This window comes from Trachemys scripta, chromosome 1 (assembly GCF_013100865.1).
Source record: "Trachemys scripta elegans isolate TJP31775 chromosome 1, CAS_Tse_1.0, whole genome shotgun sequence".
NCBI classification, from domain to species: domain Eukaryota; kingdom Metazoa; phylum Chordata; order Testudines; family Emydidae; genus Trachemys; species Trachemys scripta.
In genome coordinates this window covers 79202505-79274593 of record NC_048298.1, presented here as the reverse complement: position 1 = coordinate 79274593, position 72089 = coordinate 79202505, and the positions used below count along the sequence as shown (strand labels likewise).

The 72089-nt window shown below is 42.3% G+C and overlaps 1 protein-coding gene across 1 annotated transcript; it reads right to left on the bottom strand.

The window, feature by feature from the left end:
- Positions 1 to 16097: 16097 nt before the first annotated feature.
- On the bottom strand, positions 16098 to 68876 carry PLEKHG7 (pleckstrin homology and RhoGEF domain containing G7). The gene is made up of 16 exons (XM_034769803.1): positions 68142 to 68876; positions 67354 to 67376; positions 61303 to 61439; positions 59484 to 59524; positions 54107 to 54202; positions 52936 to 53085; positions 50529 to 50624; positions 46910 to 47005; positions 46002 to 46115; positions 42592 to 42766; positions 39785 to 39900; positions 38647 to 38740; positions 34337 to 34416; positions 31888 to 32047; positions 21756 to 21853; positions 16098 to 16205 (listed from the first exon to the last, which is right to left on the bottom strand). The coding sequence occupies exons 1-16, from the start codon at positions 68874 to 68876 to the stop codon at positions 16098 to 16100; spliced, it is 2319 nt and encodes a 772-aa protein (XP_034625694.1).
- Positions 68877 to 72089: the final 3213 nt, after the last annotated feature.

Below are 72089 nucleotides of genomic sequence, written 5' to 3'. Positions count from 1 at the left end.
GTATCTTCCTGGATGCATTGGCCACACTAGCCAATTCCAGGGCTTCCATTTCAACCTCATTCAGCTGCGATGACCTTGATTCCACATTGAGGCAAGGAAACTTCTGCACATACTAATGTGTTGGATCCAAGGCATTCAGATCCTACACCAGTGGATCCGAGACCAAGAGATAGGTCCCCTACAAAAATTCAGGATATTCTCTGTGATGAGGAAGAAGTTGATGTGTTTTCACAAGCTGGTATTGTGCATCAGGACTTAGAACCCACAGGCAAATCCTCCCCTGAGGAAAACGTTGGAGTAGCCTCATCTCCCTCACCATCTGAACTACAGGAGTCAGTTAGCAGAATGGTGTCTAAGTTAAAATTACCTTCAGTTTACTCCAGGAAATTCCTTATTCTGTTTTTCGATACTGGGGAATACATCTACTGAGAAAGTATCTCTGCCTCTTTGGGAAGGTCTCTGCCAGGCAGCAAAATCAGCATGGAATGCTCTTATCTTCATATCAACTGATTGCTAAGAAAGCTGATTGGTTGTATGAGATCCCATATGAAGAGTTTTCTTTTTTTCCATGTTCATTTTCCCTTTAACTCTCTTGTGGTAGCTGCAACAATGCAACGTTCAAGAATGGGACATTTACATTCTACTTCTTTGGCAGAAAAGGGAAATAATTAGATTGCTTGGAAGAACGGTATTTTTTTCAGCTTCTCTGAACATGAGAATAGCTAACTACCTAACTGTCCTGCACAGATAACAGTTTCACTTCTAGGACAAGATCTCTCTTTTTTACAAAGAATCTTCCTGAGGAACACTGCAGCCTGTCTAATGCTCTTATTAAAGAGGGTCTAAATGTTGCTATGCATGCTTTGAGAGTGTCTTTTGATGCTTTGGATACATCATCAAGATCAGGACGATATTAGTTGCAGCAGTAACTATTCACAGACATGCATGGTTACCCACCTCTTCTCTGCCCTATGAAATGAGGTTGAAGATTGAAGATCTTCCTTTTGAGAGGGATGATCCATTTGGCTCAAAAGTGGATGAATTGTTAGAGAAAATGAAAGAGACTAGACAGCTGCCAGGTCCCTGAGTCTCTTACAGCTTTATAAGAGAAGAATTCCTACACCTGCCTTCAGATATCAAAGAGAATATTATGCTCATTATTCTTCATATTCCAACAGAGGTAGACAATACTACCAGTAGCAATAACAACAGCAGTCATCATCATCCTAACACCAGTATAGAAGGCATCCAGTTAAGTCTAAGCTGAGACAAAAGAGTTCATCCTCCACTACTTCTGACAGATAGACCTTTAGTTTGACATGGGGTTAGAGAGCAGCAAACCAACTTTGGATTCCATCCCCCTATTCTTTGGAGACTGTTTATGCCAGTGTTTGAAATCAACTTTTTACTCGGGGAAAGACTGATAGAAGAGGTTCTGGTAAATTTCAGAATTTGGAGTTTCTACTCCCACTGTTTCCTAATCCAAAGATTACAAGGTCTTTGCCCAGTCTTGGCTCTGAGGAAGCTAAGCACATATATTTGAAAGTTTCACTTTAGAATGTTAACTCTGGGTTCCATTATTGTGTCCCTTTCTTTGGTTTGCTGCTTTTGACATAAAAGATGCTTGATTTCATATTTCGATAAGACCATCGTGCAGGAAGTACCTGTGTTTCATCATAGAACAGAACCATTTCCAGTACAAGGTCTTTCCTTTAGTGTTTCCACTGCACCCAGAGTCTTTACAAAATGCCTGTGAATAGTGGCAGCTTTTCTGAGAAGAAAAGGGTGTGACACTACACCACATATTCATCATAGTGAAATTATTATGATATGATTATGGCATGATTCAGATACATTTTGTACAAGAGGGGTCATGTCAGATATCATTGAAAAAGTTATGATTTGCTGAATATGATTATCTTATTTGTATGCATGTATCATTTTTGTATCTGAAGTTATAAATATTGACTATGGACCTGTATTTCAAATGTGCTTACTCTGGAAAACTCCTAGAGCTAGCTAGCCTTTCAGGTACAACAATGATGAAGCTAGACAGTGCTAATGACTCATCAACAAAGACAGTAGGCTGTGAAAAAGCTTAGCCTTCCTATAAATGTTTCAGTCAGCCTGTAAGTAATGGCTGCTATGACTCAGCAAGGGCACATGACCAGATCACATGATACTGAACTCCATTTTGGTTACCTGTATTTTTTGACACACTGGACTTGGAACTGTTTTTGAAACAAAGGATTCCCGCCATATGTAATAGCTATATAAGTTGGGGTGTGACATCGTCTAGGGACCTCACTCCTCTAGGGTGATCAGATGTCCCGATTTTATAGGGACAGTCCCGATTTTGGGGTCTTTTTCTTATATAGGTTCCTATTATCCCCTGCCCCTATCCCGATTTTTCACACTTGCTGTCTGGTCACCCTACACTCCTCACACAAGAGAACTCCTGGAAACACCTGAGGAACAAAGACTGAACTAGGGGAAGTGTGGGTCCCAAGCTAAAAGGATTTCTAGCCTTTGTATGGAAACCTGGTGGACTGCTTGTATCATCAGCCAGGGTGAGAAATTGCTAATTCATATCCAATCTTTCTAGTAGTTTAGGCTTAGTTTGTGGTTTTGTTTATTTGCTAGGTAATCTGCTTTAATCTGTTTGCTATCACTTAAAATCTATCTATCTTTTTGTAGCTAATAAACTGATGTTTTGTATCTAAACCAGTGTACCTTTGAGTGAAGTGTCTGGGGAAAAACGTCAGCCTAACACAGGCTTGTTGCATATCTTTCCCACATTGAGGGGAGAGCGAACTATTTATGATCTTACATTGTACAGATCCCTGTGCAGTGCAAGATGGTATAATTTTGCGTTTATGCTTCAGCAGGGGGCGTGTGCCTGGGAAGCTGGGAGATTGTCTGATGTTGCACTCAGGTAGCTCAGTTTAGGTGAGTGGTGCCACCTGCTGTCGTTTTGGATGATAACAGGGCCTGGTGAGGTTGGCTGTGTCTCGAACCAAGCAGTGTGAAAATAGAGCCAACTCAGCTGTGTGTCTGAGAGGCGCGCAGCGGTTCCCACGGTTCACGGACTGCACCCCGGGGGTGACATCCCGTCACAAAGGGATTTTCATGTTTCTGTGTCTTTGATTGTCTCCTAAAAGCAGCTTCCAGTGAAAAGAAATCACTGCCAATGCCTTCACAGTTCCTGAAGATGTCCTGTACCATTCAGTTTCTCTTTCAGAATCCATTTCAGAAAGTGAAGTTCTTCCTCTTCTTACTAGGTCTCATGGCATCAATGACATGTCACACCCTGTGTGAGACTAAAGATGAGACCTCTTCAACATTGGGTGACAGGAAACTTTAAATCTGGAGTTCACAACTTGAAGCTAATAATTACTATTCTAAACAAAATCCAGAAAACTCTTATGGTGTATGGATCAGGATCATGTAATGAAGGGAGTGAGGTTCAGCTCTCCATCACCTTCCATGATAATTACAACAGATGCCTCAAAAACAGGTTGGGGTGCACAGGGCTCTGGAACCAACACAAGTCTTCCCTTTATATCAGTGTGCTGGAGCTAAGAGCATTCAGATTTTTCCACCCTCAGATGAAAGGATACGTTGTTCAGGTAGCCACAGACAATATGACAGCAATGTATTATATAAACAAACAGGGAGGAGCCCGCACTTCACAGCTTTGCAAGGAGTCAATAAAGCTTTGGGAGTGGTATATTCTTCGTGAGGTGTATATGGTAGCTCTGCATGTAGCAGAATCCTTCAACCAGTTAGTGGACCAACTGAGCAGAAAATCCTCCCACATGCACAAATGGACCTTAAAGGATACTGTAACCAGGGACATTTTTGCTCTGTGGGTTACTCCAAATATAGATCTGTTTGCCACAAAGTTCAACACTAAATGCTGTTTGTTTTGTTTGAGGGCAGGAGCAGACCCACATTCTCTAACTCAGGGATCAGCAACCTTTGGCACGGGGCCCGTCAGGGAAATCCACTGGCGGACTGGGACGGTTTGTTTACCTGCAGCGTCCGAAGGTTCGGCTGATCGCAGCTCCCACTGGCCGCGGTTCGCCATTCCAGGCCAATGGGGGCTGCGGGAAGTGGCAGCCAGCACATCNGAACAGTCTGTCTCAGGTTAAGAGGGAGGCCTGGGTAGCTGAGTTTGCAGAGCAGAACAGCTGTGTAGTTAATCTTTTGGGAATGCAGGGGATGGCAGGTATACTCTCATCTCTAGACACTTTGAATATGACTTGTAGTCTCACAGTGAATTTAACATCTGATTCCATTTGGAAGCAGAGGTTGTTAAGGGAAGGACAACAGAACTTTAAGTCTAGCTTGTTAGTGAAAATGGATGGTATCTCTTTAAGACAGAGTCCAGCCTTGGAATTGGTAGCAGTTAAGGATCTGAAAACTGTGAACTGGCTCCTGTCTCTCGATGCAAATCACCTGGCTGGCAGGGAGAAGAAAGACTTGCTAATAGTCTTGCGTCTGATGAAGTGGGCATTCCCCCACGAAAGCTTATGCTCCAATACTTCTGTTAGTCTTAAAGGTGCCACAGGACCCTCTGTTGCTTTTTACAGATTCAGATTAACATGGCTACCCCTCTGATACTTGTTCTAGGAATGTTGCATAAAGCTCTCCCATATTGATTTATAGATTTGTTGAATAGAATATAACTTTCTAGATTTTCCTATCTGTGGACATATAAAAAAATTATCCTCCATTCTATTCTTTTTCTTTCCCTATTAACCATAGAAGCCCTTAAAGGTCCTTGGTTGGTCTTTGAGGAACACCCAACTGTCCTATCCTGCTAGGTTTCCTACTAATGACATATATTTGGAGACTCAAGCATTTTATATGATCTTCTTTTTGTCCCCCACATTAACTGGAAGAGGTTGGGATTACTCTCTCCCTAACTGACTTGGTCTTTCCACTGCTTCTCCTGAACCTGTGGTGCTGGCATTTTTCTTAATCCTGGGTCTTTCTTGGTACAATAGTTTCATGATTTGGCTTGCTCAGAATGGTGGTTGAACCTGCTGCTGTTTTATTTATATACAAAACAGTCAGACTTAATTAAGAGGTGAGGATACGATTTTAGACTTCGTTACTGTCATATTTTCTTCTCCCTACTTGTGCTGGAGCAGTTTTTAAAAGCGATGCATATATGTACCTCTCTTTGTTGTGTAGGCAGAAAAAGTAAAATGTACATACCTGTAATTTTTCCTTCTCCGAAGTGGACTCCTGCTGCTCTATGATCCATTGCAACTGGATTATTCCTCATCTTCCAGACCCATTGCCTCTCTAGCTCCCCCGCTAACTGCCCAAGGTAAAAAGACTAACTATAAGTTCTAATGAATAAATATTATGAAAGATTAGCCATCTCCATTCATGCCATCTTATCGAAGGCATGAATTAACAACCTCAGAAATGATAGTGTAACCCTCAGTTTATTGAGCTCTCCAGCCTCATGGGTGTGAAGACCCTGCTGCTTCTACGGCAACAGCTTTTGCATCTGCCCCATTCTATATGACCTGCCCCTTGAAGAGATAGGGAATGTTTTTAAAACAAACAAACCCACTATCTGCATATTTATAGAGGCAGGTATTAAGGGGGGAAAGAGTAAAGTTGGGCATGAGCACTCATGCTTGAAGTCCCTTACTCATGCAGTAATACTCTGTGAGCTTTAAAGCCTTTTTTTTAAAGTGGATTTACAGATATACAACAAAATTATGTACTCTCCTTCCTTAATGCTTAGTGCAAGATCACAGACCTGGCAGGCTGGTGGTCTGAGCAACTGGACACTCTCAGCAGTGTTGCTGGCAGGCCAGGCCAATATGGTATGCATGAAGGGAAAGTGGAAGGAGAAAAATTTAGTTGCACCTCTGCCTGTAGATTCCAGCTGTCATTGGTAAGAAAAACAATTGGCTGGTGTAGTACAAAGGCAGGTGAGGTAAAACCCACTGACCTAAAGGAGGCCAGACAGGAAAGAGAAGGTCTATTGGCAGTGGTAAGTTAGCAGAGAGAGGCCATGCTGCATAAACCACATGTGAAGGAGCTGAAAGGGGGAATATAGTCAGTGCTCAGAACCCTCAGGCTGCTCTGATATAGTAGTGACTGGTAATAAATATGGTGAATCTGAGCCATTGGAGTGGGGATTTTTTGAAACTAGTTAACTGTAGGAGTCAGAACTGCCCTCAGGGAGAGGGGGCTGACAGAGGGGAGAAGGGCTGCAGGATGCCAAGCACAAGAAGAACTGGCTAAGGCTTTTTCTGGAACAACCTTGCTGCAGACTCTTGTTGTCCAAAGATCCTTCATCTACTAGGAGGCACCAAGGAGAAAGAGAAATATAAAAAATTATAATGGAAAAAAAGCTCCAGCTGGAGATAAAGACCTGGAGGAAGCTTCTGTGAGCAGATTTGAGAGACAGTCACTTTTATGAGTGACTTCACCTACTGGTAATGGTATGTGATGCTAAAGGGAGAGAGGTGTGTGGGGTTTTGTTTGTTTGTTTTTTGTTTTTAAAGAGAACCCCTACCCCATCCCACCCCGGTTCTTGGAAGATACGAACTAACCCAGTTGTAATGGATCCTGGAGTACCAGGTGCTCATTAGGAGGAATAATTTTGTCACTCTTTGAATGACTTAGACTATTGAGATCATCTCACTGGAAAATCTTTTCTTAGTGAAGTAGGAAAAGATTTTTGGAAACAAAAATGTGAAGTAGCTTTTTGCAGATTATTGCCAAAAATGATTGCCATTTGCCAAACTGTTGCTTGACATAAAAGAAGTGACCCCTAAAGCAGAATATTCTCCAGAGCGCAGTACGGGCCCCATGAAACTCAAGTACTTTCTAGTTTGTTAATGTAATTTAAATGCAATATGGGAATAAATGCTTCTTACAACATTTTGAAATTTCTGACAAATACCTGGAGATAGAAAGGAAAATGCTGGAGCTTAAGACCAGAAGGAAAATAAACATTGTCTAGAGTGATGAGTGAAAGCTCTATAATGACACTATGATTGGAAGAGGTTGAGAACTGATGAATTAATTCATTGCAACCTCCGAAAACCTCTGGAGGAGTAGGAAATAGCATTGTCACTTGCACTATGCACTTTTTTCTTTCTAGTATAACTGAATATAATATACAATAAATGGAATGGCAATTTTGAATGCATAGATGTAGTAATCAATCCACAGTGGGAGGTATTCTTAGCTGGATTGCTCATTGAACTATATAACTCCCCTTTGTTAAGGGGAGTTGCACTCATAATTTCTCTGCACCCTAGGGGAGCATAACCCAAGGACACACATAACAAAGGAATTGACATGGTCTTTAAAAAGCACGGCTGTGTTTATAAAGCTGTATCTTAAGATTTAAAATGATATATGAATTGTACATATTTAAAAAAAAAAATCATGCCAATCGGTTTTCATTCTCCAAGTAGGAACTCTTGTACTCACCTTAGATTATAGGGTAAGTTTGAAACTAACATATATACACAGTTACACCAGAAGTCACTAAATGCTTTACTTTTCAGGAATAGTAATAACAGAAAAGTAAAATCCTTGTAGAGAAACATGTACCTTTATTTGTCAGTCCCCCCCCACCCCCGGGCTCTAAATAAAGTCATTTGCATTTTTAGAGAGAGGAAACATAACACACCACTTACATTAAGATTTTACGAAAACAAAGAGATTTACTAGTAGTAAACATTAACCATTTCTTTCTTTGTCCACAGCATACCATATTATACTATGCACTCATCATACAGCAGGTTCATGAGTATCTTTTCACTGGATTACATAGAGTACATTTGAAGATATTAAATGGGAAAACTCTCTGGTGTTAACCCTCTCTGAACAGTGTTGTTTTAGAAGCAAAACATTTGGTGAAGTTTCCTCTCCCCCCTCCTCCCAAATTTAAAAATCAAACCCCAGTCTTTTTTGCATGCCTTTTGGGGTGGGGTGGTTAGAGGGGTGAAGAGAGCGGCTTGTGGAGAGTACGTTTATTGTTTATATGTCAACGGGCCAGTGCTGTCCGGTCCAGAGGCTCCTGCTGTTGGCTCTATTGCAAAGTACTTTGTTGTATCACCTTGTTAAATCCCAACTCCTGGCACCAAAGGGATATTATAAGACTGTCTCACTGGGTTAGTGAATACCGGAACTTTTTATAGAAATGTGTCCAAAATGCTGCTTGTATAGGATTTGTCACTTTTGTAAGAAAATAAAATAAAATAAAAAAAAAAATCCAGCCCACCACTCGATGCCATATATGATTTTATTTAAACTACCTCTCAGTGTGTAATTCAACCAAGTAGTCCAATTTAATAGGGTTTCCTCACTGTAGTGTTATGTAACAGTTATAGAGACTGCCAAATTTGCAAGTGTCTGTCACCAAAAAAACCAAAAAAATAGTCTTTTAGTCTTTTGTGTATGTTTAAACAGTATCCACTAATTTCTAATTATTGTAGACTCGGTCGTTCTTTTTTACCTCTGTAGTTTTAATCCTACAACTCTAGCAGTTGGAGAGGAAATAAATCACTACCACAAACTTTTATAGTTATGGTCTGTTGGGTTACAACGGTTGTATAGGGAGCTTTGTCATAGCATCATCCACTAATTAATCCACTCTTAATTTAGCCTTTTTTCCCCAGTACTCTAGATATGAACTTCATGAATAGATTTCTGTAATGGATGCGTGCTACAAATTATATTGCCTCGTTTGCCTCTTTTCTGAATTTTAATGATCAGTTTATTATCGTTGCAGATGTGAATATTGGGCATAAAATTGACTAATTTTCTGTGTAATTGTATAAAATAGAATTGAAAAAAAGCTTTGTTTTTAACCCACTATTTAGAGATAATGTGTTACGTTTGCCTTATGATGCAGTTTTACCTACGGAACACTGCACTTCTTTTAAACTGGGTCATACACTCCTAATGGGCATACTACAAAACTTACGTATGTGTAGATAGACTTTGCATGAACATTTTTTCATCAACTTGATTTTTAAGTCTTACTTTCAGTGTTGTGTTTACTAATTGTGATCATGTAGTTGTGCCTTATATTGTGAAAGAGTTTAGTCCAGTATGCACTGCAATTTCTAAACTCTGCAATTGGGTGATGACTAAGTTTGTGGACAAGAAAATGATACCATGCATCAACTAATTCTGTATAAAGTATGATAGACAGATGCTTGTTGAAATGTTACTTTTGTTTTCTAATCTGCTAAAGGAATGATAATAAAATTAGATCTTTCTAATAGACCAGTTTTGTAATTTTCACACTTACCTTATCCCATCTTAAACAACATTATTTTGAACTGTGGGTTGTATTAGTTTAAAAACTGATTGTCAGGAATCAAGAAACTGGAGAGCACACTTGGCTTTCCATTTTCTTGCTCTTGGAGGAACTGCCAAGAAACTTTTCACTATTGCAAGGCGGTGATAAGGGCCATTATTTAATCAATTTCAGCCTTCAGCAATTTCATTCAGAGTGATTTGCTTTTCCCCTCTATCTCAAAATCTGTCTCCACACTCAGTTACTAGAGGTGGCTATTGTGTATATTGGACACTGGCCGAGTAGTGTGTAGCAGTCAGTCCCTTCTGTCATTGACAGTGTTACCTTTGTATTATGTCCAGTGTAGTCTGTATTGCTCTGGCATGAGTGAGAGAGGCTCAAAGACTGCTTCCTACTCTAACAGACATCTTTTAGTTTGCACCTGAACACCCTTTTGTAGGTCTGTCTTCACTGCAGTGTTAACCTGAGCGATCGGCACTCAGGTCTAAGCACCAAGATTATCCCAGTTTGGGTGTAAGCAGCCACATTGCAAAGCCATACCTAAATTACTGTCTGCTCAGTGGTGCTATACAAACCCATGTGAGGTGCTAGGACTTCTGGGATCATAGCCCATGGTTCTTAGTGCTGCATTAAGCTGGGCAGCTCTGATTGTTTCCTAGTGAATTGTGGGAGAACTTGTTTGTCCGCACGGGGGCGGCGGGGTGGGGGTGGGGGAGAAACACTGGAGGACTATCAGCACTCAAATGATGGAGTCTGAGTCCTCACTGGAAAGTGGATGGGTTACCAGCACAGGAATAAGCAGCCCTTGGACTTCAGCATGTAACTCAGGACAGGCCAGCTAGCCTAGGTGTAGAGCCAGCACCACACAGAGAGGGATTTGTGTGTTGACAGCAGCTAGGATAGGGGTAACACTAGGGTTACCATACGTCCGGATTTTCCCGGACATGTCCGGCTTTTTGGGCCTCAAATCCCCGTCCGGGAGGAAATCCAAAAAAGCAGGACATATCCGGGAAAATAGGGAGGGAGGGAGGCACCGGCTGTGCTTGGCCGGGGGCCAGCAGTGCGGGGCTGGAGCCGGCGGTGCGGAGCTGGCGGTGCAGGGCCGGCAGTGCAGGGCTGGAGCCAGCGGTGCGGAGCTGGTGATGCAGGGCCAGCAGTGCGGGGCCGGGGCCGGCGGTGCGGGGCCGGGGGCCGGGGCCGGCGGTGCGGGGCCGGGGGCCGGGGCCGGCGGTGTGGAGCCAGGGGCTGGGGCCGGCAGTGCTCGGGCCGAGTCCGGCAGTGCGGAGCCGGCGGTGCAGGGCCGGGGTAGGCGGTGCTTGGACAAGGGCGGGGGCCGGACCGGGGCCGGCGGTGCGGAGCCGGCAGTGCAGGGCCGGGGTCGGGGGCCAGCGGTGCTCGGCCGGGGGTCGGGCTGGGGTCGGGGGCCGGCGGTGCTCCGCCGGGGGGTCGGGCCGGGGGCCCGAGCCAAGCCAGGCGGGAGATGCCGGGACCAGAGCCTCTTGGCCTGGGCCGGCCAGCCGCCGGAGAGAGCCGCTCGGCCGGGGGGGCCGGACTGGACCACGCCCCTCCCCCCCAGCTTGCCTGCTGCTTCAGGCTTCCCGCGAATCAAATGTTCGTGGGAAGCAGGGGAGGGGAAGGGGCAGGGGGAGCGAAGCGTCCAGGGGAGGGGGCAGAGTTGGGGCGGGGCTGGGGCAGGGGGCGGGGAAGAGGCGGAGTTGGGCCGGGGCCCGTGGAGTGTCCTCTTTTTGGACACTTAAAATATGGTAACCCTAGGTAACACCCCAGTAAGAGTCTGAGTTAACATTGCAGTGAAGACAAGCACTAAAACTGATGGTTTCTACTGAAAATTTTATATCCTGGGGTTGAATATTCAAATTCTTCTACACATTCATGATCAGCATTGTATGCATAGTCTACATAGTCATCAATAGAGCCCTGTGAATTTCCTCTTATGTGGTATAATTTTTCATTTTATTTTAATTTTTGGAAACTTTTTGTTGTTTTGTTTTATCCATTCTCCCCCCATGGCCCGGGGGCAGGGTTGGCAGAGCGAGCCCACCCTACCCTCACCCCACAGTGATGGCTCCTGTCCCACGAAACTGGACCTAAATTCCTGCTCCTGGTGTTGCAGCCGGGTGTTTCAGGTTGCAGTGCCACTCACATTTGGCTCGGCTGCCTCTCCGTCATCACGTCAGAGGGGCGATAGGGCCAAATTTGAGTGAGTAGCATTTTATTTTGTTTGAATTGTTGTTTTTCATTTTATTAGGTGTTATTTCACATTTGTGAAACACAAAATCACATGGGGCTCTAATTTTCAGTATGATCCTGTAATCCTTCCTTGTGCTTACACTGAGTCTCGTAATCTGGTCCTGAGTAAATCTAAAATATGCTCTTACGTTCTGCAGCTGTTTGAATGTAAACCCTGTAGGTACTTTGCCTCCTTATAATTTATCTTAAGAAACTGATCCTGTGTAGCATGTAGATATGTTGGTTTATCCTGAGTGTTTGGTTTGACCACTGAAGTATTAGGACACACTGAACTATCTCAATCGAAAGTGAATACTTCGTTTCTGAAATGAAATGACTCATAGACTTTAAGGTCAGAAGGGACCATTATGATCATGGAGCTATCTAAGAAAGGTAAGAAGTAGCCATCCAAATCCCAAAGCGTAATCACTGATTGAGGTCCAATATTGAAGAATGAGAGCTCTGACAACTCTAGAACAATACATTATCTTTGGGGAAACCACCCATGTGAGGTCTGTTGACCAATTTAGCCAAAGTGAGACGCCTTGACATTTATTCCTTCTTTAGGTAAAAGACCTTCTGTGCAATGTGATTTCATTCTGATTACACTGCTCTACAGCCAAAATGCTTCTAAAATAAATGTAGTCAAACTTTACTAATTCTGGGTCACTGAGAACGAAAATGATGCTTAAAATTGTTGATTGGCTCTAGTTTTCAAGATATGCTATTGGGTCAGTATATACGACCCTTGACTTGGGAATGGCGGAGGATAAGTGAGTTATAAAGGGAAGGGACCTCAATTTAAACCAGTAATGACTAAAATACATCTTTGACTGGATCTATGAATAAATCTATGACTGGGTTTGGACAGTACTTGCTTTTTAGGCAATGATGCAATCTGAAGCTGGTATTGTGTCATACATGATATGAATTGCATCATGTTATTCCTAGAAGTCATGGATGATGCAATCATAACGAAGCTTACATCACTCTGCTGAACAAATTGCCCTATATCAGCTCTAGAAATCATACAGTGTTGTGCTCTCTTATTTGTCAGTGTTTGATTTTGCAAAGGGACACATTTCTGTTTAGCCAAAGTGAGCAGAGATGCCTCGTACTTGCGTGAACAGTGCAGATAACTTCTGCTATGTTTGTGGTGAAGTGACTTTTGCATCACAAAAGCGCAGTATAACCACTATGGTTAAGAAAGCCTATCACCTTTATTTTGGCTGCAAAATTGGAGATCAGGACAAGAGGTGGGCCCCACACATATGCTGCAACACTTGTGCAACAAATTTTCGCCAGTGGTTGAACAAGAAAAGGAAATCTATGCCTTTTGCAGTGCCAATGATTTGGAGAGAGCCAAAAGATCATACCAGCAATTGTTACTTCTGCATGGTGCCTCCAGTTGGGAAAGGTGTGTCAAAGAAGAAAAAGTGGACTGTACATTATCCAAACATTCCATCAGCTATACAGCCAGTACCCCACGGAGAAGGACTGCCGGTTCCTGATGCACCAGTATCATTCTCACTTGAGTCAGACGAGGAAGAGGATGAAACTTCTGGTCCTGAACCATCAATGTCACAGGACCCACATTTTCTCCCATCCTCCTTCTCTGAACCACACCTCATAACACAAGGTGAACTGAATGACCTTGTCAGGGATTTAGAACTACCCAAGAGTAAGGCAGAGCTGTTGGGCTCCAGACTACAGCAGTGGAAACTCCTGGCAGGTGATGTTAGGGTTTCCATGTTCGTGACCGTCAAAAGGATCTTGTCCCATTCTTCTTCATGGAAGGTGATCTTGTAGCCTGCAACAACATCGATGGTGTGATGGCAGCCCTCAACATCGTTCACGATCCAGACGAGTGGAGACTGTTCATTGATTCATCGAAGACGAGTCTTAAAGCTGTTTTACTGCATAATGGCAATGTTTTGCCATCAATTCCAGTTGGTCATGCAGTCCATATGAAGGAAACCTATGACAACATGAAACAACTTTTGAGGTGCATAAACTATGACCAACATCAGTGGCAGCTTTGTGGCCATTTGAAGGTTGTTGCTCTCTTGCTTGGTCTGCAGACTGGATACACAAAGTACTGCTGTTTTCTCTGCGAATGGGATAGTCATGCAAGAGATTCCCACTACATCAAGAAAGATTGGCCACTCCGACAGTCATTGGAGCCTGGGAGGAAAAGTGTCTAGCATCCACCACTTGTTGAATCAAGGAAGATTTTGTTACCACCCTTACACATCAAGCTGGGTCTGATGAAGAACTTTGTCAAGGCCATTGACAAAACACAAGCAGCTTTCAAGTACCTCCGTGGAAAATTTCCAAGGTTAAGTGAAGCTAAGATAAAGGAAGATGTCTTTGTTGGTCCTCAGATTCGTGAACTTCTTCGAGATGATGCATTTGACCATGCACTGCGTGGCAAGGAAAAGACGGCATGGAAAGCCTTCCAGTTAATGGCAATAAATTTTCTCGGAAACAACAAGGCAGACAACTACAGGTTGTTGGTGGAAAACCTCCTCAAGGCATACAAAAGTCTTGGTTGCAACATGTCACTAAAGATACCATTTTTTGCACTCTCATCTAGATTTTTTTCCACCGAACTGCGGAGCAGTGAGCGACGAGCACGGCGAGTGATTTCACCAGGACATTGCAACAATGGAGAAACGCTATTGGGGCAAATGGAGCCCATCAGTGCTTGCAGACTATTGCTGGACAGTGACAAGAGATGCTCCATTTAATGAATACAAGAAACAAGCCAAGAAGCGCCGAGTAGACACTGAATAGGACTAAACTATGTACATAATAGTTTTTTGCCTTTTGTTTCATAATAAATGTTATTTATATAACCCTTTTGCTGATTTTTAAAGTGTTACATAAACAGGACAGGTGAAATATTATCATGTAAAGCAACCATAAATTCATGAAAAGACCTAGGTTTACAATTTATGATTAAAACTCTACTATCTACATAGACATAAAATGTAAAAACTTAAATATCTTAGAAACAGTAGCCAATCAGTTGTTTTAATTGTCATATTTGAATTCAGCACATCAAAATACATAATAAATAGCACATTTTATCTCTGAAGCAGACGACTTCTCAAAAATTGTAGACCAGTGTTGTGTGCACTGGAAAATTATCAGTTCACTCAGTCAGTATGAGATGTAAGGAGGAGATTTTTGAAGGCACAAAGGGTAGTGAGGTGCCCAACTGCAAATTGGGCACCATTTGTGCCTTTGAAAATTCCCCCTATTAGTACAAGTAATTTTTTATTTTTTGTGGTGGATTTAGGTATTCGATAAGGAAGCCCATGTTCTGTCACCCAACCACAAATGAGGATCTTTCTCAAAAGATTCTGTAAAGCCCCAATGCATTTGTATGTATTAGGACAGTGAGTGAACTCAGAAAATAATCGTCCTTGCCTTTCCTCCCGCCTGGACACACATTTTCCAAGATAATTTCCCCTCTTCTGCTATCAGTGGAATAACAGCAGCAAGGCAGCACACCCCTGTGGCTAGAGCAGAGGTGGGCAAACTACGGCAGCCCGCGGGACCCTCCTGCCCGGCCCCGGAGCTCCTGCCCCAGGAGGCTAGTCCCCGGCTCCTCCCCCGCTGATCCCCCTCTTCCGCAACCTCAGCTCACTGTGCTGCCGGCGCAATGCTCCGGGTAGCGGGGCTGCGAGTTCCTGGGGCAGCACAGCTGCAAAGCTGCTGCCTGACCCGGTGCTATGAGCTGCACTGTGGCATGGCTGGCTCCAGCCGGGTGACGCAGCTGCCTGTCCTGGTGCTCTGGGCAACGCGGATGTAGCGCCGCCAGCCACCAGTGCTCCAGGCAGCATGGTAAGGGGGCAGGGAGCAGGGGAGGTTGGATAGAGGGGAGGGGAGTTTGGGTGATGGTCAGGGGGCAGGGGTGTGGATAGGGGTCAGGGCAGTCAGAGGGTGGGGAACGGGGGTTGAATGGGGGCAGGGGTCCGGTGGGGGCAGTCAGGAATGAGAGGAGGGGTTGGATGGGGCGGCTGGGGACAGTCAGGGGCGGGGGTTCCAGGGGTGGTCAAGGGACAGGGAGCGGGGGGGCGGGGGGTGGGTAGATGGGAGCAGGAGTTCTGGGGAGGGGCTGTCAGGGGGCAAGAAGCGGGGGGGGGGTCGGATGGGGGTGGGGGCCGGGCCACGCCTGGCTGTTTGGGGAGGCACAGCCTCCTTTACCTGGCCCTCCATACAATTTCCAAAACCCGATACGGCCCTCAGGCCAAAAAGTTTGCCTGCCCCTGGGCCAGAGCCTTCCTCTGAGAGAAGCTAGAGGGCACCCAAGAATGATTAAGTTGTTCCACTGAGCTCACTATTCCACCTTGTCTGTTTTATTTCTAGCTCCATTTTGGCCAAGATGCACCATGCCCAGCCCCCAACCAGTCAGGTCATAGGGCCATTGTTACCAGAAACTAACAAGGATTGTTAAAAGAAATCATCTTGCTACCACCATGTAAACTGGCTTCAAAATGGATCTGTCAATTTTGCATTTACACAATTAAATTTCAGAGGATTCAGATGGCAAACAGAAAAAGGAGCTTTTCTGAGTTTCGTGTCCGTTGGCATAATTGGAGACTGCAGTTTCTATCTCTGACATCCATGTTTTCTGTAAGAGGAAAAATAATGCTTGATAAACGCTGAGGACCTAAAAAAGTTTTAATAACTAAAATACCTGAACTTTAGAGTCTTGAATCTATAAAAATACATTGTACAGTGTTTGACTGGGCACCTTCTCCAAGCTTACTTCTAGAAGAGAAGGTTGATTTATGTTCATAAATTGTTCCATAAACCTGGGATCCAGATTCTCCAGTCTGGCTCAGGGCATATTACGCTGCATAAGCTGTGCAAAGTGGCCTTAAAAGAACCAAGATCTCTGTGGATAGCGAAACTCTCTGCCGCCTCCTGCACCAGCCATCTCCTCACTCCCATCATCCAAGGAGGAACATGGGTAAGAGGTGGAGCTTCAAAACTCATGATTCTTCATTGGAGTAAGGTCTGTTACAGACCTTATGCCGGAGTAGGCCCCCTGCTATCCCCATTTATTCCAAGGCCATTCACTCAAGTATTCACACAGTGGAGAATCAGGGCCCGGGTTTTGTTTAGTAACACAAATAACTTTTCTACAATCCAAAAATAGGAACTTTTCACTGTTGATTAGCCTACATGTGCAAAGAGTGGAGCATAGGTTACAATATCAAGCAGATAAAGGGCAGAACAAAATTGAACCACAATACAAGTTCAGTTCAACTACCATGCAGTCTCTAGCTTTCCCATAGAAAACATGATTGAGAAGCCATGGTGTAATATTCCCAGCTGGGCTTCTAACTGCGTGGTAGTGCAGAGATGACACTGGTCATATCTGTGGATGGTGTCTTGGGCAACAGACAGTCTTCCTTGTTAATACTGTTACTCTGTCTATCCTAGCACTTGTGTCAGTAAAATGTATGTCACTCAGGGGTGTGAAAAAAACATCCCGGAGAGACCTAAGTTGCACCGACTAAAGCGCTGGTGTGGACAACGCTATGTCGATGGGAGATGTTCTCCCGCTGATATAGCTGCTGCCACTCGTTGCGGGTGATTTAATCATGCCAGCGGAAGAGCTCTCTCCTGCTGGCATAAAGTAGCTACACTGGAGACCTTACAGCAACACAGCTGCAGTGGTACAGCTGTGCCCCTGTAAGATCTCTAGTGTAGACATGGCCATAGATCAGTCAGCTGTCAGAGCAGTTGGTCACGAGGTACTGCTTGTGTGCTTATGACATCCGATGAGCATTGACAGACATACTAAGATAGCACCAATTTTTTTGTTGGATCACAGAGGGTCGTTACAGGTAGCTGCTGCTCCTCTCAGAGAGCTCTTCTATGTGGTGTCCAAGGTTCGATCTCATCTTCCTTCCTACATGATATATGTGTCAGACCTCTAGAAGAAATAAACCCCTGTGGCCTTCAGTGCTACGAGTATACTTATGGCCTCCAGATCTACATTCTCTTATCCTCAAAAGCAGATCACTTCCTCGGGTCGCAGAGCCTTGTGAGAGAAACACCTAAGTGAAAATCACCTGGCTAAAACTCAGTCTGGGCAGCACAGAAGTGTTGCTGGTTGGGAAGAGAGCAGTGCTCTGAAGATCCATAATGGAGAGCATTGGTGGTGCAGATGGTGTGAGTCTCAGGGACCTAATGGACTCCTCACTGCTCCAGGACACCAAATGAAAAGTAATACTCAGAAATGTCTCTTCCCACCTAAATGGCCAGAAGGCTAATAGCTGAGCTCCTGTGTCCTATCAGATACATAGCTAACCATGACTGCGTCATCATCTCCAGAGTCAGATAGTGTAGCACTGTATTCAGGTTTCAGAGTAACAGCCGTGTTAGTCTGTATCCGCAAAAAGAAGAACAGGAGTACTTGTGGCACCTTAGAGACTAACAAATTTATTAGAGCATAAGCTTTCGTGGACTACAGCCCACTTCTTCGGATGCATATAGAATGGAACATATAATGACACACATACAGAGAGCATATGTGTGAGCACATCACTGAACAAAACCACTAACCCAGGAACCTATCCTTGTAACAAACCCCGATGCCAACTCTGTCCACATATCTATTCAAGTGACATCATCATAGGACCTAATCACATCAGCCATACCATCAGGGGCTCGTTCACCTGCACATCTACCAATGTGATATATGCCATCATGTGCCAGCAATGCCCCTCTGCCATGTACATTGGCCAAACCGGACAGTCTCTACGCAAAAGAATTAATGGACACAAATCTGACATCAGGAATCAAAATACTCAAAAACCAGTGGGAGAACACTTTAACTTGTCTGGTCATTCAGTGACAGACCTGCGGGTGGCTATATTACAACAGAAAAACTTCAAAAACAGACTCCAAAGAGAGACTGCAGAGCTAGAATTGATATGCAAACTAGACACAATCAACTCCGGTTTGAATAAGGACTGGGAATGGCTGAGCCATTACAAACGTTGACTCTATCTCCCCTTGTAAGTACTCTCACACTTCTTATCACACTGTCTGTACTCGGCTAGCTTGATTATCACTTCAAAAGTTTTTTTTTTTTTTTCTCTTAATTAATTGGCCTCTCAGAGTTGGTAAGACAACTCCCACCTGTTTATGCTCTCTGTATGTGTGTATATATATCTCCTCATTATATGTTCCATTCTATATGCATCCGAAGAAGTGGGCTGTAGTCCACGAAAGCTTATGCTCTAATAAATTTGTTAGTCTCTAAGGTGCCACAAGTACTCCTGTTCTTCTTTTCACTGTATTCAGGGAAGACATTAGGGGCAAAAAAACTGTTTTTAAGGATGTTTTCTCACTGAATGAATTAAATAAACCTGTTTTAAAAATAGAAAGATAGAAAAACAACTGCAGTCATGTGCAACTCTAAGGAACCCGCATATAAGTCATGAATAATGTTTGAATACTGGATCTTTTCTGTATCTAGCACAGACCTCTCTCTAACTTTTCATCTAAGGGAGTAATGGTTATCTTGTCTGTGGAGCAGCCAGAGTGGGGGAGGAGGGTGACAGACGTACTTTGGAGTGGGTGATCGTGCCAGGAGACACCTCTCATGAACGCTTCCTGTCAGGTGAGAACCTGCACTCTCTCTCTCTCTCTCTCTGCTCCCAGCGTCCCCTGACAGCTTGTTAATCTTCAATGGCCCAGCCCTCTGGCCAGGTCACACACAATCAATATGTGAACAAACAAATAAACTCTTTCCGGGGTAAAACAATAAGTCCAACAGGGCCTATCATTGAGCACTGGTTGGTATCTGCAGCCCTGTAACTGGGCTTAGTTCTCAGCCCTTCTGGGCTAGCTTTAGGCCCATCCTGGTATGGAGCAGTGCCCGCAGGGCTGTCTCCCTGGAGACTATTTGCCTTATCAGTCCTTCTTAACCAAGCTTTCCAGCCAGGTTACTCCTTCAAGGTCAGTCCCCTTCTGTGGGTGACAGAGTTCAACAAAGGGTTGGTGCTCTACAGAGTCATCAGTCATGTCCTTGAACCCTTTAAATTCTAGCTTTGTGCTTGGGCTTCTACATGAAACTTGTCCCCTTCTCGGGCCTTTGGCCACTCCACCAGGTCACAACCCAGGGTCCCAACAAATAGCAACCATGTGCTGCTTCCTTTAACTCTTTTGCTATTGCCGTTCCTTGAGCCATTTCCCATGTAACCCCTTCCTCTTCACCCTTACCTCACGGCTGAAGTTCTCAACTCCCTTCCTTCCTCACGGAATGCCAGTGCCACCAGAACCTGACTTTTGGTTCTCACTTGAGCACCAGCAAGAGACACCTTCCTTACGCCACTGGTCCTGCCAGAAACTGACTGCTCAGCCCTGCAGCTCCTTTTAACTGTGCTGGCTTCATTCTGGCCGCTTCCCTGCAGTCTTTCTAGGCAGACCTGGAGGACCCACCTTCACTGCTCCTTTTCCACAAGCAGGGTGTGGCAGGGCCACAAAGTCTCCAACAGAGGGCCCTGGTACACCCCGTCACAGTGATACAGCTGTGTTCTACGCAATAGTGAAATGTTGGGTTCAGGATTCTTGGGCTCAATTCCTAGCTCTAGGAGGAAGGGTGTGATCTCGTGGTATGGGTCAGAAAAGCCAACCAAATAGACTGGGCAGAGCCTTTCTGATGGGCTGTACAGCTGTGTGAATGAGACTTAGATCTGCCATATTAGAGACTTGGATTCTACTCCTAGCTCTGCCAAAGTGACTTTGTGCAATTTTTCAATTAACTTATCTCTCACGCTCTCATATGTCTGCTGAATGTTGTCTGACTGTGCTATGCAGTGGTACAGGGAGCCTGATTTAGCTGTAATATGGAACATCCCGCAAAATCCAGTAAATCTAAGAGCTGTTCTCAGCTGCTTCAGGATGCAGTAGCCTTTTCTGAATAGGACAAGTCAATGAGACCATATCATTGGTGCTCCATGCAATGTACTGGCTCTCTTTGAAGTGCCCCATCTACTTCAAGATCCTGATCTACAAAGTTGCCAGAGGATCGCAGACAGTGTTTTTATTCTTAGACCCACAACACCAGCTGGAAACATCAGGGCCCCTTGGCTGAATTAGTCGAAAATTGTGCTGATTGTGAAGTGCAAAATGAGGCCAGCTCATTTCATGTAGGCCCCCAAAATACTGTCCAATGCGATATAGCTTTTTACAATAATGTGGAACTGAAAGACAAAGTGTCGTTGCATTATTATTAACCTATAATGCAGATGCTGTTTAATATCAGGATTTTAGTGCTCAATCGTATATTGCAGGACTGGGAGAAGATGGAAGTAAACTGGAACACTGCCAATGTTGGAGGGCAAAGTATTGTAGCAAGATTGTAACTACTTCCAGAACCTATTTCAGATGTGAGCCAGTGACTTAGAAGTAGAAAGGGTATATTTATTGCCTTGCCCTGGGGGCCGGGGCACTTCGTCTACCATGTTCTGTATTTTTAAGAATTAGTGTTATTTGAAAGTCTCATTTTGTTCTTCCAAGTGCTAATGAATGAAATACAACTTATAGAACCAATCTGTTATGTTCCATGAAATGCCTAGCCCACATTTAGATGCTGCAAATAAATAATAAAATGCACCGGTCTATTACTCAAAATTCAGGATGGTGTGCAGATGAAGGGGAATTTACATACTCTTGGAATCAAACTCACTTTCTTGGAGACAGATACGTTTTCATACCATACCCACTGGTATGAAATTACAATAGTTTTATAAATGTATATAATAATATATATGCAAAAATTATAATACACATTTTCAAAGTGTGGTGTGGGATAATTAGATTGACAATGTCAAAGTTTTAATGTCTTAAAATTATTACATAAAAATTGTTTTAGTTTTTGGGAATGGCTCAATTTCTTGATTCCTGTTATGCAGGAATTGAACTTTAATAAGTCAGAATTTGAAAAGCTAGTATGTGACCTGCTGGAGGTCCTCACTTAAAATCAGTACATGAGTACTGTAATTACAAACTCTATAACAGTGGAAGATTTTTTTAGGGAAGAGAGTAAATCAGGTCATATTTCTGTCAGATATAGTTCCTTAAGTAAAATTCTCTTTAGGAGAGATCTTTCCTTCAATAAATGTAATTTTAAAAAGGTCTTGTAAAATACAGGACTTACTTTGACCATCTCTGTTTGTGCTTGTAGTAAGAAGACTCCGATGCACTGTTGATATCTATTTTCATGTTGTATTACAAAAGCATTTCGCAGCCCAAGGACTATAAAACAAAACAAAGCAAATGAAAGAACACACACAAGGTAAGCCACCTTATCAAAATCCCATCAGATTGATTCACTATATATCAATCATATCTTTGTGTCTCCTTGGAAAATCAGCTTTTCTGATTGGTTATTAGGGAAACACATGCTGGCAGTTTGAATTTTATGTTATGAAAAAAATAGCCTCAAATTATTTCAAAAAGTTGGTTCTGCAATTAGCTGCTTTTGAGTCTTGTTCAGGGGGGAAATGCTCTAAAGAGACATGCTATGTGCTGTATTGAAAATACTTGGGGAGATTCTGTGCTGAGCCCAAGAGACAAAGCAAAGAACTTGCAGCCCAGGGGAAAGGGGTGGGTCCATGGTGGCTTTAAACCACCTGTGCACCATCCTGACACTGGGATGCTCCCATGGCTGGAGAGGTCCCAGGTGTAACTTAAACAGCCTGTGTGAGTTACGGCTGCCCTATAGACTCCTTACTTAGACTTAGAGTCTCCTGTGCCTAGTGTCACATAAGGCAACCCATTTTTCCCACTGCTATCTGTCCAGAGCAAGAAGTTTGACTCCATCAGATGTTGCCATAGTGGAGACAACTTCCTTTTTGATCATCCTACGATAGGTCATTCTTTGTCCTGCATGGCTTCTCTTCCCACCAGTGGAAGCCAACCTAAGATGCATCTTGTCCTTCTGCCATGGGGTAGCCTGATGACCTGGCTGAGCCACCGTAACCATCTCTGTCTGATTATTCAGTCCCCAGTGTGCTTACAAAGTTTCTTCTTAAAAAGCACTGCTGAAATTCATTCAGCTTTCTCTTGTACCTTTCCACCATCTGCCACGTTTCCAAGGTGTACAATTGTGTGGGAGGACAATAGCATTATACAATCTTATTTTAGTGTGTAGATGTATCTTCTTATTCTTCCAGATGTTTGTCAAATGGGAAAATAATCCACTGGCTTTGCTGATTCTTCCTTCACTTCTTTAGCGAGCTGACCATTAGCAATATTGTACTTCCAAGAAGGCTGAAGTCCTTAATTCTTTCTTACTCTTTTCCATCAATCACATATCAACCAGTGTTGGCAGCATTCTCCCTATCTCCATGATCTTAATCTTCTGTGTACTGATAAGTCCCAATTTGGCAGCTTCTGTTTTTTTGCTCATAAAGAGTCTTTTCATTCCATCCAAATTGGTATCCAACACGACTGTATCATCTGCAAAATCTAGGTCTTTCAGCTTATCTCTTGCCCAAATTACACCAGTGATCTGGACAGCAGCCATTGCTGTTCTCATCACAAAGTCCGTGACAATGCAGAAGAGAAGTGGGGAGAGTATGCAACTTTGCCTTGCACCACCAGTAACAATCAGTGTCTCCATTCTGTGTCCTGACACAGCAGGCACACTCATCATACAAAGCTTTTATCCAATTAAATATGTGAAAACAGGGGCTGAATGAATGCCTCCCTGACAGCTAGCTGGGAGGGGAGGAGACTATGGGTGTGTTATGTAAATACAGTTTGCTCCTGCTCTGTTTACATGTTCATCAGATACAGCTGTGTCAAAGGATCAACCGTGGCTGGTGTTGGGTACAAGTCACCTTAGTACTGAATGCAGGGGTAGTGAAATATGGTTACCAATGTTGTAATTATTGTAGGAATACAGGAAAGCAGCAGGACTGTGCTTAACCTGTCCCAAATGAGTGGGGGGGGGGTGCCCTCAGTTGAAAGAACCTCATTAAGCAGGGGCTTGAATGTCAGAGCCCTGTGAAAGTAAGAGGGGTGGGGATAGGAGTCCCGGTGTCCTGGTCAGGAGGCTGCACAACCCCCCTTCCCATCCCCCCCCAGGGTCCTCTCCAGACTGGCTTAACCTGTTCTTCCCCCCTTTCAAAGAATAGAGCTAAATAGGCTTCATTAGAAGCCTCTCTTGTTATTTTAATTGTTCAATCAGAGCTGAAACCACTTGTGGTAGGACTGTGTTTCTGCCCTGCTGAGAGCTAAAATCATGAGAGCTGAAATCACTTGAGAGGGGGCAGTGTTTCTGCCCAGCCTGCAAAAGAGCTGAAAATCACTGAGACACTGATGTGCAGACGTCACAGCAGAGGCAGAAGGTGACTGACAGACAGCTGGTGAATGAGTGACCAGCAGGGCGGCGGTGGAGATGCGTGATGAGCGGCCAGCAGGGTGGCTGGTGGAGACGTGTGACGAGTGGCCAGCAGGGTGGCGGCAGAGAGGTGCAATGAGCAGCCAGGTGGGTGGCTGGTGAAGGGGTGCGGCAAGAGCAGTGAGCAGGTGGCCGGTGAGCAGCCAGCAGAGCGAGTAAGATGCCTCTTTACCCCCCACCCAGGGTGGGAGGTGAACTCTGCCGATGCACCTCTGAACTCTGGGTCTGCACTGACCAAGGACAACAACTGTGAGTGGGGTGCAGAGAAGGGTCGGGCATGTGAAAGGGACTTTTGGGTTGATGGACTTAAGACCCTGAAGGGAAAAGGACACTGCCCAACTTACTTGGGGATGGGCCTTTTATTCATGGTTTATGTTTATGAACCCTATTTGTGGTGTTTTCCCAAATTAACTCCGAGTTAATTCCTCCTCTTATTAAAAGTTTATTTTCTACACTTGGACTCTGCTTGCGAGTGGGGAAGTATTGCCCCAGGGATGGTATGTAATTTTCCCAGGTTACTGGGTGGGACTTGAGCCAGTTCTGTTTCGTATCGATGGAAAGGAACCCCTAGATATTGAACCTGGCCCTGGTTGCTGCTGGCTCCACCTGGTAGAAGGGTTACACATGTTTGCTGAAATTCCACAGAGTTTCAGGATCTTCTAGACAGATTCTTTATCAAACAGTTTTATAAATTCAATTAAATTGAAAACCATCTTTTGCTGGTATTCTAAGCCCTTCTCAATAAGTTTTGGGACGGCGGAAACCTGGTCTGAACACCACCCAGTGGGTTGAAATCCCTGATGTTCTTCCTAAGTAATGGAGATATCCCATCTCCTAGAACTGGAAGGAACCCTGAAAGGTCATCGAGTCCAGCCCCCTGCCTTCACTAGCAGGACCAAGTACTGATTTTGCCCCAGATCCCTAAGTGGCCCCCTCAAGGATTGAACTCACAACCCTGGGTTTAGCAGGCCAATGCTCAAACCACTGAGCTATCCCTCCCCCACCCCTTGTACTTTGGCAATGGCAGTTTTCATCCTATTCAAACTGATAATGCCAAATGCTTTTCCAGGTACAGATAGGAGTGTCACCCCTCTCCAATGAACACAAATAAGCTGGTGCCCCTCTTTAGGGATCATGCAGATAACACCTCTTAGGCTTCAGCACTGCCTGGAATCTGCACAGCACTCCATGTTGTGGTCTGGCCCCCAGCATGCTCCTGACATCAAGGCTTATGATAGGATCCTCTGAAAGATAGTCTTGCGGTTGTCTTCTGCAGTGCCTGCTCTGGGCAAATCTTCCTCTAATCAGTTAATGGGGCTTTGAGAGACCCTTTATGCTACCCTGGCCCTTTGACCTGGCATAAAGGGGCCAAAGTGGGGTGAAGAGCTTTCGTACGTTTCCTTAAGATTTTCCATCAAAACAGAGTGGAATCAATTATAATTGAAGTAAGAAAGTAACTTAGACCTTTTAAAAAGGAAAAGCAAAATGGAAAGGTTTTAAAGGTTGGTGTTCCAAGCAATGTCACTATGCAGTAAATAAGGGGTTGTCTACACAGCATTTTGGAGTGAGCCTCCCACCCTGAGTCAGCAGACTTGGATTAGCGGGACTCACTCTAAAACTAGCTATGTCGACCGTGTTTGGAAGTTGCAGCTTGGTCTGGAGCACAGGCTATGAAGCCCATCCCCCCCCTTTTCCCCCAAAGGTTCAGAGCCCGAGCCTCAACTTCAAAGTGCTGACTACACAGCTATTTTTAGCATATTCATGTGAGTCTATCGACTGGCCGGGGAGGCTTGCTCCAAAATGCGGTAGACATATCCTTAAGTGCTCTCAGGTGACATAACTCTTTGTCAGATGCTCTATTCTTTTTCACATTGGAAATTCACAGGGGTGTTGAGATCATAGACATCGTTGATTTATTGCTGTTATGTAGTAAATTCCTTGCAGACATTACTTCACACAGATGCAGCACTGCCTCTAATGCTGAAGGTTGATTTCAATTCCAAGATGGGACTGTAAGTGGCCCTAATTCAATAGAACTCTTGGGCATGGGTTTATCTTTAAGCGTGTCTCTAATCCCATCTCTGTCCAGCAAAGCATGTGCTGAATCATCTGGGATTTCAATGCAGAGCACAGCTGTGCTTGGTTTTGTTCCTGTGTTCAGTGGTGTGTACACCAGACATTTCTCTACCCAAATGGCCCACACTGCACAATCCCCTCTGACTTCAATGGAGCCAGGATTTCATCCCAAATACTTAGATCTGAGAAGTTGTTATGGGGACTTTCCCTGGTGCCTTGCATTTTGGGCTGCAGTTTCCCTATTACACCCTTTCTCCCTCCTGGGGTATGTGCTGGGGTAGCATTGCAACACTGAGCCTTGAAGTGGGCCCAATTCTGATATCATTAATTGTTTTTATTCCCTGCTTCCATTAATGAGTGAGATCAGAACCTGGCCCATTTATTTTATATTTAGTACTGCTGGGAGGACAGAGCAAAATTCAATCTGAGAGTGCGGGGTGGGATCACCTCCCTGCAAATGATGCCCCTGGCCTGAGGTTAGCTTTTAAAAGCATATATCCCAGAGGGCAATGCAGAGGTCAGGCTGCCAAGACACGCCAATCATCTCTAAATTTGCTGTGTTTGAGGTACCTTTTTGAGAACCATTTAGTTCACACCATTTGCTTTGGAGCTGTGTGCTTTTATGTAGTATTTGCTCTTCTAAAATGCCTCTCATCAAAGTGCCAGTCACCGCAAGAGACTCTCAATAACATCAATGACAGAGAATCTACACTTCACAGCAGTGAAGATTAGTAATCTTTACTGGAGCAGCATATCTGTGTCTGTAAGGAAGGATCCTTCCAGCCTACAGGCATAGGATTCTCAACAGAGAGAGATCATAAGGAATTGCAAAGTTTAAATTCCGAGCAGAGATGTTAAAAGGCACGTTGCTCCTTATGTACCTTCAAAGACAGATTTCCACTATTACTCCTATATCTCTAGTACATGGCCCTGGTGTTTGAGTATAGCTTTGCCTTTAGGACAGGCTTCCTAGCATTATGAGGGTAAGACGTCTCATCATTGGACTGATATGTGGCAGGCTTGAGGCTAGAATTAGTGTGTGTAATTATACAGCTCTTGTCTGCTGATAGAATTCTGCTCTGATGGGTACTTCCTTACTATTGCAATGGACTATTTCTGCAGTCAGCTGGATTTCTTTCCAGGATAGGACCTGCCTTCAGTAATGTGACAGATGTGCTATATTTATCAGATTAAAAATCAAGCTTCCACCTATGATTAATTTGACCACTGCCGGTCAGCATAACCCAATAAAAATACAGCTCTGAGAGCATTCCTCAAAATATTAAACACTCGAAAGTTACCAGCAGTGAACTCTATCCTGCAGGCTGCACATAAATTTCCGTCACTTCCATTCTGTTTTCACAAGCTCACAACTTTCTAGGACATTTATCTTTTGGGCTGAAAATTTCCATTCTCTGTTCATTGTTTAAAGAAAGAAACCCTGTCAATGGATTTTTTTTTTTTAAATCAGGGTCAGATCACAGATGGCTGCAGTGTGAACTGTAAACTCTTTGGGGCATGGGCAGCTTTTTCTGTGTTTGCGTTAGCTGCTGTGCAATGGGGCCCTGGACTAGGACTGTGGTCCTTGACACTATTGCAATACAAAGAAAAGCTGCTCCGGACACAATCTGTAACAAGCAGTGTGTGCGCTGGTAGGCTTGAGGGTAGGAAAAAATGTGAAAATAAAGCAGCACTGGATTGAAAATTGCTTCTGGATTAGGCTCAGCGTTTTAGCAGAATTCGTTAAATCCCCATTAAATATTCTTCCATGCAGCATGAGAGGCACAGCGTCTGCTCCTCTCGGATCACTGCGGAGACAGCTTTAATGGGAGTGATTGTAAATATCTCATTAAAACTTGCAGCCAAATTGTCCCCATGAGCTCCCATAACATTGCAGACGAATAAACTGAGTGGAAATTTTGAATCCTGCTACTTTTAGGTGTGGCGGCAATATTCTGTATATTCTAAGATTTCTTTTTAAAAAATACCCCGCTCTCAAACCCCACCCCCCATGTCTCCTTTTTCTGTTGCAGAGGGTACAACTCTCACAATGGAATCCGCTGTGCTTCTGCTGTTAGTTCAGCCTTGAAGAAACTCTTCTCTAGCAGCTGGGAACTCCCCTACTGCATCCACTTCAGTGGGGCCTAGACATCAAAATCTAAGTGGGGAACCACTTGATAACCTTATTAGGCACAGAAAATATTTTCTCAAATCATTAGGAAATTATATAAAAATGCCTCTGCTAATGCTAGTGCTGAGCACAGGCCATTCCTTAATGCCAGAAGGAATCTGTTGATGTTATAAATGTTTTGCACTCTGACACCAGCACTAGCCAGTTACTTAACTCTAAAAATCCCACTGCCAGACCCTGAGGGAGTCTTGGGGGTGGGCTCTGTTACATCATATCCCAGATCATAGGCAGTGGAATCACCCACTGCTGCAAAGTTCCCAAATGGATCCTCACAGGCTTCTGTCCCCTCAACTGGCTTTTAGAAAACATTTGATGGGGTAGTGTAACACTGACAGACCCCAGTCGTCGGTGGGTGAGATCGAACCTGCGACCTCGGGAGCTAAATACATGAGCCTCTACTGCATGAGCTAAAAGCCATCTGCCCCTTACCTAAGGCTGTAGAGCAGACTCATTAATCTCTAAGGGTACGTCTATACTACCCGCTGGAACAGTGGGTAGTGATCGATCTATCGGGGATTGATTTATCGTGTCTAGTGTAGACGCAATAAAATCAATCCCCGATCGCTCTGCCATCGACTCCGGAACTCCAGCTTACAAGAGGCGGAAGCGGAGTCGACGGGGGAGCGGCAGTGGTCGACTCGCCGCTGTCCTCACGACCAGGTACATCGACCTAAGATACGCCTACTTCAGCTACGCTATTCGAGTAGTTGAAGTTGCGTATCTTAGGTTGACATCACCCCCCCCCCCCAGTGTAGACCTAGCCTAAGTGGTCTTGGTGCCACTAGAGGGGACAGAGCTCCACACCCAAGAGGTGTGTGGGTTACAGTAGCTCATATCTTCTCCTATCTACTTGTCCTTGCACTAGTCCCAGAGATCCTACTGCTGAGTTTGGTGTAATGCCAGCCCATATGGCTACCACTGGAAAAAGCCCATGAAAAAATTGCTCACAAATCTCGTAAACTACCAGGTCTGAATAAGGACTTTAAAGTCACTTTTGGTGGCCCTGCCCTGGGAATTGCAATTGACTCTTAATGTGGCCAGATTGACAATATTTGGGTGCACGATGGTACACAAGGCAGATGTTTTGCAGAACACTATGAAAGGATGTAGGGGTTTTTATGTATATATTTAATTAGAGGCTGTGAATGTAAAGCCCCATGAGCTACCATGGATTGTCCAGGATTGGGGTAGTGCAAGTCCTCCTGGCCCCCAAAGAAGATTTGCCTTTTTTCCCCAACTCAAGATCCTCCCAGGCCATGTTTAACTGTTGACCTGGAAGTCAGCCACTTGTGGGGAGAAACTTAATGATACTCACATTAATAACTGAATTTTGGATCTAAGTCAGAATATTAACTACAAAGTCCTGCCAATAGATTACAAGAATGAAATTCAGTATTGTTGTAAAATCATAGAATAGAATAATAGAATCATAGAATATCAGGGTTGGAAGGGACCTCAGGAGGTCATCTAGTCCAACCCCCTGCTCAAAGCAGGAGCAATCCCCAACTAAATCATCCAGTCGTGTTGGTCCCAGGTTATTAGAAAGAAAAGGTGGGTGAGGTAATATCTTTTATTGGACCAACTTCTGTTGGTGAGAGAGACAAGTTTTGAGCTTACATAGAGCACTCTTTCAGGTCTGGGAAATCTGTCCCACTTTGCTTTTAGCTGTGATGCTTGGAGCACCTTTCCCAGACCTGAAGACAAGCTCAGTGTAGCTCGAAAGCTTGTCTCTCTCATCAACAAAAGTTGGTCCAATAAAAGATATTCCCTCACCCACCTTGTCTCTCTAAGAATGAAATTCTTCATTTAAACTGAGCCCCCAGGATGAAATTATGCTGTAACACCAACACTGGAGACTGAGTGATTCAGTTCTAACCCTTGGTGCCTTTTACAAGAAATTAGGCTGCCTATCTATGTTCACGGGGAGGAGCTCTCTACTGCCTGTGCCTCTCCTCCTGTTTGATGTTGTTACTTTGCACTATTATGAACTCATAACTAATGTAGCATGTGAAGGAACCTTTATGCTTAAGGTCTTCTGCTCAGATCAGAAGCCATTACATCTGTCATGTGATAGCATTATCCTCATTATTATTATTTATTATTGTTAAGTACCAGTGATGTGTCCAGCATTTGTACCAGACACAAAAATGAAGTCAGTCCCTTCCCTAGGAGGGGGTGGGGGGGATGGGGAGAGGGGAAGGGCGTGTCACTCTAAAACACAGACTCAGAGGAGGCAGGATGCACTAAGAGACCAGAGAGGGAGTTAAGTTACAGTTTAATGAGTTATTCTGAATGACTATTTTCTGCAGCGTGACATGGTGATAGAGAGGTGTTCTGGGATGATTAGGGTTTGTGGACATTGTGGCCTTTAGGAAGGATCTGAATGGGAAGGAAGTGGAGACCCAGTGTCCTGGGATATAGAGGTGTCCCATGCACAGTGGGCAGCATGGAAATCGCACAGAGACAGGAATGGCAGAAGTCAACAAGTGGGGCATTAAGGCTACATTAACTGATGGACTGAAGGGGGGATGTAGGCTGGGGGGGGCGGGGGGAGAGACATACAGCTCAACACTTTGATGATGTGGTTCCAGATCTGCTGCAGCTTTTACATGTGATCTGATAGAGCACTAGCTGGACAGCTGAAGTACGGTACACTGGCAAACATTTCTTTACATTGCAATAGTCCAGCTCATTGGATTTCTCATATTACATGCCCAAGAGGTTTCTTGTGCAATAAGAATCTGTGTATGCCCAAATTAGCACATTCAAGATCAGAGAGGCAGATGTTGCCCTTACCTTCACCTACTGCCTGCAGTGCAAATCACAGGCCATTTGTTTGCTGCATTTAGACTGTGTTGGTAGGGAGATGCATTTAGACGCACGCACAGAGACAGACAGTGTCTGCAGCAGGTTTAAGGAGCCACTGTTTTTTAATTCTGACGCTAGTGCTTTTATCTCCTTGTTAGTTGTGTTTGTTCTCTTTGCTGCCTGGCTTGGCAGTGGTGCGGAATGCCGATGAGTCAGGATGGATGAACTTCCAGGCTAGCATAAATTCTGTGGGTTTCAGGTTTGTTTTTAATATCTGTGGATTTGGGGGGCTAGATTGCTCAGTGGACAAGCAGTAGGATTTTGATAGTTAACTTGACTTGAATGTGGGATCGAAACATTTTTAACAGATGGCCCTGTGTTATTTCTATAACTCAGCATTGGGCTCTAGGAGGCTCTAAACTGAAGCGAGCATTAAAGGTGGTAAACTCCCCTCCCAAAACTCTAGGGTCACTTTATAGGGCTCCATAGCCCTGGGAGAAAGTGGCCACTCTCTATAGGATTCTCCTTCTCTCCAAAGCCACAGGGAAAAGCAACACAAATTACAATAGCTAGGCTCCCGTGACTTGCATGGCTTCCACTGTCATCCTTGGAACTCCTCCCACTCCCTACTCCCATGATTCAGGAGGCAAGTGATTCTCATGGGAACTCTCTGGTGGCAGGCCTCCCTTAGGAGCCATTCGATGCTGGGGCAAGAGGGAGGTGAGTGGGCGGGTGCATGTGGTGCAAAGACCAGGGGCTCTATGTATACACTGTACATAGAAAGCTGCCAAAATGCATTAAACATACCTGTCACATGGAATGGATCAATATTTTTGAGTGTCAGTCTGTCTAGTGGAATGGGCTGGTCCAGGACTGTACAAGAACCACCATCTTTTACCAAAGACTGCAGCTCAGGAGAAAAGGAAGGGCATACAGGTATTAAACCAATGTCTGAGCCCCCGTATTTCTGAAAATGGAAAGGGAAAGCACTTGATTATATAGTCACCAAACTCCTCTGTATGTTTTCAAACTCTAGCCACTATACATCTCTCACAACTTGTTTTCCCCGCAGAATGTGCTTAGAGGCCTCATGTATATACTCAAGTATCCAGGGGTGGCTCCAGACACCAGCGCAGCAAGCGCGTGCCTGGGGCGGGAAGCCGCGGGGGGCCGCGTGCCGGTCGCCGTGAGGGCGGCACTCAGGCAGCCTTCGGCAGCATGCCTGCAGGAGATCTGCCGGTCCCGCGGCTTCGGCGGCAATTCGGCAGCGGGTATGCCGAAGGCGCGGGACCGGCAGATCACCCGTAGAAACGCTGCAGAATCCGCGTGACTAGCAGACCACCCGCAGGCATGCCACTGAAGGCTGCCTGACTGCCGTGCTTGGGGCGGCAAAAAACATATAGAACCGCCCCTGCAAGTATCAGGGGGTAGCCGTGTTAGTCTGTATCCACAAAAACAACAAGGAGTCCGGTGGCACCTTAAAGACTAAAAGATTTATTTGGGCATAAGCTTTCGTGGGTAAAAAACCACTTCTTCAGATGAAAGTCTTTCACTCCATGCACCTGAAGAAGTGAGGTTTTTTTACTCACAAAAGCTTATGCCCAAATAAATCTTTTAGGCTTTAAGGTGCCACCGGACTCCTTGTTGTTCATGTATATACTAAGCCTCAAAATAAAACGTTTTTCTGTTACCGTCTGAACAACCTCCAAAGTATGCAGCGAACCTGCATATTAAAAATCAAAGCCAAGTCCAAGTGCTCAAAACAAACCATACTAGTTTTTTTCAAATGCCTTATTTAACACAGGTTACTGTTCTCTTCACACTTGTGGGTTTATCGCTGCTAGAAAATACGCCAAGTGTAGAACCCTGTGCAGTCCATAGGGGTGGCTCGGTACTGACGCCTGTAATGAGGGATTTGCAAAGGGCCACACACGTGATGCAGCGCCTCTGAAACATGATTCACGCATACACAGGGCAAACCCTCCTATGGGGGCCTGCATGTGTGGTTCAGAGCAGTGGTTCTCACCCTTTCCAGACTACTGTGCACCTTTCGGGGGTCTGATTTGTCTTGCGTACCCCAAATTTCACCTCACTTAAACTACATGCTTACAAAATCAGACATAAAAATGTCACAGCACACTATTATTGAACAATTGCTTTCTCATTTTGTCTGTGTGAAGTTTTAGTTTATACTGACTGCTAGTGCTTTTTATGTAGCCATAGTAAAACTAGGCAAATATCTAGAAGAGTTGATGTACCCCCTGGAAGACTGCTGCGTACCCCCAGAGGTACACATACCCCTGTTGAGAACCACATGACTGGGAATGTGACTGTCATGGTGTTGCTGACATAGACTCTAACCTGTGCTCTTTCAAAACCTATAAAATGTGACAACTGCTGTCTGTTTAAAACCACGTCTAATTCAGACAGTGTCTCCTGCAATCATCTATTGCATTACAGCATGTCACCTTTGCTAAGTCATTACATGATCTTCATAAATTTAACTGACTTTGTACTCAAAAAGAAGAACAGGAGTACTTGTGGCACCTTAGAGACTAACAAATTTATTAGAGCATAAGCTTTCGTGGACTACAGCCCACACTGGAGCCTCAAATGCCTAATGCCTGTTCGGTGGTGAATAATTAATAATACCTAGCTTTTATATAGTGCATTTCATCAGCAGACCTCAAAGTGCCTTACAAAGGAAGTATCCTTGCTCTCATTTTATGCCTGGCAAGGGCAATGGCAGAAATAGAACCCAGAGCTTCTGAGTATGTTGCTATTCTTTCCACGAGGGTAACATTTTCACTGTTTCTCTCTGCTTTTCCCCTTTAGCTCCCAAAGGTTCTGATTTCTTTACACAAAAGGGATTATAGGATTGATATGTGCCATTAAAGTGCCCAGCACATTTCAGAAGATGATGTTGGCTTTAGAGATCCAGTATGTTGCGTATGGGAACTGGGGGAATGGTAAAGGAATTAAAGAAATATCCAATAATACACACCTTGGACACCATATCAGGCCTATAACATCACACCTTTATACACATCTCTTGTGATTTAAATTGCCCTGAAGAACTACTGTGGTGTATATTACTCTTTGCTATTTATATTAAAAAATATATTACTATCCTTCATATACATTATTCCACTTGCATGTTTCTCTTTAAAATAATTCTTCCAATATACTTGCATAAATATTTTCCAGGCTGCAAAAAACACATACAGTAAGTGTGACTGTTTCTGCCCATTGTTACCTTTTTGTTACGTTTAGTTTTGGTAATTAATAGGAAATCATTGAATAGAAAGAGGTAGACATCAAGGATCCTTGTACTTTCTGAGGAGAAAAACAAAACAGTAGCATGATTGTTTTGAGGAACTGCAATTTCTATTCTAAAGCAGATCTTAAGCACGTTTTAAGCAGACCTCCAAATATGGCACTCCACCACTCATTGTCTCTTTTGTGTTCTCACACACTCCAGACTTGAAAGGCATTCTGCTTTGTCATTTTGGCCATTCATAATTGTGGCACATTGCAGCCACATTATCATAAAAGACCAGCAGTTTCTCATTGCCAAAATAACTCAGATCATATATCTTTGAACACAGCTACAAAGAGCAGCATGCTGTCAACCAAACAACTGGGTCACCAGGGAATATTAACCCTATGGCAACTGCAGACACATAATGAGGGCAAATTCCAGTGTTCATCTGGATTCCTTAAAAATAGTTGTACAACGTCTCACCCCATTGTGCCTACATGATACAGCCCAGATTTTCATGTTGATGGCATTATAAAGGTCCTTCAGTAACTACACAACGTAGAGTGGACTCAACTTCCATCACTACCTTGGAGGTAAGAGAAGAAATAGTGAAACAAAAGTCTTTTAAGAGGAAGTTATTTTTTATAAGTATGTATTGAAGTCTTCAAGGTGGAGGCCCCAGTCCTGATCGGGGCTTCTAGGTGTTCTGGTAGTATAAACAATGAGTGATCATGCATCAGAAGCAAAGGTGATGGTTTCAAAGGGAAATAGGGAAACCCCAGGATCCTGGAATGTGGCAAACCATTTAGAGCTCTGGGAGTCTGTTGGATCAAATGCCCAGAGGGTAGAGCTTGCACCTCAGTCTATCGTTGGGGCTCCCTCTACAGATTTCCAATCTGCTGTTGTTTCTTTTTATTTCTTGCATGGTCCTGTCTCGCTACTCTAGTCTCTTCCAGAATCACTTCCTTTCTCTTCTGCAGACCTTATCCTTTCCCGCCTTTTCCTCTTGTCTGCCCCTGTTCTCTCTTACCAGCAATATTCTTATTGTATAACGCTTAGCTGTATTGACTTCAGTCCACACCCTTTCATGCTATCACTGGCCACTCATAAGCCTTTTATATCTGGTGTCTTCACCCCGCCTGTTACTTCTGATACCCAAGATAGGAGTACTCCAGGGCCAGCATTAAATAAAATGTTAACTTCAGAAGGTGTGGTGCCGTTGGGAAATTCCATACTCAGAATGTTTGTCTTGAAATGAACAATCTCTCAAAATGCATTTCTATTCTCAGTGTTACAGGTCAGACTGGGACAGCCAGAACTTTCACTTACAGGCAATCTGGAGAATGGGAAAATAGTTCATTGAGTGCTTGTTCTGAAATGTTTTAGTTTGGAAACGACTTGGTTTATTTCAGGAGGCAACACCAATAGCTATTAGAGGTTAACGATGTCATGGACTAGCCACTTGTAGGAAGCAGGGCTGGATTAAAGATTTTGGGGAGCCCCCTAACTTAAGTGGGAGGCCTGCAGGGGGAATAATTGGAGGGTGCCCATCCTGCACTTACCCCACAGTGGCTCCTGTCCTGCACTGGCTCTTGACACAGCGTGTAGGCGGGGCCCTTCCCCCCCTACAATGCCACACCCCGCTGCTTCCTGGCCCCGGGGTTTTTGTGTGTGTGTTGTTTTTCCTCTGGGTGGTCAGGTTGCCCCTGAGATGGGGGCTCTGTGCAAGTGAACCGAGTGCACATTGGTTAATCGAGCTGGCTGGAAGGCTGTGGGAGCTACAATGAGAATCCCCCTTTATCTCACCAGGGATTCAGGATACTACAAACAGTACACCACCAAGTAACATGAGACTCCCCATCTTATTTGTTTAAAACTTACTTTCCTTGGGCCTCTTAAGGCCCAAGTATCATATTCAAGCTCTTGCATAATTTTTGTTATAGCTCCTTCGTGCTTAGCAGTGGTATATATTTGATCACATAGTGTTACCTGGATTATACTGATGTACATTTTTTATTGTAAACTCTATCCAGTAGTCTGTCTAATCTATGTACAGTAACTAATCTGTTATGTTTTATTCAATTTGTGGTAGGTACTTTTGCCCATCATTGTCTTACAGTTTCTACAGTGGCTGCACCTAATATGTTTCCTTTGATTTTGTGCTGGTGGGGGAAGGTATTGTGAGCTTGAGCAAGTATTTCTTCTACTTATAACAACATAAGGATAATCGATCCTTTGAATCCATTTGCTGCTGGGAATTGAGGTTTTCATTTTGAAGGTGGTGAGGTTTGTGGCCAGCCTGACTTTCAGCCATGAGTCCCAGAGCTGTGAGCCAGCTACTAAGAACTGCGTCTTCCACATACCATCCCTAATATTCATATGTGGTGCATTATGCTGAGATGGTGTGGCAGGCTCCAGTCAGGATTTCTGGGCCCTTGTCTGTTTGCTTCTGATTCCCAATACTGCTTTAACATAAGGTTTTGATTACACTATTTTAGAATGGTAGGAGGAGACATTTTAGTCATGGAATGTCCAGTGAAGTAAACCTGTTTCTTAGGATGGAAGTTATGATCAACATTTTACTCATTTTCCTTTTGGTTTCAAGGTGTAATAAGAAACAACTCAGTTTCGAGAGAATTATCTCAGAGTAAAAATGCTGGGCACCTCAGGGTGTTGACATTGGGCTTGGAGACACACAGCACACCTCAGTATCAGACTGTGTGTGTTTTTAAATCTGTGTCTTTAGGAGATACTTTCCCATTTTCAGCATCTCAACCTGGTTAGAATTATGTTTATTCATTTTCATCGTGAAAATGAAAAGATCAAGAAATATTGCCAAACCACGCGCTCTCTCAGATTGCTTATGTTAGCTAAAAGAAGTTAAGCTTGCAAATTTATTTCTGCAAGATTTAGGGACATGCCATCCTATCTGTCTTCAATGTAAATTTCTTCCTGCAAGAAATGTAGATCCTTGATAAGTACCAGTACTTAATCTCATCACAGTGGACAGCTCAGGTGATGAGGGTTGCTGGCTGAAAGTTTGGGGATGAGAGGAAGAGCTGGATTAAAAAAACTTGTGCTCTGCCCCCTTCCGCCAAACCCTCTCAAACAATAGCAATGAATTTTTATAAGTTAAAAAAGAATTGTATTAATTCTTATGCCCCAACCATTACACCTGTTCTACCACCTTACATTTTCATCTCCCTGTTACTGGCCTGTGTCTGTGGGGGAAGGAGAAATCTTGGTCTGGTCCCCTCATCCCCAGTTGTGAGGGTAGGAGAAAGGTGAATCACAACTTCTACACCTTATTCTCTTTGCCTCAGTGCCCGGCTGCACTAATCAGGGAATTTTAAACTGAAGACGTTTTTCTCATGCCTAAACCACCACTGAGCCCTTTATCCCACCCCAGTGTGCTGTTCTCAGTGCCTCTTCTGTGCTCTGTCTTCCTTGCACTTGGATAAGGATGGGGATGCTGACGCTGCCCAGTCTCTACCTCACACTCAGGTAGGGATGAGCATGCTCAAATAGGGATGTTGACTTATTCATCCAGACAAACCTGCACGTCTTTACAACATGATGCTTGTGCTGCAGAGATACGACGTTGTGTTATGTTGTGCCACAGCAACACAATGTGATGCTGCTGGGATTGACGTGAAGGACATGTTCCAATGCTGTAATATACTGCAGCTGGGCAAGATCATGTCACTGGTGGGATAGTCTCAAGAGTCCCCCGTTTCAATAAGCTTTTCCTCGCTAGCAGCGGGCACAATCTAGTGTGGTAACACCTTCCTCCTTGAAGACATCCACCAAGGCTAATCCCTTAGAAAAATTGTTTATAATTTAGGAGGGATGAAAAAAATGTTTTTTTTATTCTTTCCTTAATCTTACATATGGCACCTAGATACTAGTAAAGTGATAGATGCATTAGAACTGTTTAGATACCTAGATCAATTACACAATAACAAGGACACCTTTTTACAAATCAGTCTCAACTTCCTCGGTGTTCCCTGAGCCACAATCCTGAATATCACAATAAAAAACCAGCTCTGAAATTTGGACATTGGCCAGTCAAGCTGATTCCGTCAGCATTTAGCAGGTTGGCCATCCAGATGTGACAATAACCAATCACACAGATTACTCTCCTCTTGGCAGTTTAGCTATTTTTCACTCGCTGTATAACATGTTGCATATTTGTTTTTCTTTGATCCACATTTCTAATTAATCAGTGGGGCACAGATCCGTGCTGTACTGACCATACAGAATATGGTGCTGTAATGCTGGCACATGAATAAAATGGCATTTACCTGCAAGAGTTAACCTCCCTTCATGAAGAAGCTGTCTGTTTGAGGAAGACAAGATGTTTTCACTCATGTTTTCTCTTAAAATATGTTTCAGACACTTGGAAGAAAAAATAGAAAAGAGAATCATACAAATTTGACCTGGAACTGGAAATTGACCAGTTGTTAAGGAGTCTGAGAAATACTCTTCGTATTTGTAGGATGTGCAGGTTTATATCAAACTAAGCATGGCCGACAACTACCAACTTAGCATGGCCAGGGTTTTTTCAGCAATACTATGGATTAAACAAATTTAATTCTTTGAAAATGCAAACTGGGATCATCTTCTTTAGAGTGAATTTAGTGAATTTACCAGCACTGAACATCAAGGTGAGCCCCACTTAGCAACTGTACCATAATGTTACTTAATGGCATGCTTCAAAGGCAAGGGGAGGTGAATGGGTCACCTCAGCAGAAAGCAGAACCCATTCTCATGGAAAATTCATATTTTTATATTATTCAAATGCTAACCTGTGAATTTCTTAGTTTCATCCTGGGAAGTGGGGAAGGTGAACAATTTTGCATGGTTTTACCTCAACCAGCTAATAAAGGAATAATAATAAGTAAGATTTGTATCAATCCTATACGATTCTTGGGTTGGGATACTGCTTCAGCTCCCTGGAGTAAGCAGCGTGGATCTCCCATAGATTGTTGGGCCAGGTGACATTCCATCCTTAGAGCCAAGTGCAGTAGAAACCCTTTCCACCTCCCAAAAGACAGACCCTGAGCTTCAGAAGGGGAAAGGAGGACTCTGGTTACTGCCAGAGATGCAGCAGCAGGGAACAGTCCTTCTCTCCAGCCCTGAACTACTTGTGTGAGTAAAGCTAAGCACAAAGAGGTTAAGTTTTTCAAGGCTAACAACATCTGTGCACATGTGTCTGCCCAGTGCTTAGCACGATGGAGCCTACTCTTGATTGGGGCATCTACATGCTACCAGAATATAAAAATAATAATAATGTACATCTACATTAGTTAGATTACAGAGATGATTATCATCTTTAGACCACAACACTAAGGTTGGGCAAATGTAGGAACTATATGAAAATTTTCTTCACAGAAAAAGTCCTCAGGCTAACATTTAAATAGTGGTGAATACACTGCTTACCTCTGGGAGAAAGAACTTTTTGTCACGATCCCAAAGTGGAGGCCAAATTATAACCTCTTGCAGCTGCCTAAATTTCTGAAAATTGTCCAGCCATTTTACTTTACCTTCAAGATCTCCTGAAAAATACAAAATATCAATTATCCCCATGGTTGACAACAAGCTTGAGAGATGTTGAATGCCTTTAACAGTGCTAGACTGCAGTGGAAGTAGGAGGACTCTGGCCTAGACCCTTAAAGGTGTTTAGCTGGCTAACTCCCAGTGATTTCAGTGGGAGTTTGTGGCACTCTGTACCTCAAAGCAACACCCTGGAACCCCCATATTCATCACTGTCATATAATTATGATATGTTTTGTACAAAGTATGCCTTGTGAGGCATCATTTTAAAAGTCTTGATCTATTTAATATTAATGTCCTATTGGATTGTATGTGCTATCATTGTATGGGAAGTTATGAAGTTTTGTTACGTTTGTGTTACTGAAATATGCTGTGAGGTTGGGAACATCCATAACCAGCCTTTCAGGTACGAATGTGGAGTAGCCAGTCGTGCTGACAGCCCATTAAAGAGAATCCACTATCCCAGGAACTGTATACAATGGAGATTTCTCATGGAGAGGGCATATATAATGGAGACTGTTTGACCGATGTGGGCAGACCTTTACATCACAAGCAAACATCTTTTCAGCAAACTGGAAGAAACTATAGAAGAGGGTAAGTGACATCATCACTTGGCCTCATTCCTGCCACACTCAACACCTGGAAACACATCTGGAGGACAAAGACTTTGAATTGGGGAGTATGGTCCCAGGCTGGAGGAGAGTTCCAGTGTGTGTACTGAAGATCTCTGACCTCTTTGTACCATCTGTCAGGGTAAGACACTGCTTTATTCAAATCCTGTTTAGTTTGTAGCACTCACTGTGAATTTATTTTATTTCTTAGGTAACCAACTTTGATCTTTAAAAAGCAACAGAGGGTCCTGTGGCACCTTTAAGACTAACAGAAGTATTGGGAGCATAAGCTTTCGTGGGTAAGAACCTCACTTCTTCAGATGCAAGAAGTGAGGTTCTTACCCACGAAAGCTTATGCTCCCAATACTTCTGTTAGTCTTAAAGGTGCCACAGGACCCTCTGTTGCTTTTTAAAGATCAAAGTTGGTTACCTAAGAAATAAAATAAATTCACAGTGAGTGCTACAAACTAAACAGGATTTGAATAAAGCAGTGTCTTACCCTGACAGATGGTACAAAGAGGTCAGAGATCTTCAGTACACACACTGGAACTCTCCTCCAGCCTGGGACCATACTCCCCAATTCAAAGTCTTTGTCCTCCAGATGTGTTTCCAGGTGTTGAGTGTGGCAGGAATGAGGCCAAGTGATGATGTCACTTACCCTCTTCTATAGTTTCTTCCAGTTTGCTGAAAAGANAAATCCTGGCTCTATTGAGGTCAATTGCAAAACTTCTCTTGACTTCAGCGAGGCCAGGATTTCACCCCATGTGTTTAAACAGGTTTTAATACACTGTTGTGATATTTTGGATGTCATATTACCAGTTTGTTACTGGAAAAAAGTCTGACTCTAAAGATTCACTTATTATTTTGTCTTAAACTTCAATTAAAAAAACTTGATATTCCAAATTGGACTCCAGTAGCATGAGAAAGTTCTTTACTGGTTTAATTAAGGGTAAATTAGCTTTTATCATTTAGGGTCTGATTCAAAAGCCATTGGAATCAATGAGAATCTTTAAGAACAAACTTTAAAAGGAAGGATGGTTTTGTGATTCAAGCACTGGACTGGGACTCAGGAGATCTATTCACAGTGTGTAAAGTGAAGCACGTGTGTTAGTCTGCAGGATCAGGGCCTTCAAGAGCAAAACTTCAATATTACTTCTAATTTTGCATGCAACATTGCAGTGTGCACAAACACACTCAGCAAGGAAGGGAACGCTGGAGGTAAAGTTACCCCTCACACCATCCCAGCAAGGCAGGTAAGTTGTAATGTCACAGATAAGGACATAAAGGCAAACAGGCTAAGTGGCCCAAAGCCACTTCCTGATTTGTAATCCTGGGTAGAGATCACTGGTCCAGGCATATGCCAATAGGTATATTCACTTTCTATCTATTAATACTCTCATTGATTTCAGTGGGAGCTGGATCGGGGCACTGGAGAATAAGTTTGTCTTATAACGAGCTTCAGAGCTATCAGATATTTAAAGCTGCAAATTGTGGGTTTCAGGAAATGATTGAATGAATAGGTTATTTATGTAAAATAGAATCCAGTATAAAAACCCATCGATTTTTTTTCTGCATAAGCTGGAGAAAGTTTTCCTTAGCTGAGATGGCTCCCTAGGTACCTTACATGTAAAGACTGTCATTCTGAGAAAGGTTGTTGGCATAATATGCCCCTTGTGTGTGGAATTTTATTCTTTTAAGGATTAGACCCTCCGAATCCTTCCCAGACATGACTCCATCTCAAAGACCTCTTTGTTTGAGATATTCCTTGATTTGTTCCCATTTGTGAACTACTCTCAGCTGTTCGCATGTCAATGCAAATGATTCTCTGTGAATACAAGTGACTGACTGATTTATGTGCTGTATTACCATCCTGAGGGAAGACTTTGACAATATGAGAATGGTACCAGGCAATTTTGAGAAAAAGAGAAGGACTCAAAGGGATCACAATGAGTTTTTCATGCCACCAATCACATCTTCAAACAGTAAAAAAAACCCAACCTCATTTACATTTGAACCTCAAGTGCGTAAATCCTCAGAGAAAATGATAAACAGAGAACTTGACTTTTAATCTCAGCTACTTACGTAAGGACTTTTCCACCTTTTCCTTAATAGAGAGGATGGTGGCTTTCTGTGCTGCATCAGTGCTTCTCTTCCAGATGTTGTTAAGGAGGAGGGGATATCGGGTCAGTCTGTGTAAAGGAGCCACCAGCAATTCTGGCAGATGTAGTCGTTTGCACTGTTCATTTTGTTCACACCACTACTGAATATAAAGAAAGCCTGTTTTAGGATCTACGAACTCGCGGTGCTTTCTGACAAAGCCGTTAATAAGCAATTAGCTGCATCATCAGCTGACTGAAATGAACTGGGGATCCACTTGTGATGAAGCCAATTCAGTTCCCAGTGAAGTCAATGGAAAGGCTCCCTTTCACTTCAAGAGGAGCTGAATCAGACCCACAGATTAATCTTTGGTATAGATAACTTCACATTTCAGGCATTATACTAATTCCTAAGAATACGTTTCTTCACTATATCATTTAATCTTATCAAGAAAAATCTCAATTGGGGATTCCTCCAGAGCCATTTCCTCTCCAACGTTCGACTGCTTATAAAAGAGTGAGTTGTGCCCTTAGATGGGTGTCTGTTGCCCCTGGGGGACTCCTTGTGGTACTCGAGCTATTCAGACCCCAAATGCCTCTAGTAGGGGCAGGACACCTGGCTACTACCCTGGAGCTGCCCATAAGAGTGAGCTCATTTTTCAGGTTTAAATAGAGTAAAATCTGAAAGCTGAGCAAGTTTGAAATGATGGTGTCCATTATTTAGTATTTATGTAGTGCTATTGGTCTGTGTGATGCTAAAGATAAATAAAAATGGCAGGCCCTATCCCATGCAGTGTATGGGGGGCTAAATTCAGTTAGTGTAAATCTGGATTAACACCACTGATTTCAGATATATGCAGTGTAACTAAGAGCAGAATTTGACCACTCGTGCTCACTTTAGCAGTCCATAAACAATAACTCTTCAAGCTTGGCAAGAGTTTAAGTCAAGTCAATGGAGATATCCCAACTCCTAGAACTGGAAGTGACCTTGAAAGGTCATTGAGTCCAGCCCCCTGCCTTCACTGGCAGGACCCATTTTGATTTTGCTCCAGATCCCTAAGTGGCCCCCTTAAGGATTGAACTCACAACCCTAGGTTTAGCAGGCCAATGCTCAAACCACTGAGCTATCCCTCCCCCTGTAGAGATACAGCTACATGACGGGGAAAAGCCAAGCCACTAAATGTAGTATTGTTGTGCTAGCCTCCCAGTCTCTCTCTTCTTCCCAACTGATTTCAGATACAGTAAAACAAAATCAGAGGGGAGCCATGTTAGTCTGGATCTGTAAAAAGCAACAAAGAGTCCTGTGGCACCTTATAGACTAACAGATGTATTGGAGCATCAGCTTTCGTGGGTGAGTACCCACTTCATCAGACGTTAGACGCGTCTGACGAAGTGGGTATTCACCCACGAAAGCTTATGCTCCAATACATCTGTTAGTCTATAAGGTGCCACAGGACCCTTTGTTACATTTTGTTTTACTGGAAAAAGCATCTCAAGGGGTAAAAATGACATTTACATCTATGAGCTGCTGTTTTAGTTCCATCCTGTGCACTCAAGGAGATTCTCTTCCCTTCCAGATGGGTCACAGAGATATAAATATTCAAAGGGGGGGAAAGCATTCAAGTGTTCTCCCTCGGGTTAAATGAAAACTCTACCAACTCCCTTCTCACAGGCTCACAAAAACACGCAAAGGCACTACCATGCTTTTTCATTACATTCATATGTTTGGTGCTGTTAGCTTGGTTTAAACACATGCTTTTAACTTCCATCTGCAAAGAGAATTCAGACTCAGAATGAAGTAATAAAGCACGCATCTTATTCTGAATGTTGTGCTTGTAAAGTCTGATATGACCATGTGAATATAAACAAGACTTCAAATAAAGACAGAGCTTAAGTGACAAAACCACCACACCAGCCTCTCCCAGTTCACACAAAAGCCTCTTGAATCTCCTGTTCCTCAGGTGTGCCAACGATTGTGTGTTTTGTATAAGTTTCATGCTATTTGGTGTTCTCATTAAAGCAGCAGCACCTGGAGTCAAGTGATTATATAAAAATCTCATCTTTCATTTTTTTTAAAGTAAGTTTTTATCCCTCTTGGTTGCAGAGAAAAGCTTGAAGATGTGGCCTGAACAGATCCTAAAGGCTCAAAAATAAGAAGGGAAATAAAAAGAATCCCATATTTATTATTTTTAAGATCACTTGATTTTTAAACCCATCTTCTGATTTTTGGGGGCCTGACTCATGATTTTTGAATGCCTGAGTTTGGCAATACTTACTCCCTGTCTGTACATACTGTTGGAGTGGCTGGGTCCTTTCGGGCTTCCACACTTTATGTTTCTATTTTAAATGTTCCTAAGGCTAGCATGAGAACCTGTTCCTTGCACTGGTGAGCAGTTACTTGTAAGAATAGGCCCACTGAAGCTCACGTAACTACTCATCAGAGTCACTACTGGCAGTAACAGGGTCACAGTCTGGCCCTAAGGCAGCGTGGCCCTAAGCAGCAGCCCATGGCAACAAGTCTCAGAGCCTGGGTGGACAGACTCAGACCAGCGGGGTTCTGGCTACCGTGCTAGAAATAGCTGTGGAGACAGCACTTTTAAGATGAGGCTCAGGCTGGAGCTTTGGCTCTGAAGCCCACGCCGTTCCTAGGCTTCAGAGCTCCAGCCGAAACGGCAGCATCTACACAGATAATTTTAGTCCTGAGTCTGTTGATCCAGGCTTGGAGGCTCACTGCTACGGGCTGTGTAGCTGGCAACCTAAATCACAGAATCTGAGATTTGTTACAAGGTCTGATCTTTGAGCAGATAATACATAAGACAGAAAATCCACAAACCCCCTAAAAATAGGCAGTTATTTTAGCTTCTTCCCTCAGTGTTGGGAAATCCCAAGAGGGGATCATTGCATTAGTTACTTAGTTATGTCAATTGCTTCACTCTCATCCCAGTGTTTGCAGATATCACAGGACATTATACACCGGCCAATCCTGCTGCTCCTACCCTGAGATAGGAGGTAACATATGACAGGTTTGGATTAACAGCCCACCTGTTTGACCTGCCCCGGTTGGAAGCTAGTTCTAACATCTAATAATTCTGTATTTTATAGGTTGCACTAATTGAATGTGCATTAAGATGCAGTTGCCATTGGAAAAGCACTGTATGAATGTAGTGGATGAAAATCTGGTGCCATTGAAGGTGCTCATGTCAATGGAAATTTTGCCTATGACTTCAATGGAGCTAGGATTCCACCCAGTATATTTAAATCTGTGGTATCATTAGCATTTCAAGAAAAAAGGCATAGACTGTTATCTAAAATAGAATATAGGCTTTTCCAATTTGTTTTTAAAGACAGGATAGGATGGTTGAAGACTCAACAAGGAGAGCAAAACCAACACTTTACTTTCAGATAGATTCCAAAATCTTCTCTCTGCCTTAGGTTCTCCAAGTAAAAGATGGCTGAGGTGTAATGAAGGCAGTAAATCTGGTGTGTCTGGCAGAGGTTACCTTGAAAATACTGCAAGACAAAAGATTTAGAAGTTTAACAAGATTGAAAAAGAGGAATGTCAAAGTGAGGGGCAAAATAATGGGGTAAACAATCTAAGGAGGGAGGGATAGCTCAGTGGTTTGAGCATTGGCCTGCTAACCCAGGGTTGTGAGTTCAATCCTTGAGGGGGCCACTTAGGGATCTGGGGTAAAATCAGTACTTGGTCCTGCTAGTGAAAGCAGGGGGCTGGACTCGATGACCTTTCAAGGTCCCTTCCAGTTCTATGAGATAGGTATATCTCCATATATATTAATTTTTATAAGGTACGTTTTGCCAGAGATTTGATTGTAACAGGGAAAATTGGGCTACAATAGAGAGTAAACTTGCCAAAGAAAACTACTTTCTTAAAGAATCCTGCCACAACTCTAGCAATTCTATGGGCATCTGCAGTGTTGAGACTTTACTGCAGGAAAAATAAAGTAGATGATAAAAAATGCTAGGCTACGGAACAGCTTTGCATAGCCTCATATTTAGGAATGTACTAAGGTATCAACGTGTGTTAGAGGCACTTACAAATTTGGAGTGAAATCTTGTCCCCAGTGAAGTCAATGGCAAACTCTCATTGATTTCAGCGGGGCCAGGATTTCACCCATTGAGTGAAAGAAGAGTGAATGTATCTCTGAAGCTCCCATTGGACAGCTTGATTCCTCCTAGTAGATGATCTAGGTGTTTTAGTAAAAGTGGAATGCGACCAAGAAAGCAGTTTCACAAACTTTCTTCACTACATTAAGAGTCCTACTACAGAGCATTTCTGATCATGTTACCTTTGTGAGTACAGAGATGAAATCCAGGGAGGATTCAGATGCAGTGACATGGTCCTTTATAATTTTGAAAAAATCGGTCACAAAACTGAGACTCACCTAGTCAAGGAAAGAAAAAAAAATTAGTTTGTCTGCTCTTCTGAGCTTTATTTTTACCACTAAATCTTTTTAAAGTCCAGATCCTGCAACTGACTCCATACCCAATAGAGCCCTGTACTTGCACGAAGCTCCATTGACTGACTTTAAGTCAGCAGGCACAATCCCTTTCAGAATCATGGTCTAAGTGCTTAAGTTAATCAGAAGTTAAAACAATCCTGTTAAAAACACCCACTTAGGCCTTGTCAAGCACTGTTTAACAAAAATGATGAAATGAGATTACATTTTTCCAATTACATTTATTTTAGAACAGTAGCTACATAATTAATGTGAATATTAAACACAAATTAACATTGGGAATTACAGAAATAAATGCTGTACACTGATCTGATGTGACAGAACACTGTAGCTGCAATGTGATTAAAGAGGTCTTCAAACTCATTTGGAAAGCGATTGTAATTTATATTCAACCTTATTTCAATTTCCTGAAGATAATGAAAAACATTTATTTAAAACTGCAAAGGGACCAGAATGCAAGCAAGGCATTCTCCCAAACTGAGTTATTTAAAAATATTTTCACTTAGATTCTAGTGGTTCTATCTGAATCTTCACATCTTGTACATCCATAGAAAAATTTACTATGAAATCTACATTTACCATGCAGTGGTATCAGGGATCTACAGTATTCCTGTAGAGTCAGAATTGAAAATAACTGCTGTATCTCCAGTACCATAGTAAACTACATTAAAATGCTGGGATTTAAATTTTAACCACTATAGTTTGTTTAGCAAATTTGTGGGCCTACTTAGCTTTCGGGGAGTTGCTCGTGGTACAGTATGCATTCTAGCATGTTGGCAAGGTGTATTTTAAATATTTCACAACATAAAGTTCTTTTATGGCAAGAGTGTCAGTGTCATTTTCCCCACATTTGACCATAATGGATGTTACAATATTATATACACATGCAAAGATTTAAAAAAACGATAATGGAAAAAGTATTAAAAACAACACTCAATCATGACTGTATCGTAATCAACCCTCCGGTGTGTTCATCCTGTAAACTGCACATAATTCAACCCCCTCCCTTGTCTCACCCCACAATAGGGCCAGGCAAAGACTTGATGTACGCTTATTCTGATGTTTAGTTTATTGGTTGTTTCTGTAGGGAGGCCAGGGGGAACTGAGGTCATAAGTCTCTTCTTGGAGTAACAATTATTATTTTCATTATGATGTCGTATTATGGTGTGACGGGGCATGCATGCCCTACACTGGGATTGCAGGGATTAATTCCTCTATTTGGGCCGAGGAGGCTATGCCCCCTCGACGCTGCTGGGCATGCTCCAGTTGGAGACCAGGTGTAAAAGGGAACAGCCCTGCTCATTCAGGGCGAACCATTGGAGAGGGAGGAGGTGTGCTGCAGGCTCTGCTGAAGGATCGCTGGCACTTCACAATGCGGAGGCTAGCCAGATGGCGGCGACCGATGACCCCAAGGCTCCAGATGCCACAGAGGGAGGAGAAACCATGGGAACCCTGAGATGACAAACCACGGAGAAGCGGGTTGGAAGCAACCCAGTGAATCTTTGCGGGGAGGTGGTTGTAGAACCAGAGACTAGCTCAGCGTGTTTTGGCTGGATCCCTGAGCTGGTGGCGCGCAACCCTGCTACTGACAGGGCCCTGGGCTGGGACCCGGTGGAGAGGGAGGGCCCGGGTTCCCCTACGCTGGCTGCCACCCACCCTGGGATTGCGGCCCGTCTCACCAGTTCTATTGACTCTGGCCACCAAGCTGCAAAGCCCTGATCATGAGGGCAGCTCTATTGACTCTGGCTGTTAGGCCACCCCTCCCTGATAGAGAAAGTGAGTATATTGACTTTGCTTGTTAGGCTGCACTACTCTGGGACCCAGAGGGGTCACTCAGAAATGGCCGTGGGGCTATAAAGACGTTTGCCTCATCCCAAAAGGGGATGGAGAATGCATGACCCACGACATACAGTGACATCAAAGGGCTCAGACTATATAGAGGCCCAGTGGGCTAGGCACTGCATAAAGTAAAAATCAGGGCTTTGTCTTGAAGCAATTACACTCTAAATAGACAAGAAAGATATTGGGTGGGGGAGGAAACACAGACACAGAGAGATGAACTGATTGGGCCAATGTCACTCAGCAAGCAAATGGCACAGATGGGAGTAAAATCAACATCTCCTGACTGTCAGTATCTACTAGCTCATACTGCCTCTCACCAATAGAGCTCTAATAATAATACTTAGCCCTCTGTGTGTTCAAGCCACTGTGCAGACACTGATTAATCTTTGCAATCCTTATTATAGAGGGCAAACACTCTCTATGCTGGTAGAAGAAGAGCAACAAAAATGAGATGTCAATGACCATGGGAAGTGTAACTTTGAGAAGGAAAACTGCAACGCACTGTTTTCTTAATACAGTAGCATTTGATCTTAGTGATCATCTTCTGCAGTGCTCATTCACTAACAGAGTCAGAAACTGTTCCCAAATGCCACCCCCTATTCAGTCAGGGTGATGTATTTGCTCTTATACCAATAATTTTGTATTCAGTGAAAAGAATCCGTCTGGAAATAATTTCTTCTGTCTTATGTGATGCTGTCAAAGGTAGGACAGAGTTTTGTTTGCCATTAACGCCGGGTAACAACTATTTCAGCTTGAAGGAATGTCAGGTATGATCAGTTGCAATCTTGACTAACTTGTCTTGGCATTAAAATGCCTTGCAGAGAATGCTGTCCTTGCAAAATGGAGATCTTAGACCAAGTTTTCTGCTTTGCTGAGTTTACACTCAGGGTGGGTGGTACTAAGGATCCCTGAGTCTTTTCCTGGCCCCAGCACAAGTCAGAGCAGTGTAGGGACTACTTTAACTTGCACACGTTGGAAAAGAGTCCCCAAGGGGACTGACCACCAGCTGAAAATAGACAAAGCACAGAGCACTCCGGATGTGTCTTCTCTCCACCTTGCCCCAGAAGCTGCAGGGTGAGTAGCACACGAGACAAACATGTCACCTGGGGAATCCCTAGCTGGGGAGATGTGGGTGGTTTCTGTTCCCTTTGTCCTTATGGAGTAGCACAAAGGGACCATAGTGTAGCAAACACTTCATGTCTATGCACTTGTTTGATACGGGAAATTCACTGTTGTATGGATCAGGCTGTTGTGATTGTTCTGCCCTAATGTTTGTATACTGAGGACTGCCAAAACCCATGATTTAACAAGACTCTATTTGAAAGAGCTAATTCCAAACTCGTCTTTTGACATTTACTTCAAAACAGGAAACGATCAGACTACAGCCATAACCAAAACTCAAATTGCTCTATGCCTGTTCATGAAATCATTTGGACTGATGATGCCTCATCCAAATTGTTTTGCCAAAGAGAGAGGGGGAAAGTGTCCTTAGGGTCAAGTTCAAGATACAGACACTGAAATCTGGGTCTGGCAATTCTTTGTGTTCCTCTTTTTTTAATTATGCTTCAGCTTTTGATCTAAATGAGATTTCTTTTTTTCCCCTCACCTGGTTTAACTCCTCCAAGTTTGCAAAAAGTCCCCACAAATCCACATCCACGAGGAACTCATTGTTTTGCAGGTATTTTAGCGTATTCACAAATATCTTTAAAAAAGACAATAAAGCCATATTATTTATCTATATTAATTCAACATTAACAAACCAATTAATTTGCAGAGGGCAGATAGATTTACCATATATCCTTCATAAACCGTAATTTGACTGGCAGACTACAAAATGGCTGGGCTCACACCATTTAGGAGCAAGTCTTTCATGGCCTGCACAAAGCCTAAAAATAATGGGTTTGGGGCAGGAACTATGCAGTGACTGAAGTGAGAGACTCTGTACACAGCCAGCCCACTGACTGCAACGTAGCCCCATCGTGGCAGTTATTCTATTCTGTGGTCGGGAATGGGGGCTGAGGCCTCTTTAGACCTGGTGGTCATGAACCCTGTCCTCTAACCTAGGCCCACCCCAACTCTTTCCGTCTACCTCCAGGTTGCTCTGTATGCTCCAGCATGGGGGGTGGAAGAGTGCCACTAAGCAACTGAATGGCTGTAGGGCCAAGGCTTTGAGAGGCTGGGTGGCTTGTTCAGTTTCTCCTCTTTTAGGGTGAATTTCAGTGGCGCTGAATGAATACTGAATACATTACACACCAGTTGCTGTAGCTTGGCTCTTTGGGGGTTGCACTGACTTACTGTGATTTCTACCAAACAATGCCCCCAAAGCAGCTAAAAATGAGCTGAGAAATATAATTATTTAATAGAAATGGCTTTATGTGAAAACATGAATAAAATGCCTACTGATGTTGCCCAAGGTGCTAGGGGAGGGGTGAAGAGAGTGAATGCTGATGCTTATCCCTGCATTGGTCTACCTGCCATGAACTAATGATCTGAGAGCCTGAGAAAAAAGCCACTTGAGGAGGAAACGCTCCATAGTCTCAAATCTCGGCTGAGCTTAATTAGAACAAGGGGAACATTTAATAGTGAGAAATATTTAGAGCAGCAAGAAATAAATGGAACTGTGAGAGTTGCCAAACTCTTTCATAAGCACATTTGTTTTCACTGCTGGGGGGTAATTAAAAACTGGGATGGGAGGGATGGGATGGGGGAGGGGAGGCTGTATCATTTGTGAGCCACACAGGGCCTACTACTGTATCTACCTGTCTGTCTCTCAAGTTCTTACTCCTCACTCATCACCATGGAGTCTGCGTGCCTTGTAATACCCCCCCAGCCTAGCAGGAGAACCGCTTGCAGTTAGCTGAGCTCCTCAGCGATCCTCTACCACTTCCACTCTTTAAACAAATGTTTCTAGATGGCAGGACACTTTCATCCTGGCTTTTCCCAACTGTCCCATAACCACCCTCTCCCCATTTCTGACCACCATAATGGAGCTCTCTGTGCTCTTCCTCATCCACCTGACTTTGGAGCATTTTTTTCTATAACTAAATGACCTTTTCAGCATGAAACATACTTTTTAAAAATGCTGTTCCTCCCTGGACCCTATCCTCCTTCCTTTGAGAAACCAGTGGTAGAGCTGGTGAAGTGTGTGTAGAAAACCCTCTTGTTAGATCTTCCTTTATCACCTATGAAGGGCTACTGCGTGACCTAACTGTCAGTCATGCAATCTTACCACAGCTTGTTCAACTTTGAAGATGCTCCTAATTTTCCTCAGGATAAGGTTACGTTTGATTTTATTTTTTCTGCAGGGTGGGAGGAGAGCTTGAAATCCTAGAATTACTGCAATACTGGAATTTTGCATTTTCAGGTTCTAGTCTGGATAACACAGTTACAACCCCGTTAGTCCTCTTCAAGCTAAGCTATTAAAAGCCAGGAGTACAAAATGAAATGGGCTAGCAATAATGGAAAGTATAGCAATATGAGTCTGAAAGGGAGAGTTGAGAGAGAGTGAAAGACAGACTAAAATGGCCCCTGATCAGGGCCGGCTCCAGGGTTTTGGCCGCCCCGAGCGGGGAAAAAAAAAAAAAAAAAGCCGCGATCGGCTCTCCGAGAAGGAGAGAGGGACCCGCCGCCGATTTACCGCCAAAGAGCCGGACGTGCTGCCCCTCTCCATTGGCTGCCCCAAGCACCTGCTTGCTACACTGGTGCCTGGAGCCGGCCCTGCCTCTGATACTACTGGGAGTACAGAACGCACAGAATCAAGAGAGCTTGATGCAAAACACTGAGAAGAGGTACACAGAGGAAAAGATTTCATCAGGATGAAACGAAAACCAGAGAATTGTGGAAACAGGTTTAGAAAACAAGACACGAGGAGCACAAAAGTGTACAGCACAAAAGTACAAGTAATTTCCATTGAGATATAAAGAAGGAGAGGTTATAGATGACTTTCTTCTTGCCCCATTGACAGCAGGACAAGTCCCATGTTTAATCTACTGGAGAAATAAATCCAAAGTTACCATCTTGAGAACCAGTAAGCGATCCAGAAAGTAACTGCATTCACTTGTAAAAAGTTCCCACATAGCTTCTTCTTTCTTCATTTCTAATGGATCATCAGTGTCTTTTTCCTCAGTCTGTTGAGTCGTTATCATTTCATGCCAAGTTTTATTCTGTTGATTGGAGGAGGGGGCAGGGGAAGGAAAAAACCTTACACATTTCATGCAAAATAGCTGACTGATTCATAAACTGCTGCAATCTTTATGCGATGTATTAAAATACAATATAAATAATAGAATCAGAGAAATGAAAGGCTTCGAGACGTCATCAAGTGCAGCCCCCTGTGCTGTGGAAGAACCAAGTAAACCTGGCCTGGATAACAACAGTTCTCAGCCTTTGGTTGGATGTTTAATAGTTAAAAAATAAAAATCTTGACATTTTACTCTTGAGTATTACAAATCATATATATAATAATAGTAGTGCAAAATAATAATAGCACCTTCCATCCAAGGATCAGGGCGGTTTGCAAACGTTATTGAATTTAACCTCACATCATCCCTCCAAAGCAGAGGTGTATTATTATATCTGTTTTTCAGATGGTGAAATCAAGGAACAGAGACCTTCACAGAGTATCTACACTGCAGCTGGGAGAGAGCCTCCCCGTGTGGAGGGAGACACTCGAGTTAGCTTTGCTTGAGCCAGCACACTAACAATTGCAGTGTGGTCACTGCAGCATGGGAGGGGTTCGGGCTAGTCCGCCGAACTCTGACCCACCAGCTCAGGCGGCTTGAACTCGGGGAGTTAGCCTGAGCCACTTCCAAGGTGCAACATCCACACTGCTATTTTTAGGGGGCTAGCTTGAGCGAAGCTAGTGTGACTCTCTCCCGAGGCCAGGAGGCATGTTCTGAGCTGCAGTGTAGACATACCCTAAGTGACCACGGGCACATGAAGCCTGGCAGACCTGGGCATAAATCCCGAATTGCCTGACTCCTAGACTTCTGTCTTAACCACAAGACTAACCATCTTCTGTTGTAACAATTGTACCCTAAATTTATATACAGATTCTGCATGTAGATTGCCTATGTCGATTTCTGGCATGGAAAAGATTAATTTTAAAAGGGACACAAAGAAGGGAAAATAGTTTTGAGTCCATTGGAGAGGACTATCAGTGTAATATACAGAGTATTGCAGTACCTTAAAACTGTGAAACTCGTATCCGCTGCAGTCTGTGATCTTAATGGTTGAAAGACAGTTTTTCAGATCAGACATTTGCTTTTGTTTGTCTTTACTCTGTTAAAAGATAAATTCTATATGTTATAATTTAAAGAGGTAAATAATATGCTTATTAGCTTCAGTAATTTTGTTTTAATCTGCAAGGACCTCACCCTAATGTTTGGTTTCTTTGCCAACCCACGTACACATAGCCAGTGAAAGGAGTGTAGATGCGACGCTGTCATTTGCTTCTACATATTGGATATGGATAGGAGCCAATGTCAAGGTGGCTCTTTGGCACAATGAGATTGAGTTGTACAGTGTGGTAGTCTTTGACTGTTGCTAACCCAGAATATCACAAGTGATAATGAGCTATTCTCAAAACCCATCTAGGAATAAACTCAACTTGCTTTGCTCATGCAAAAATCAGTGATATGTGACCAGGAAATCTATGAGGGTAAAAACATTTTCAAAATATTTTAATAAACTACATATTTAAAGTGACACTGTCTGATCAAATTTGCCATAACATTTAGGGTGCTTTTTTGTGTGTGTAAAAATAAGATTTTATGAACCCTAAAAGAGATTTTTCCATGAAATGAATAATAATAATAATAAAAGCATTTAAAAAACAAACATTGCTTGCAGCATTTGCACACCAAACCTCACAGCATTATGCTTAGTGCCACAAATATTTTAGAGTTTCAAAGTGAATGTTGACTAGACTGTGTTTCATATTGGCTTTCAGAGACCATTTGGAGGCTTGTACTTAATACTCTCAAAATGAATTTTAAGGTGAATGCTGGAATATTTGCCAAAAGCACCTTTTGAAATGTGTATTTCATTATAATATTTGAAATTCACAGTTTGATCTGTGATGGTCAGTTCCATAAGATGTTCTATCAGTGAGCAGAAACAATATTACGTGCATTTTCTAATTAAGGCACTGATCCTGCAAACACGTAGGCATGTGCTTAACTTTTATGTCCATGAATAATCCCAGTGAACTCACTTTTGAGTGAATATCAAAATTAATAACAAATGTTTCTTGCAATTTGAATAGCTTGTTTGAGTTTGTTGCAAATTTTAAATATTTGAACCTCAAAATTCTCAGTCTCAGGTTACAATCCAACAAATACTTATGCACATGCTTAACTTTCAACATGCAAATAGTCCCATTCAAAAAGAGCCAAATGTTAGTGGTGTGGTCCTGGCAGACTAAAACCATAATAATGTAGCCAATTATTTATGCCTTTAAAGAATTAACATGTGAATAATTTATTTACCTTTAAACAAAGTAAAAACAAACAAAAGCAAATATCAGATCTAGAAAATTGGCTTTCAACCATTAAGATTACAGAATGCAACAGATATCCGTTTCACAGTTTTTACTAAGGTATTGAACTCAAGCAGACCACTCCTAGGTTAAGCTATATATGCATTAGTGTTTGCAGGATTGGCACCTATAACTGTAAGGATTATAAAGTGAAAGTGAATAAGGAAAATTATTTACTTGTTCCCATAATATAAGAACTATGGGCCACCAAATGAAATTAATGGGCAACAGGTTTAAAACAAATAAAAGGAAGTTCTTCACACAGCGCACAGTCAACCTGTGGAACTCCTTGCCTGAGGAGGTTGTGAAGGCGAGGACTATAACAGGGTTTAAAACAGAACTGAATAAATTCATGGAGGTTAAGTCCATTAATGGCTATTAGCCAGGATGGGTAAGGAATGGTGTCCCTACCCTCTGTTTGTCCGAGGGTGAGATGGATGGCAGGAGAGAACCTGTTAGGGTCACTCCCTCTGGGGACCTGGCATTGGTCACTGTCAGTAGATAGTATACTGGGCTGGGTGGACCTTTGGTCTGACTCAGTATGGCCGTTCTTATATTCTTATGATTTTGAAGTTAAAATACCTAATATTTGCAACGAACTCTCATATGCTATTTGATTGGAGATGGAAATATTTGTCAAGAAACTTGTGAATAACTTTGACAAATACAACTGAGAATTTAGTTAACAGAAAAAGAAAGACATCATTCAGTGCAAATTGCTCACTCATCCTTAATTATGAGAACAGGAAGGTGAAATTGACTAACTAAAAGTGAAATTTACTCATCTATTTTCATTATCCAAGCTGCCAGGAAACCAATGAATAAATAAAAAACCTAAGCAGATAAAAGTAAAATAAATGTAAAGTATTTACAATTTTTTAATAGTTTAGTTGTGGTTGGCAACCTAGAAAGGAAATTAAGGTGGTCTTTTTTTTTTTTTTTTTTACGTGATTATTGACCTGTTCAAATAAAGTTTCAATCTGCATCTACAGTGGTGTAACAGAAATCAGCTTTCCCTTAGAGTTCAACTTTACCCTAGACAGAGAAGTACATTTACCGTGTATGTGTGATTTAATAACAATAAATATGACAGATTTCTATAGTGCTTTTACTGCTCTGAGGGAGCAAACAAGTTTGAAGCCTCATTAGCTACCACAGCAGCATAGGAATCTGAATTTGGTTTGAACCTCCTACAGTGGAGTCACTAATGAGAATAATTATATAGACCATTTATTACCATCTGAAACCAAAGAAAGTGCATGTTATGGTAACTACTGTATTGCTACTAAAGAAACAAAATGGGACAATGAGCTGATATAAACAAGGATACAGAAATTGTATCTCCTATGGAAAAACATTTTCATAGTTTAGTCATTTATTTATGTGAACAAATATATGCACATACTGAAACAGTACAGAAAATATGGGATCCTCATCATTTTCCTGGTTTAATAATGCAAGCCATATATTCAGAAATATTTATTTTAAACAGTTTGGTAGCATCTGGTATTGGAGCTACAGGAAGAATTTTTACTCCCCATTGGTATTTGGGTGGTGGATGGCGGGGAGGAGTGGAGAATACTTCAGAAGTTTTTCAAATGAAGTATCATTGATTTATTTATTGAAAAAGCCACTCTGAAAATTGTCTGCACTTGTTTCATTGCTTTGTCCTAATTTCTTAAATCCCACTTATGCCAATGGGATTTAAGCACATGCTTAATTGCCCTGCTGAACTGAGGTCTAAATTGACAAGTAAACAGGAATGTTTGTGCTCATGCAGGGAGAACAAAATGAGAAGCAACTGCTAGCTCCAGTGGTGCAATGGGTTAGCGCAGGGTATTTATAGAGCTGTGCTGGGTGGAGTGATGCTGAGGTTGTAAGTTCAAACCTCACCTGGAGCACTAGTTTGGGGGGAGGGATAGCTCAGTGGTTTGAGCATTGGCCTGCTAAACCCAGGGTTGTGAGTTCAATCCTTGAAGGGCCTACTTAGGGATCTGGGGCAAAAATCTGTCTGGGGATTGGTCCTGCTTTGAGCCGGGGGTTGGACTAGATGACATCCTGAAGTCCCTTCCGATCCTGATATTCTATGATTCTATGAAGACATGGCTCAAAAGTTAATCACCTTAGCCTAGATCCTAGTCCATGTGTGTGTAAATAAATAGTAATAAAATGGAGAAAAGTTGTTCTCTCCTGCCACAGAGGGCAGGACAAGAGGCAATGGGTTCAAACTACAGCAGAGCAGATTTAGATTAAATCTCAGGAAAAAACTTCCTAACTGTAAGAGCAGCAGGACAATGGAACAGACGGGCTTGGGAGATTTTCAAAAGGAGGCTGGAGAGCCATCTGTCTTGGATGGTAGACACAACAAATCCTGCATCTTGGCAGGAGTTAGACTAGATAAGCAGTTCTCAACTCAGGGGCTGCACACAGGTTTCAGGGGGTCCGCAAAGATACATCTAATATTACAGAAATAGTAAGTACCGGTAATAGCAAGGAAATGCGTTATATTATCTTTTGTTTTAGCTTGTGAATTTTCCCTATGCTAAGAGGGAGGTTTATTCCTGTTTTTGTGTAACTTTAAAGTTTTGCCAAGAGGGGAATTCTCTGTGTTTTAAATCTTATTGCCCTGTAAAATTACTTTCCATCCTGATTTTACAGAAGTGCTTCTTTTACTTTTTTCTTTATAATGAAGTTCTGTTTTTAAGAATCTGATTGGGTTTTTAGTGTCCTAAAAACCCCAGGGTCTGGTCTGTGCTTACCTTGGTTACCTATTTGGTTGGTATATTATTCTCAAGCCTCCCCAGGAAAGGCTGTGAAGGGGCTTGGGGAGATCTTTTGGGGAAACAGGAACTCCAAGTGGTCCTTTTCCTGAATCTTTGTCTAACTCGCTTGGTGATGGCAGCGATACTGTCGAAGGACAAGGAATTTTGCCTTGGGGAAGTTTTTAACCTAAGCTGGTGGAATATAAGTTTAGGGGCTCTTTCATGAGGGTGCCCACATCTGTACCCCAGAGTTCAGAGTGGGGAGGGAACTCTGACAGTAAACTATTAATTTAATCTTACCCATCAGTCTAGCTACGTAGGTACTTATAGCCCTGATCACTGTACTGACTGAGTGCCTAAAGGAGCAGTAGGTTAATTTTAAATCTTTGATTAAAGTTAAAGCACTTACTTTAAACATCTTTGGTTTCCTCAGAAGATCATTTTGATTTTGTGACTAATATTTTTCAAAATTACTCATTGACAATAAATAAAATAAAAAAACCTCCAAGACCTAATTGCGCATAGGCAGGTGACTAACTTTCAATGACCCCATATACATCTACAAGTGGAAACAGCAGATCCTTTCAGTACAAATTCACATATTATTTCATTCAGAGACACTTGAGAAATTTTATATACACAAATGGATCAGGAACAAGGTCTGTGCTAGCAGATTGTATTGTAAGAGTGGGACCTTAGAGACAGGGTTAGGCTGGCTTTGTTCTTAGTAGGGGTCTTCAACTATTGGTAAATAGTATTAGTTCAACACATCAAATTTGTTTCATTGCAGCATGTTTCCTTCAGTTAACATCATTGATAAAGTGATTTTTGACTCCAATACAGTAGGATACTTTAACAGGTACTTAACTTTAAGTATTTGAGTAGTCCCGTTGTTAATTTCTTGGCCTCAATGACACGTGGCCATAGGAAAGCAAGAACTTTACAAGATTAAAAAGGAATTGGACGGTTGCATGAATATCTAGAATTTTTGTAATTAAAGCCAACAAAAAAATGTTGGAAGTGTTATTAAGCCTTGCGCTTCAGGGTTTAAACCAATTTATATTTATTAGAAATCAGGATGAGACCTATGTAGGGGGCAGATCACTCCACAGATTACCTGGCTGAATTGAGGCATTTATTTTTGATTTCACCAGCCCTCTGCCTTTCTTCAGAGATAGTAAAATGAATAACTAAGTTAGCCTTTCACAGCTTTAATCTGTGGGAAACTATTACAGGAAAAATTATGTTGTGAAATACTCACAGCTCCTTTTCTGGCGAACGGCCACCTGGGTTTTTTGGACTCTAATGGGTGAAATTAAAACACATAAATTGTTGGGTACAAAAACAAAAGGAAGATCATTAATATTATTTTGTGGCTCTTTTTTTTGAAGGAGACATATAAAATTCTTAAGGAGAAGAAATAATTTATACTTAACTAAAATTTAACAGCTGTGTACAGGCAGTTTGTGAGGTTGAGCTAAACCCATTGATAGCTTTTGGAACAGGTCCCATGTGCAATAGTGATGTGTACCAATGACTGGATTTTCAGAGTTGCTGAGTGCTCACAATTCTCATTGTCAATGTGAGTTGCAGGTGCTCAGCACTGCTAAAAACCCAGCTACATGACTGCAAGTTAATTTCTTACCATGACATGGTCAATTAGACTTCACGTTAGTTCTTTAAAATGACATCATTCAACTTTCAAGAACACTAGGCATATCTGTTAATTATAGCATCTAAGGTCTTGTCCACTAAGCCGTGGTCTACACTGTGTGTGGGGGGGGAATCGAATCGATCTAAGTTACGCAACTTCAGCTACGTGAATAACGTAGCTGAAGTCGACATACTTAGATCTACTTACCACGGTGTCTTCACTGCGGTAGGTCAACTGCTGATGTTCCCCCGTTGACTCTGCCTGCGCCTCTCGCAGAGCTGGAGTACAGGAGTTGATGGGAGAGCACTCGGGGGTCGATTTATCGTGTCTAGACTAGACTAGACGCGATAAATTGACCCCTGCTGGATCGATCACTGCCCGCCGATCTGGTGGGTAGTGTAGACATACCCATAGATAAGTTTTCCAGCCTAATTATACCGCTATAGTTATACCGGTATAACTTCCCATGTGGACACTCTCTCTCTTATTCCAGAATAATTATATTGGTATAGTTATACCAGTAAATTTCCCCATGTAAACAAATCCTAATAACTTAGGCCCTGATTCATGAACGCATGTGCTTAAGTATCATTGTATTAAAATTGAAGTTCAAAACCACATTTTAAAATCATGATTTAGACAACTGTCAATTTAATAGTTCCAAAATAATATCCCATAGGACTGTGCATCATTTGGTAGCCCTTAATAGCTTACTACACCTATCCTAATTCCTGACCTTTTTAATGGCTGAAGAACCTAAGGATTTGTCTACACTGTTGCTTAAGTTGATATAACTTACGTCGCTCAGGATTGTGAAAAAGCCACCCCCAGAGTGACACAAGTTACACGGACCTACGCCTTGTCCCCACCAGTGCGAAGTCGGTGGGAGATGCTCTCCTGCCAACAGAGCTTCTGCCTCTCATTGAGGTGGAGTAATTATGCCGACGGGAGAGCGTTCTCCTATAGTGCGTCTTCAGCAGATGCGCTACAGAGGTGCAGCTGTGCCAATGTAGTACAGTAGTGTAGATTAGCCCTAAAAAAAAAATCTATATTCGCCTGGGATTGAGAAAAGCGGCGAAGTGTCAAGCAATAGGAATATTAAGCCTCTGATATCTATAGTTTGACTCACCTTATTTATCTCATAGAATTTCTTTTGGAGTACGTGGCTTATAAACTAACGATGATGCTAAACACCAGTACCACTGTAGGCAGAAGTCACTGATCAACTGTATTATACAGCTGATCAGCAAAGAAGATTGATAAGAGTAAATCCACAGTGAATTTTCATATTCACACCTGGCAGTTTCAACTCTGAATGTCTGAATCCTGAGGGGTGTTGGTTTATGCCTCAAGTATAATTTAACTTTTTTTTTAAATATAAATTTATGACTGGTTTAAAAGAATCAAAACCCACCCTGTACTTGACCTGCATTTAACAGCAATGATGAGCGTTGCAGGTAGTCAGCAGCATCGTCTGACACTAGGAGGTCTCCAGGGAACACTTCAAGTCCGGGCAAGCTTACCACCACAGAGCTACGTCTGCGTTCTGCTGATCTACATGAACTACAAAAGAAAAAACTTCAGAGCCTCTCCTAATATTATTACATAGGTGATTTATTTTGTGCTTATTGCTAATAATAAGCAACAGCAAGCAAAAAACCCCAAAAGCACACTTGGGCTCTATAATACATTAAAAAAATCAATAATTTAATGAGCAGAAAACTGGACCCCATGAGGAAAACGCCCTGCTCTCTCTTGCTGGCACTAACATTGTCACTCCTAAAACAACCGGCATGCCAGACACATCCTAAGAAGTCTCAAAAGACAAAGCATTAAAATATACAGTGCTGTAATAATTTCCCCCACTACTTGTGATGCTATGTAAAAAGAATGATAACCAGGTGTACACTAATGTATTATCACCAATGTGTCACCACTGTTGCACAGTTGCACTAAATCTGATACAAAGTATGTTATGTAAGGTATAAATGCAGAAGTTGTAATCTGCAAAATTTGATAATCCTGTTTATATGCATGTATCATCTTTGTATCTGAAGTTACAAATACATAGAAAATATTCTTATCTCAAATATGTGTTGTGCTCCTGGGTGATATCCCCAGACAGATATTCATCAACACTAGCCAGCCTGAAGAACAATCAACTATTCCAGGAACCCTCCTGAAAACATTTGATGACTCAGCAAGGTATGTAAGGACATGTGATCTAAGACTCCATCTTTTACCAGTATCATGTGACCTTCTTCCATGCTCACGTGACCCTGGACCCCATGTTGGCCAGTAACTTTCCATGCACATGGGCTGAGCTATAAACTGCAAGCTGTGACATGACTGCTTTGTCTTCATTCCTGCTCCACATCTCTGGATGTGATTTCTAACAAAGGAAAGCTTTGAACAATGGACTGAGGACCCCCAATCTAATGGTGAATGAGAGCGACTTATTGCAAGCTAGCAGATTTAACATCACTGCTATTATTCTCACCTGCAAACTGTGAAATCAATTGTAATGTGTATGATTCCTTTAACCAATTAATAACTCTCTTCTTTTCTTTTTATATTAATAAATCTTTAGTTTTTAGTTATTAAAGGAACTGGCTACAGCATGATATTTGGTAAGATCTAAAGAATATGTATTGACTTGGGGGAGTGGCTGATCCTTTGGAATTAGAAGAACCTTAAATATGATGACTCTGGTTTTCAGGAACCTCTCATCAAAAAGACTTGATATCTGAATGGTGGGAGGGGCTGGATTGCCTAAGGACGCTATGTTCTTACTTTCTTGTTAAGCAGTGTGGTGATACAGGAACTCACTTTTACTGGCTTGGTGAACTCTAATGTTAGAATAACCAACAGTTTGGGGTATATTTGTCCTATTTTTTATCAGTTTGCCCTGAATGTGGCATTCGCAGTTGCGACTCACACCAGGCATGACCCACACTGTTCCTTTTACAATGGATTAAAATAAAATGGAGTCCTGCAGCATGTTTTCTTTATAATGTATCGGGTCTTACACAGTCCCACTGAATGACTGTATACCGTATTAATAGGTAACGGGTAAAAAGATGCCTATAAATTAGCCAAAAGGAGCATTTAATAAAAGAATAAAGAATCTTGTCTAGTAAGATACCCATAGAGTTTACGACCAAGTCCAGGGATTGAACATTTAAGAGCGGAGAAACAAAAGGTTAAAGTTCTTGCAGAAGCGTTTAAATGCATTCAGTGATTCACTTTGAAGCCCCTACAAGAGAGTGCTTGAATAAAGAATAGGATAGCAGCACACTGGGATGTTAACTAAGTCCACACATGGATGTAGGTGCCTTTGGGCTGCATTGATAAAGAGGGCTGATTTAATCTTTGATGTAACTCCGCTGATTTAAAAAAAAAGCTAGAAAATCAGAAAAGAATTTCATGGGATTTTTAAAAAGTTTGAGTATACTTTTGTATATTTCACTTCCTTTTGGCTGTTTTGCGATGTTTTCATGTTCATAAATCTCTAGATAGTGTTCAGTCAAATTTGGTAATTACTCAAACATTTTCTAACACTCTTAATTTGCAGTATAATATGCCTTAACATGCTTGCTGGTGTAAGGCAAGCAGCTCTTTCCAACTGTTGTTACTAACAGAAGGCTATTCCATTTTTTGTTAGAGCTGATGCCAGGGGAAGTGGGAGTTGTTAATTTAAATGTAAGTATATGTATTTGACTGAATTTCATTTTCAAATGTATTGTTAATGTTTGGGTTTATAGTGAGGCTCCGAGATTTATTTTTCATGTAATCCAAAACTAATACTTAGATTGTAAACTCTTTGAACTGGGACCTTTTGTCATGTGGCTATGAACACAATGCCTAGCACAGTGCCCTGACTGGACTCTCGACATCCTACTACATTGCAAATGTTAAATAACAGGCATGGTCCTAGAGCCCAGTTTTAAAACTGCTTCTGAAACGACTTCTAATTCTAGTCACGGTAACCTTGAAGACACTTATTTTACAGTACAAGCCAGCTGCTGCAGCATAATGGGCAATAAACAACTTCATGTGGTATAACGGCTAAACTGTAAAGATTGGCAGATTTCCATCAGCTTGGATTCATGATACCAATTTATAAAATTCTGTTACTGATCTTAAAAAGTAGCTAATGATAGTCAGTTTTGACTCTGAATGCTAGGTTATTGACAACAGTGATGACAAACAACCAGTAGCGCTTTGTCATTCTTGGTAATCAAATTAAACGGTAGCATAATAAAAAATCAGGATAAAGTTCTTCATTTTCAAAGACACGTGCACCTAACTGAGCTCATCATTTAGGTGTGCAAATCTCCTACATGGATATGCAAGCTGAGGATACACGTGTGTATGTCTACCGTACACATAGGCGGGCAACCCCAACTTGGATGTATGCATCAGTGACTTGCATGCCTAAATCATGCATGCACACGTAGATGTATAAATCTGTGACCATCTGAGCCAAAGTTTATATTGGGTTCTTTTGTTGGTTTTACTAAAGGAAAAAAGCTGCAATCTTGCGCAACTGAATTACTGGAGTTGGAGTTCTCTACATAGAAATGCAGCATTTCACCATTATTTTCTGCCTACAGAGTGTTTGTAGGTGTGCATTTTCTTCAGGATTTTTTTTTTTCTTGGGAGGAGGGGAAGAATTTCATGCTTAAGTGCTTGAATGAAAGGATTGTGTTTACCATAGAGATGAACTGAAGCGCAACAAGGGTTGCAAATATTTGTGCAATAATTCTTCCTTTAAATCTGGTTTGCCAGTGAAACAACACAATGTCAACGGTTTGTATTACAAAGTTATAGAACATGATTAAAAACCTTTAAGTAAATCAGGATCTGGAAAAATCAAACATACACTATGTACAATTTCTCCTAGCAATGGAATGAAACTTCACGTGGTATGTTTTTAAGGTGTGCACTTTGATGTGTTCCTAATTTTCTCTTAACTACACCTGTAATACATCTCAGATGTGACAGGGAATACGTGACCTATATCGTGCACCATATTTGATTTTAAAAATGCTTTCAAAGCTGTTATTAGAATAAATCTAATTTATGTAAGAATAAAAACAATTAGATCACAAAGATCAGCATTGTAGGATGTGTGCAGCACTAAATTAGAACATGGCATACTCCAACAATATTATAAGGAAGTTCATTTGGAGGGCACAAGGGAATGAACAGGATTTCAAAAATGGACTGGCCTGTGTCCCATATCCCACTGAAAATGGACTGTCCTGTTTACACTTGAGAATGAGAGGCGCGTCTCTTGGGAGGGGGGAGAGGGAGGAGTGATCATTTGGGTAGTAAATTCCTCAGCATGTCAATGGAATGGGGTAGGGTGAAGATGAATTCATAGTAAACTGAGAGGAAAAGGCAAGTCCATTAGGATTGCAGGTGCAGGGATACGTCTCTGCCCGATAGGCTCTTCTGACTGATCTGTGAAGTAGTGCTAAGGGTGTACAGCCAGCCCTCACAGCAATCTTCTAACTGAAGAATTCTCTGATGTTCCACTAGCGTTTCTTCTGGCTGTGATACCCAGAGATTAGGGTTGAATTAACTGATTTGGATAAAATCAGTTGAATAAATGCTTTGCTGAGAACTTGAACCAAATCCGATTACTGAACTTCAAAATTTTGTTTAAAACAAAAGAAAACACTAACTTTTTTTTTCCTTACAGTCTACATATCTTAATTTTGGCCAGAATGAGGAGTAGAGATAATGATGTACCATCAAAATCATAAAATATTCTCACAGTATTTCCTATCCATGAGTATACGACTCATTCTGTAAGGTTTCCACTCTGATTTCTTGATTAAACAGGTCCAGATGAGACTGGATGTAATTCAGATACACTTGGAGAGCCAGATTCTCATATGGTGTAAATTAATACAGCTCCAATGAAATCAACTAAATTACCCCAGCTGAAGCTCTGAGTAGTGAGTACTAAACTTTTGTCCAATTCAATCATCAGAAGTTTTCAGATCTACCCACTAGCAGATAGATTTTAGCAGAACTATATCTCTGGCTCATACAAACATTCATGCTATTAATGGGCCTGTATCTATGCAGTGTTGCTCTGACACAGACTGATCAGAATGGCTATTCCCATAGTAACTGTTAGTCTGCTATTTGCTGAAAGCTCCAAAGACTGAAATATGGGTTGGGATTTACAGCAAATCAGAAAATGTGGGGAATTGGCCCACCCATGAGCCATGTGCTTTTAAACACATGCACATGCACACTGAAACATGTCTTAGGAATTTCCTTCCCATGTGCGGCATTGAACAAATTCACCTCCACTTTTGACATTCACTCACTCCCTTAGGTATTGGCAGGACTCTAATGTAAGTCCTATTAAAATGTAGTCATGAACTCATCACTTGAATGTTGTTTGTGAGGCTATTCCTGCTGTTTAGTTTAGTTTCTGGCCATCTAGAAGCATCACCAACCTAGCATTAACAGTCTTACTGGTCCTGCACCTTCCATGTATCCCACCTAAAATTTTCAAGGTACTGTTCATTAAAATGATTATAACACCAGGAAACAAGGAACTGATATGTAGGGATGTGCTCTTGGTGCTTATTTTGTTTTATGTTCTTGTTTAGGGTGACCAGTAGCAACTGTGAGAAAACAGGACAGGAGGTGGGGGTAATAGGCGCCTATATATGAAAAAGTCCCCCCAAAATGGGACTGTCCCTTTAAAAACGGGACATCTGGTCACCCTATTCTTGTTGCTATTTTTGTTTGTTGTGTACGTAAAATTCAGGTGCGCAAATATTTACAGAAAGGAGACACAAAAGGAGTATAAGTGTGGCTGAAGCAAATTCAGTTTGAAATTCAAGTGAATATTCCCTGAAAATTCTTTGTGGTATTCACTCAAATCTTCTAAGAGCTTAGTGAGATCGGTTACAGCAAACTGCACTTTACAACTCCATATCATGTCAGCAAGCTGCTGTGCTAACTCTTCAAAGAAGAGAATCCAAGTATTTGTTTTGGTCTGGAGGGTTAACAATCGCTTCACCCAGCAATAATCCTCAATCTGATTCTCTTGTGATAACAATACAGAGCTGTTCTGGTAGTTATTCTCCAAAGCTATGTTAGAAAAAAAGTCACTCAAGATTTTGGGATGTTTTACGTTCTTCAGCAGATGAAATCTGACACTAGTTAATCCAAATGGCTAGACCTGCTTAGCAATTCAAACCTATTGTGTAGCTGATCCAGACAGTCCAACTAAAACATTGTGCAAACATATCAGGGCATGCCAGAGAGAGGGCCTCTCAAATAAATCTCATTAACAAGCTTCAGTATAAACTAACCAGTCATCCTGTAATTTAAATGTGAGTTTTCCATGCATGTGTGTACAGTGAGCGTTCCACTAATTGGACTAAATTTAAAAGAATAATGGATTTCAGCTTAGAATAAGCTAAAACAAATACTTACGTACCTTGATATAAGTAGTTCCTCTTTCTGAAAGAAAGTGAGAAATTGTTGTTACTTGTTATGAAAGAAAATAATCTAGTCTTTTTTAAGGAGCGTCAGTTTCCTATGGAAATATGATTCCAGACTCAAATATGGGTCTAATTGATTATTTCCTGAAAGGTGTTTATGAGGCAATGGGGCCAGAACTTATTTGATAGCAATAATATCTTTCTATTTTTGAGGGAAAATATAAAGTAAAACTATTTAGATTTAAATAAAAAATATGCTTTGGGCCCTGATTCAGTACAGCATTTAAACACATGCTTAAGTCCACCTTTATTCAGCAAAGCATGTGCTTAAGTGCTTTGTGGAATGGGGCTGGACTGACTCACATAGAATCATAGAATCAAAGAACTGGAAGGGACCTCAAGAGGTCATCTAGTCCTGTCCCCTGCACTCAAGGCAGGACTAAGTATTATCTAGACCATCCCTGACAGGTATTTGTCCAACCTGCTCTTAAAAATCCTCTATGATGGAGATTCCACAACCTCCCTAGGCAATTTATTCCATGCTTAAAGTTAATCATTTACTGAAGTGTTTTGCTAATTCAGGGCCTTAGTCACCAATTGTGAAGGAGAAACCTTCCTTCCTAACTAACATAGATATTGGTCTATTTAAGCAATGGGACCCAGGTCAGGCTGTGGTTAAATCGGACAGGCCCTGGTTTAGTTTGCCCATAATTTACTTTGAGATATAATTCAAGCATACAGAGCTGAAAAAGGGGACGGAATATTCCATTCTAGCTCATGTTACCTGAGCACATGCCTGCTGAGTAGTGTTAAGCTGGGAAACTTGTTCTCTCCCAGGCAAGGTAGCAGTGTTGACCGTCCACACTTTTTGAAACACTGGCTCAGAACTACCATTGCTGAGCTGATCTTTTTGATGTGGTAGCTTTGATTTGAGGTCAAAAGTCTCCAAAGCAGCTAATGGAGTTTCAGAGTTTTCTTTGGAAGACAGCAATTTTTCATGAATGCAGGAGGGTAATGAAAATGAGGAAGAGGAATAGTACATAGTACACCGAGGTGGACTTTTACAAATATGCCGTAGTGAACCAGCGTGCTCCCTCTGGCTTCCCAACCTAGTGCCATCAAAGCACTCCTGAAGTCCTGAAGCTTGCGAGACGGAGGCCACACTATTTCTTAACCGCCTTAGCGTTGGGGAGGTGGAAATTCTGCCTGGAGCATGCCTGTCAAACTGGAAAGCTGCACTGTAGCTTTCCTCGTGCTCCTTCGATGGAACCTTTAGCAGGATTGGAGGCTCACTGCAACTTCTTCTCTGGATGCAGCCAACTGGTGACATTTTACAGTCCATACCAATTGAGATAGCCCTTGTTTCGCAGGGCTGGAAGATGTCACTTTCTGAGTCACTGTTTCCTGACAAATCAACATTCTCTTCATGTGGGTCAATCTTCTTGTTTAGATGACATTCTGCTTTGAGGTAAGTTTCTTCATCCAGTTCCAGAGAATAATCACAAACTGGTTGTTGCATCCTTTAGCTACAGCATGCAGATCTCTAGCTGTTATCAGTTAGAAAGAACACAATCAGAAAAGAAATCTCCATTCTCAAACGGAATGTTCCCAATTTAACCTCATGTACTTCATATCCCTTTTTAATTAATTATTATCTCTTGTTGAAAACCAGGTGCTGTTTAAGAATAGGACTGAAAAACAAATCCCTGACCACTATTCATTGATGTCACAAAGCTCTTTTAAATCATTATTTGTATTTACTATATGGTGACATGTTCAGTTCTTGTGTAACTGCATTTACTAAAGTCAATGGAATTTAATATAACTCTAAGTCAATGCAGTTGGCCCAGGGATAAATTTGACCTATGGATTTAAATGGTCAAAAGTGACTAGTGATTTTTGGGTGCTCAACTTGAAATGGCTTAAAGGGACCTGCTTTTCAGAGGGATAGTCAGCACTTTCTGAAAATGAGATGCTTCACGTTGTGCACCAAAAATCACTAGTCACTTTTGAAAATTAAAACATTCATGTTCATTAGCAGAAAAGGGCTTCTTTCCTATTTAAGGGACTCAAAAACTGTCTCTGTCTCTCACTGCATATTATAACAGCTACATAACTGCATGGTAGAATGGGTGTTCTATAAACACCTCCTAAAGAGCCAGGTGTAGAAAATACGTCAGGTTGAAAAATCTAGCTTTGATTGGTATCTCTGTTTCCTTGTTAGAACTTTTGATTCTCCTTTCTTCACACACATTCTTTCCGTGTTTATGGGCACTTACATTTAATATGCCAGCATGTACAAATAAAGAAATAGAGATAGATACATAGATAAGAATGCATATGTGTAATTATAGCCCAGTGTGTGCAAATGCTAAACATCTCACCATAAAAAAGAACAATAATTGTTGAGTACTATTGAACTTTGAGCATTTTGAGAATTGATTGGTACAAAGTTAGTTCATGCAGGGGCTCCTGTAGTTTAAGATGACTGGGGAAATCTAAAATGTTCAATGGTCCTTAAATTCATCCTTCCACCTCTAGTATGAGGCTTTGTGTGTATTCTCCTTATTAGTATGATGGTCTGTGACATAATATATGTCATTATAGTACTGTTCTCCAGAATCAGAATCAGCAATTTATGGTAGGACTGCCTTTCCATGGACTATTGCATTTGATGCTCTCCTGGAAAATGCCATGTGAATCTAAGGTACTTTGTTCAGTGCTCAGATATAACAATGGTGGGCACTGTAGATATACCTGTAAAAGATATGGACTCTCACCTCCCATGATCATTCCTCTATAGCAATTTTTCTCCATATGAATATTCAGATTTTCTTATAAGGCAGTTTTGCTTGTAGCATAGAGGGCTTTAGGATGGATATCTGAAAAGACCCTGTTCTAAAAGGTTTCAGGCGCAAATAAGAATTTCATGAGCTCAGAGGCCCTATAGTAGGGCGGCTGCTCCACTCCTGGAGAACAGGGGTTAAAACAGCCAAGCTAGGCTGATTGGGGAAGCAGCCACAGCTGTGGCCAGCTCAATTAGGGCCCAGCTGGCCCTGATAAGAGGGCTGTGGGCCAGAAGCTGGAGGAGTCTCTCTCCAGCCTTAGAGGGAGAAAGATTTGGCTGCCTGGGAGCTCAGGGTATAGGGAATGGGGCCTGAGAAAAGGCAAGAGGCGCAGGAGAGATCCAGCCTGGTAAATCCTCAGGTTGCGGGCCTTGCTAAAAGGCCAAAATAGGTACTGGGGTTGCAGAGGCTGCTGCCTGGGCTTACGCAGAGGCAGCTGGTCTGAACCCCTTGCTAGTGATGAGTGGTCATTACAGACTGCAATCTGCCCCCGTGAGCGGGGGCTAGATGGTGACTGGCAGTAGCCACTGAGGCAAGGTGGGGATAGAGGGTTGGGGGCTCCCCTGGGAGGGGAGACCCAGATTGTGGATTATTGCTGGGGGCAGAACCCTGAGGTAAATGGGCACTGGGTCCGGGTGGGACATGGGGCCAGCAGCAGGCAAGACACTGGCCAGGAGGCGGCGCTCCATATGCTGGAGAGCTAATTCCCAAGACAACTATCAGGAGGCGTGGTGGCGGTGAGTCTTTCTTCGCTACAGGCCCTGATTGAGCAAAGTACAAAGGCATATGCTTAACTTTAAGCTTGAGTAGTACCTTTACTTTCAATGAGACAAATTATGTGTTTAAGATTAAGGATATAGCTAAGTACTTTGCTTGATTGGGGCCAGAGTCTCTTAATTTTTCTTAGGTCTTTTTCTACCAAGAAGTGAGACTACAGCACTATACTATATTAGGAATAGCCCCATTTTTTTTTTCTTTTTAAGCAGGACAAATGGGCTATATCAAATAACTATTATTTACTGAGAGGTTAAGCAAATAAAAGCTAACAATCATTTAAGACAAGGCTAACCTGTATTTTCTTTACAGCAGGGAAGCAGGATGCTTTGAAATAAATAAATAAAATTGGTATTATGTAATCAAATAATAAAGAAAAAAGTTAATAATCAAGCTATAATGGCAATTTCTTGGCAATTTATCTGGTAATTAAGTGTAATAATCTGTTTTATGTTTCATAATGTATGAAGGTATAGTTCCCAGATACTATGGTAATAGTCCCTCTAGAAATGGATTGATAGGTAAGAAAATAATTGATGATAAACTAGTTATTTAACAAATGTGGCCTCTCATTTTGTCAACAGAATATCTGCAAACCATTCAGGATTTCCCCAAATCTATTTATTAGTTGTTTATTCAAACATATGCTGGCTTTTTACCCTGCTTGATTGAATGTGGCTTGTGAAATTTGATCTGGTATGGCTTAGTTTTAAATGGATAATCATGTGGTATTGTTTCTGTTCTCTTATTGGATACATCTACCAATACTTTTGATCCAAATTCGTGAAGGTGCAAACTTAAAATCTATTTTTTTGCGACTTCTGATGTATGCAACTTTTACATTTGCTTTCCATAAACATTTGGGCCAATCCAATCACTCAAAAGATTGCAGGGAGCAAATGCAAATTCCCATCTTGAACATGATGGAAATGAATTAATCACAACTGTGATGAATATCCATATATTTTTTTTTTTTTTGCCTTATTTACCCATCTTTGAGAGAGAGGAAAAAAATCAAAGCATGTGCTCATTAAAACTGATACACTTGGAACCCACACTCTCCATAAATCATGCACAAAATCAGTGTTATTTCCCTGATTTTCATCTAGGCT

What these genes read in the sequence shown, in the direction of transcription:
- PLEKHG7 (XM_034769803.1), bottom strand. Translation starts at nt 68,876, where the DNA reads ATGCAACAACCAGTTTGTGATTATTCTCTGGAACTGGATGAAGAAACT. An exon ending in AGGGAGGTTAACTCTTGCAG is followed by an intron (nt 34,417 to 38,646) that starts GTAAATGCCATT and finishes TTTTCTCCTCAG; the next exon opens with AAAGTACAAGGATCCTTGAT. An exon ending in TGATCCATTCCATGTGACAG is followed by an intron (nt 21,854 to 31,887) that starts GTATGTTTAATG and finishes TTTGTTTTATAG; the next exon opens with TCCTTGGGCTGCGAAATGCT.